The sequence below is a fragment of the Olea europaea genome, unplaced genomic scaffold (assembly GCF_002742605.1).
Source record: "Olea europaea var. sylvestris unplaced genomic scaffold, O_europaea_v1 scaffold231, whole genome shotgun sequence".
Classification (NCBI taxonomy): Eukaryota; Viridiplantae; Streptophyta; class Magnoliopsida; order Lamiales; family Oleaceae; genus Olea; species Olea europaea.
In genome coordinates, this window is record NW_019241194.1 from 280,436 (window position 1) to 352,524 (window position 72,089).

The window sequence follows — 72,089 nt, forward strand, 5'->3', positions numbered from 1 at the left end:
ACATGCATTATTCACACCATATTTCAAGCCAATATAATTGATTTGACCATGTACATAAAGAAAATTGATTTGATCACATGCATTATTTACATCAAGTTTTAAGCTAAATGAATTGATTTGATCGCATGATAAAAGCTATTGATTTTACCATTTTCGTGACAATATCCATTTAAGCATTGACCATGCCTAACATCTAACCATTTCCTTTCATTTTTCTACACATGATCAAGAATTTTCACTATAAATAGGAGACAAACTCAACACTAAACTACCCTTCAGTAACTATTTACACACTCTCCTTCTTTCCATCTATAACTTTGTCTCACCGCTTCCTCTCTTTCTCTTGTAATTTTGATATTAATATAGTTGTATACTTATACAATCACAGGGAAATAATCAAACCCACACACAGCTGAAAGATCTCTTTTCAATAGTAACTCATTTTATCATTTTGAATTGTCCAATAAAAAGGTATGTTGTGCTTTATGTTTATGGTGGCTAATGTTTTGTATGAAATATTTCTATGACTAAGTTATGTTTGGTCCATGTTACGTGTGTTTTATTGAAAATGGACTGGAGTTTAGTAGCGTTACGCACGAGAATTTAGCATTATATAAGTTTTGTCCAATTTTCATGTCTCCCTATGCAAATTATGAAATTTTTCATAAAAATACATATATGAATTCATTATTCACGCACTCTTATTGAGAATTATTCTCACCCATTTTGTCTCTACTTTCAGATAATTGACGATTCGAGGCAGTCGTCAAGAAGATGGCTTATGGTGGTAAAAGTTTCAATAATAAAATTATTACGTTGTCAAACTATTTTAAATGTTTGAAGATATTTCTCGTTTCAAGTTAATTTATTAAATTCATTACATTATTTGAATTTTGGTAAGTGCTAAAATAATAAATATGATTATGTTGAATATTCTTTAAATTAGTTTTAGTTTAGCAATACTTGAATCGTTAATTCGGGTTGTCACATTTACTCTATGGAAGTTTAGTTCCTACAACTTCGAATAGTTTTCTCAACTCAAAATTTCAGACTATATGCAAAAATATCCAAAACTATAATAAATATCATCACCGTGAGTACGAACAGAACTATCACGTATAAGTTCGAGTAAGAGACCACTCTTAGAAGAACAATAACTGAGATCAACTTTAGTGGAGTTTTTGATAATATCTTAATATCAAATAGGAGGTCAATTTCTCCACTTTACAACACTAAGTTATAGTATCAATTATATAAAACCTCTACTCCATTTTCATTATTTACGTATATATATTATGTATCAAGTCAGAGACTCAACAATAGAATAATATACTTCTTGATCTCAAATAAAGTGGGTTCTAACCTTTGAATCCACTATCCACACAAGACAAGATCCAATATGTGTTGTGTTGGCACATAGACAACACTAAAGGGAATTTACTCAAGTGCAATATCCTTTAGTTTAACCACTTTCGAGCTAAGAGATTTAAATCGTATAGTTGAAGCACTTGAATTTTTATAACATTGATCCTCTACCAAAACCATTTTCATTGACTTACTATCTAATATGTTTTTCTTGGTTCCTTTCCAGGCTCCCCATCTATCTTGCATTTGTTCTAGCTCATTTAATACTTAAGATCCAAAATTTTATGCAAGCTATAACATTACTACGCAAGCATGTCTTGAAACTTAGCAACATCAGGTCGGATGTCTTTTAACTCACACAGTGGGTTGTGCCAATTGAGAAGACTTCAATTTGTAAGTCACATTGACCTTCAAATTTTTCATTTATTGTAAAGAGACTAGTTTAAACTTACTACTTGTAAAAAAAAAAAAAGTGACCAACAAAAAATGCTAGCACTATGCTAACCATCTCAACTAAGTCACATTCAAACGAAAAATATTATCTATAACAAAACTTAACAATTCAAATGCTCAAGCACTAAAATCTATCTTTTCTTGTATTTGACAAAGTTCTGATCTTTATTCTCTACTATAGTATGACCCACATAAAGCCTACTATTGCTTGGTTGATGCTTTTCAAATCATCAAGTTCTTATAGTGCACTCAATATCTTATGATGCCAAATGTTATCTTGTTTAGCTTATCACTTTTATTAAGGTTTAACTACTATAGATTTTGATGCCATGATCTATCAGATTTTTTGAGACATTTTATTCTCAATCAATGTCTATTTATGCACATATTTAATTTTGCATTAACGCAAATTATTGCCTACGATGGTTTAACGTTAGGCACAGAGTCGTGCCCAATCATCGTTCACAATCCTATTGTTTCACTATCATAAACTTAATTTCATATTGCAAAATTCCATAGGTTCTAAGTGAGAGTTTCATTAATTCTTCTAACTTGAGAACTCCCACTCGGTGAATCAAATAGTTCTTGGTGAGATTTTCTCTAAATCTTTCAATCACCAAAATATCACTCAACTAACAATCAATAGGTTTATGTAAGAAACTCATTAATTCTACTAACCTTAGCATTATAACAATACACAAATTAATGAATATTATGTAATTCAATAATGTAATTCCATAATGTGCAATAAATGCATAAATATGCATAGTTATCCAATAGTGCAATTCCATAATATGCAATTGTGATATATATCATGATTATCAACCACAATTTAATATCCGTTGCAATACAATCCCAACAAATGGGAAGTGATATCAGAATTCTCATATTCTACTTATCACAAAAAATGTTCCAAAACATTCACCTACTCCAATAGGTTATCTTCTAGATCCATTTATTAATTTTAGCAAGCATGTAACTTCTCAACAAGTTCCATAGCCCTTGTCGCTATAGCCTTCCCTTTAAGGATGCTATAAGTGTGCATAGATCTAATAATATCTGATCAAGCACAAAAATTGAAAACAAGTCACAATGGATCACATAACCTAATTAACACCCACACAACTCAAAAACATATATAAAATGTAGCATTTTAAATACTTTTGGAGTATTGTTCATTTCATAAAAATAAAACACTCCAGAAAATAATTCTCACGAGACAAATACTATTTAATAAATATTCTTGATATTTTTTGTTTTAAAATTATAATTTAATCAAGTTAAAAAAATAATTTTAATACTTTTTACAAATTTATTTTAAGCACCAAATACAAAAACAATTTTTTTAGCCATCAAAAAATTAATTTGTTTATACTGAAAAAGTCAAGAATAATTTAGGGACCAATCTGTCATTTCAGAATTGAAATTGGGTCTCGTATGCATCCTCAAATATGGGACCAATTTGTAAGAATTTTTTTTTAAAGTAATAAAAAATTGGGGCTAGATCAGCACCGCCACATCGTACTCGAAAATTTCTTTCTATTAGTCATCTTAACTAATTCCGACATTCTAAGTTCATTTGTGTGGTCATATTTAAAATAAAAAAAAATTATGATCACATTTGGGATATCAACAGATCTGTCCAAGAATGAAAATGGCAAAAAAAAAAAATCATGCAAAATTTTCAAATTTTTTATCAAACTTCGAGATGCTATAATTTCTTCTTTTCAATGCCAAAATTAACGATCTTTATACCTTAAAAAGGTCTCGAGAAGATCTATCCAACATATTAAATGATAATCATAAAATGCAGTGTAGAAAAAGTTATCATGTGATGAAATTTTTGAATTTACCAATTTTCGTACAAAAATCAGATTCTTATCCAAATTTTGGAGGGCATAAATTATTCATTTCAAGCCCAAAATCAACGATCTTTATACTGTTGAAAAGGTCTCGAGAAGATCTATCCAACTATACCAAATAAATAGCATGAAACTTAAAGTATAAAATGTTATTACGTGATGAATTTTAAGCTTTCATCCAATTGTATGCAAAATTAAAAAAAAAAATCATATTATCATCTTCAAAACCTCCTAACTTCTTCATTTCAAGTCCAAAATTTAAATTCTTTATACACATGAGAAAACCTTTCTAACCATACTCATCTTACTACATGAAGATGAACGAACAAATGGCACTAAATATTTAAATTTTTTGCAATTTTATCTAGGGTTTCATTTTTCTCCAAAATTAAAAAGCCAAAAATTTTGAAGGCATATCATCACCATATCTTTTTGACCTTTTCCCCAAATAATTGATTCAAAAACCTATGAAAATAGAATAATCCACGGCTTTCACTAGCCATTTTGGACTTTAGCCCATTTTGAAATACGTAGTTATTTGATGTTGGGAAAATTATGTATATTACTCTAAAAGATTAAGTATTTGATTAATACCTTAAAAACTAATTAAAACTACTGTTACCTTATTAATTGGGACTTTCATTTAAAAAGTCTAGTCAAACAAAACATTAGTTTAAAAAGATCACAAACTAAGTTTTTTGGGTACAAAGCCTAAAGATATGGAAAATGAAAAATATAATTTTTAAATGACTAAAATGACCTTACATACAAAAAAGACATTGCTGCCCTAATTCCCATTTCAATTCCCATTTGACCCCAATTAAATTCTACCTTCCTTCCATTTGGTCTTCGAAAACCAGCAGTAGAGTTATGTAATTCCTTTCTTTGTCATCATCATTTTTCTATATTTAATGAAACCATAAACTCTACATTCCCTTTTCTTTGAACACTCATTTGGTTGAAGTGAGTAATGAAATCTTGTAATATTATTGTTGGGCATTTGAAGAAGAAGAGGGTGTTGTAATTTTCAATTTTTGGATTAATTTCTTTGTCCATTTTTTTGAATAATTTCTTCATGTTGTTGTATATATGTTTATAGTTTTTATCTGTGAACAATGATTTTGAGTTAATTTTTTCATTAGATTAGAGTTTTGATATGGGTTATTTCCAAACTCTTTTCTCATTACATATCATTTGTATCAGTTAGAGTAAAATGTAAGTTTGCAAAGACATATTTGCCTATTCTTTTTATTGGTCTACTCTAAAACATACATTTAATTTTCGTCTGCGCATAACAACTTACATGTCGTTTTCTGCAATCGGTAATGACTTGCATATCGTTATCAGTACTGTACAATATTTGAAATTTAATAAACTTTTTATCTTGAATTACAGTTATAAAGACCGCAAATATGGTATGGATATCAATTTGTTTTCTAGTTGAATATGAGCAGTCGGTTGAAGGTGTTTAAAAATGGAAATATGCAAGGAATGGCAAAGGAAAAACAAATCCTATTCTTGTTGCGAAAATTATTTCTTATGTGGAATTACATGATGAAGTCAATGAGGTGTTGAACATCAATTCACAACTATTTCGAAATTTAATTGGAAAAATCAAATGATTAAAGAATCTATTCACAACTTCAAATGATTACAAGTACAATCGTAATATATCAGTGGACTGCATGTTTTTATTCCCAAATAAGATGGAACAAACCAATACTTTGGAATAGAAACTAATACCTTGACTTCTGTTGGAGCATACTCTTTTATTATTTCATTTATATGTATAGTGGATAATTGATTTGGAACTATTTCTTACAAATTACATAATCATCGTGTGTGTTGTCTTGCTCATTTATTTACTTTCAATATAAAGATTCAGAAACTTGGATGTTTATTTTATGATTTTGTACTGTAGCTCTCTTGAGGGACATGCTTACTCAACTTTGCTCTAAGAGGAATTGGACATAGCAGGTCAAAGAAAAATGAGGAATTCCCCCTTTTTTTGTCCTTTTTCTTTAGGTGCTACTGGTGGATGGCTTGTTTACATAGAAACAATTGGTCCAGCATCTTAAGCAATTTATTCCTCAGTTTCATCAAGATGTAGGTCGAAAAATGTTTGTATATATGTGTGTACGACAGAAACTATAATGTAATGGCTGGCTTATATACTAGGCGAACTTCCTGGTTTATCATCATAATTTATATTCCAAGTTCCTAAGTTTGTGATAGTACTGAGATTATAAATGAACAAAATTATTCAATGGATCAATAAACACTATATTAATCGATCGTTCATTTCTACTTTTATAAATTCTTCCCCAAAACATTCTTGATTCTTGAAGTTCTCGAGTAATAATCGTCTGAGATTAAGGTTGTAATATTGTCCTGACTTGTAACTTTACAATTTTGTGCTTATTCGAAGCACAAGATGATTTATTAAATTTTGTAGTCATTGTGCTATTGAAATGCTTTTGCACTATTGAAATGCAAATGACATTCATATAGTTACAGTTGATGTAATTGCACTCAATCTAATGATGATATACATTTTCTTCCTTCTGAAACAAAGTGTTTAAGATCATTATAGTACAAAAATGTATTGATTTTAATTACGACATTGAAGTCGTTCTTGAAGCACAAAACGATATAGATGTCGTTTCAATACAAAAAAGTAGAGTAAATAATATAACGATATTAAAACCGTTCCTTTAATAAAAAATGATTTCTATATCGTTTCAATAGGAAATACACATTGTTTAACTTATTTTGATAACGACATAAAAGTAGTTATGACTATACATAAACGATATATAAGTCGTTTTAGTACAAAAATGCGCCCATTCTAAGAATGACATTGAAGTCGTTCCTGAAGCTCAAAGCGATATAGATGTCCTTCCAATAAAAAAAAGTGTATTGAACAACGTAACAATATTGAAGGCATGACGGGTAGTTGTGGACGGTCGAATCGTTATTTTTAGTTAGAACGATATAATTACGTTTTTTATGAAAAGAAACGATATCTATATCGCTATACTTGTTATTTGAATTGAAACGATTTCAAACTGTTCAAATTTGTACTAAAAAGATATGAATGTCATTACTTTATTTGTGATTTTAATAGGCAACGATATCATTATCATTTCAGTACAAGTTTGGTAACATTGATATCGTTTTAACTTAAAGTCTAACTAAAACTACACATATATCGTTTCAGTTAAAATAAAATGACAATTATATCATTTCTACTAAAAATAACGATTCGACCATTCACGACCACTAGACATGCATTTGACATATGTTGGATGATCAAAATAAGCAATCAAGTGCGTTCGATCTCACTCAAAGGAAATTATGAGAACATTTTTGTTCTCATGATTGTATACCATCTTTAAACAGTTCTGACAGAAAGTATCTTTATTCACTCTTTTTAAGTCATTCGAGTTGTATTAACCCATTTGATGACCTCTTTTGATCGTCTTATGTATGTTGAAGGCATGAAGGTGGTTATGGACGGTCGAATAATTATTTTTAGTTAGAACGATATAATTATCGTTTTATATGAAAAGAAATGATATCTACGCCATTATACTTGTGATTTGAATTGGAATGATTTCAAACTCGTCAAATTTGTACTAAAATGATATGAATGTCTTTTACTTTGTTTGTGATTTTGATACATAACGACATTATTATCGTTTCAATACAAGTTTAACGACGTTGATATTGTTTTAATTTAAATCATAACTAAAACTACACACATATCGTTTCAGTTAAAATGAAACGACAATTATATCGTTTCTGCTAAAACGAACGATTCGACCATCCCCGACTACCAGTTATGTATCTAACATATGTAAGATGATCAAAATAGGTAATCAAGGGGGTTTGATCTCACTTAAAAGAAACTATGGAAACAATTTTGTTCCCATATTGTATACCACCTTAACCATTCCAAGAGAAAGTATTTTCATTCGCTCTTTTTAAGTCATTCAATTGGTAACCTACTTGATGACCTCTTTCGATCGTCCTACGTATGTTGAAGGCATGACGGGTGATTGTGGGCGGTCAAATCATTATTTTTAGCTAGAACGATATAATTATCATTTTATATGAAAAGAAACAATATGTACGTCGTTATACTTTTGATTTGAGTTGGAACGATTTCAAACTCGTCAAATTTGTGCTAAAACGATATGAACGTTGTTACTTTATTTGTGATTTTGATACATAACGATATCATTATCGTTTCAATACAAGTTTGACGACGTTGATATCGTTTTATCTTAAATCATAACTAAAACTAAATACATATCGTTTTAGTTAAAATAAAACGATACTTATATCGTTTTTGCTAAAAATAATGATTTGACCGTCCATGACCACCAGACATGCATATGACATATGTAGGATGATCAAAATAGGTAATCAAATGTGTTCGATCTCCCTCAAAAGAAACTATGAGAACATTTTTGTTTTCATGATTGTATACTACCTTTGAACTATTCCAACAGAAAGTATTTTCGTTCGCTCTTTTTAAGTCATTCGATTGGTATCAACCCACTTGATGACCTCTTTCGATCGTCGTATGTATGCTGAAGGCATGACGGGTGGTTGTAGATGGTCGAATCATTATTTTTAGCTAGAACGATATAATTATTATTTTATATGAAAATAAACGATATCTATATCGTTATACTTGTGATTTGAATTGGAACAATTTTAAACTCGACAAATTTGTACTAAAATGATATGAATGTCGTTTGTGATTTTGATAAATAACGATATCATTATCGTTTCAATACAAGTTTGACGACGTAGATATCGTTTTAACTTCAATCATAACTAAAACTACATACATATTGTTTTAGTTAAAATAAAATGACAATTATATCGTTTATGCTAAAAATAACGATTCGACGTTCACGACCACCAGAAATGCATTTGACATATATAGGATGATCAAAATAGATAATCAGTTGGTTCGATCTCCTTCAAAAGAAATTATGAGAACATTTTTTTTTTCATAATTGTATACCACATTCGAACTATTTCGATAAAAAGTATTTTCGTTCGCTCATTTTAAGTCATTCGAGTGATATCAATCCACTTAATGACCTTTTTCGATCGGTCTACGTATGCTAAAAGCATAACAGGTGATTGTGAACGATCTAATTTTTATATTTAGCTAGAACGATATCTATATCGTTATCATTGTGATTTGAATTGGAATGATTTCAAACTCATTAAATTTGTACTATAACGATTTGGATGTCATTGTCTTATTTTGTGGGTTTGATACATAACGATACTATTATCGTTTCAGTATAATTTTGATAACATTGATATCGCTTTAGTTTACATCTTAACTAAAATGATAATAATAAAAATGACAATTCGATTGTCCACGGTCACCTGACATATATTTGTCGTACGTAGGATGATAAAATAAGTCATTAAGTGAGTTTGATCTCATTCAACAGAAAGAAAGATAATATCTCCATTCGCTCTTTCTAAGCTATTTGAGTGCTACCAATCCACTTGATGCCTTCTTTCAATCATCATATGTCGTTCTAATTATTATTTAAACTGTAATGATTTCAAACTAAATATGGCTTATATGAATGGTTGGTTATGCTGTGTGGACTCACAAATGCACCTAGCACTTTTATGCGTTTAATGAATTATGTTTTACGTGCTTTTATAGAAAAATTTGTTGTGGTTTATTTTGACGACATATTAATCTATAGCAAAGACCTAGAAGAGCATTTGGAACATGTAAAGTGTGTGCTAATTGTTTTAAAGAAAGAACAACTCTATGCTAATCTTAAGAAATGCACGTTTTGTATGGATATAGTTATTTTTCTTGGTTTTATGGTTAGTGCTAATGGGGTAGAAGTAGACGATGAAAAGATAAAAGCTATTAGAGATTGGCCGACACCTAAAAGCATAACGGAAGTTAGGAGTTTTTATGGTTTTGCTAGTTTTTATAGGCGATTTGTGAAAGATTTTAGCACTATCACCGCACCACTCACGGAAGTAGTTAAAAAGAGTGTAGGTTTTCATTGGGGTGAAGAACATGAACTTGCATTTAATACTATTAAAGGTAGATTGTGTGAAGCACCTGTATTGGCATTACCTAACTTTGATAAAATATTCGAGATTGAGTGTGATGCATCAGGAATAAGGATTGGAGCAGTTTTAATGCAGGATCAGAGGCCTATTACATACTTTAGAGAGAAATTGAGTGGAGTTGCTTTAAATTATCCTGCATATGACAAAGAACTTTATGCACTTGTTCGAGCTTTGGAGACTTGGCAACATTATCTATGACCGAAGGAGTTCGTAATACACACCGATCATGAGTCACTAAAGCACTTGCGGGGACAAGGTAAATTGAACAAGAGGCATGTTGGGTGGATGAAATTCATTGAGACCTTTCCATACGTCTTACGGTATAAACAAGGTAAGGAAAATGTGGTGGCGGATGCGTTGTCGCGAAGGTACGTATTGCTAACTACTCTTGATTCTAAGCTACTTGGGTTTGAACATATTAAGGAATTGTTTGAAAAAGATGTTGAATTTTCGGATATTTATTTGTCATGCATAAAAGGGGCGGTTGATAGGTTCTTTAGGCATGAGGGGTATTTATTTCGGGAAGATAGGTTATGTGTTCTTAATTGTTCTATTCGGGAGTTGTTAGTAAGGGAGGCACATAGTGGTGGATTGATGGGACACTTTGGGGTTCAAAAGACTTTAGATGTATTGAAGGAGCATTTTTATTGGCCTAAGAAGAAAAGTGACGTTGAGCGAATTTGTAGTCGATGCATAGGTTGTAAAAAAGCTAAATCTAAGGTTTTACCTTAAGGTTTGTATATACCTTTACCTACACCTAGTGAGCCTTGAGTTGATATCTCGATGTACTTTATTTTGGGTTTACCTAGGACTAAGAGAGGTCGGGATTCTATTTTTGTGGTTGTAGAAAGGTTCAGCAAAATGACACATTTTCTACCATATCACAAAACTGATGATGCCATGAATATTGCTGACTTATTCTTTAAAAAGATTATGCATTTACATGGGGTTCCTAGAAGCATAGTGTCGAATCGGGATGTCAAATTTTTGAGTTACTTTTGGAGAGTTTTGTGGGGTAAGTTAGGCACTAAGTTACTATTTTCCACAACTTGTCACCCACAAACGGATGGACAAACCGAGGTAGTGAATAGGACAATGACACAATTGTTACGCACAGTAATCAATAAAAATTTGAAGAGTTGGAAGGAGTGTCTATCATTTGTTGAATTTACATACAATCGAGCTGTTCACTCTACTACGTCATATTCTTCATTTGAAATTGTATATGGTTTTAATCCACTAACTCCTTTGGATTTAATTCCTTTACCTGTGAATGAACGTGGTAGTTTAGATGGCAAAAAGAAGGTGGAATTGATTAAGTCACTCCATGAAAAGGTAAAAGCACAAATTGAAAACAAAAGTAAGTTGGTCGCGTCGTAGGCGAAAAAGGTAGGAAGCGCGTGACATTCGAGCCAGAAGATTGGGTTTGGGTGCACTTTAGGAAGGAGCGGTTTCCGAAGCAAAGGAAGTCGAAGTTGCAACCGAGGGGCGATGGTCCATTTCAAGTTATTGAAAAGATAAACAACCATGCTTACAAGTTGGACCTTCCAGGTGAGTACAATATTTCGGCTACTTTTAATGTATTTGATCTCTCTCTGTTTGATGTAGGTTCAGATTCGAGGACGAATCTTTTTGAAGAGGGAGGGGATGATATGATCCAGGAGTCGAGCCCGACAAAGACGAGTGCGAGACGAGATCTGTTGACAATTGATGGAAGACCAATGATGCGATCAAAGACAAAGCAAGTGAAACAAGCGATATGATTGCTCGTTCAAGAAACCATTGATGAAACCATGTTCGGGACTCAAAATCGAGCAACTTTCATGTTCGGGTCGAAGGCCGAATCAACTTGGATCAATTTGTTATTAAGCGACGAAACCGGAGGCTGAAAACAAGCCTGTGCGGCCGCACAACTAAAACACCATGCGACCTCATGGAGGCATACCGAAACTCAAGATTGATTTTTGGTTGAACTATGCGATCGCATGAAAATACACCATGCGGCCGCATGGTTCAAAAACTTGGCAAATTTTCCAATTTTGGCAATTTTCCATATTTTGTTTTTGATTCTTTTCCATATTTTGGGGATTATGCTCGACTTTTGCACAATTTTTACCTAATTTTTAGGTTTAGTATAAATAGGAGTTTCCATTCAATTGTTAAAAAACTTTTGATATTATTGATATTGAATTAAAGTGAGACGTATTGTCTTCTCTTCATCGTTCTTCATTGAACAACTTCGAACTTATCAATTATTAATTTGTGGCGTTCAAAAAACTGGATTTAATTCTTGGATTGCGTGATCAAGGGGTCTTTTAAGCATCGTTTTTGTTGGGTTTTTTTATTCGACTTTCTTTTGGGTTAATCCTAAACTTTGGATTAATTTGGCTTTCTTGGGTTTGTCAATCTCGTTGTTGGTTTCGTAGTCAACGTTGCTATGGGGTTCGCATCAGGGACCACAATGGTTGACAAAAGTTGGAAAGCATTGGAAAAAAATGGGGGCCAAACACACGCTTAATATAGTAGTTATAACGTTTTAGTGTAACCACTCCTAAAACGATATTTATGACATTATAGTTACGATTAAATAGGAACGATATCATTGTCATCGAAAATTAAATTGAAACGACATAAACGTTGTTTTACTTATTCCATAGCGTGCGCCTAAACCTGTTAAACAGTGAAGCAATGTGTGTTTGATATCGAAACGACATATACGTCGTTTTTTGTATTTCAAGAATGAATTCAATGTCATTTTACAAATCAGTCAAGCAGAGTGTATTCGATGCTGAATGATATCGAAGTCGTTTTATATTTCAGGAACGATTTCAATGTTGTTTATACAAATCAGTGAAACAGTGTCAGCTACTCATTTCCATTTCATATTTTTATTAAGTTGATAAGTTATATTTTACGATTTTTTCAAACCGTAATATCTTGGTGCTGGCTTATCCGAATCGACTTTTTCTCGAGTCGAATAGTTCTTATTAATTACAAGCTTTAAAATGAGTCCAATATCGATATACTACATCGCTTTTTATTAAAATCTAATTATTGGCTTCTAAATAAGATAGAAATTTAAAAAATATTTTTTTATCCAATTTTTTTTTCAAAATATAACGATAAAATTTATTTTAAAAAATTTCGTGTGTTATAATAGGTGTCTAATGAATAAATGACTGAGTAATTATTTTTGACTATATAGTTGCTAAGTTGTGGATAATGTTAAAACTTTGGGTGCACCGGAGATCAATTACGAAGAAGAGATGGCCTTAAATTTAAAAAGATGAGTTCGAATTCTAACGAGAAGATGATTTTGAAGGGAAAGATTTTTTGAATTTAAAGGAAGAGAATGCTGTGTTTGTTAGAACATGAATGCATAGTTATTAGAGCTAACCCAATGATCGACTTGAAAAAAATTACCAAGTCAATGGTTCAATCGATGGGTTATTGTTAAATTTTAATTTTCATTAAATTTTATTTATGGAGTGAAAATAAAACAATTGTTTGAAATGTAATATATATGTTTTGCTCACAAAAAACAAATGACCATCATTTGCCATAATGATTGTAAAGCTAAAATATTTTCTTGTTATCTAAGGTTCAAATCACGGCTCTAGCAAATTTAGAAAAAAATTTCAATCTCTTCTTTAATTTTGTTTTACAAATTAAGAATAAAGAAGTCTTTTGACACTTTTAAATAATTAAAGTTTCTTTTATTTTTATAATTTTGGTCAAAAGCCGTTTAAACAAAATATACATTAAGGTTCCCAACACATTTCCCCTATTAATTACTTTCAAAACCTTAACACCCACAACAAAAATCCAAATCAAAAGGGAAAATCGCTGAATCAGATAACTCTCGAGAAACCCATGATTCGACTCCAGCTTCGACTTCTACTTAAATGTTCTTGTGGAGTGAAAACCTCAAACGTGTTATGAATTTGTTGACATGGTGAATATATTGTAATTTCTTAAAAAGAATTGCATTAAGTTTTGCATTTTATCTTTTTTGATTTGGTTTTCCTTCAGTTGGGTATATGCAAGTAAGTAGAGTACGCTATTTACAAGCTCAAGGAGATGGGTATGGTTTTGAAGAAAAAATCTTACAGATCTATAAACAGTTCGATCGGTTGGATACTGGCAGCTGTAGGAAGATTACCCTCGCCGATCTTATGGAAAGTCGTCACTGATCTTAAATAAGGGTCTTCAAATTTAAGCAAACAATGACATTCATGGTATCTATAAAGTATTTTGTCTCACATTCAACAATGATGACAAGAAGTTAGAAGCTTGCAAAAAAGAAACAACGATTCTTTGACTCAGATCCGTCCAGAAACTGATAAAAAAGCTTGGTAATCTTTGCATCTCAAAAGTTTAATCATTTTTTTTAATGATAAAGTTTATATATAAATGCATTAAAAAATTCTGTCATTAAATTTTAGATTAGCTCCAAAATTAAATGGTACACTCTTTCCCTTTGATTTTCCAAGATACCATCAAGGTGTTTGACAAAATGCCTCAATTGGAATTTACATTTACATTTAACAACATGATGTATTTAAATAAACATTATATAGCTTTTATATAAATTGTGGAAGCATCCTTGTGAAATTTATTAACCAATTTGACAAATTTGAACAACGCCCAATTATGTAAATATGAAAACTCTCTTCATAAGCGTCCATTAATTTTTGCAGTCCATACAACAAAATTGCTAGTGGACGGTAAAGTTTTGAATTACTACTTGTTGATTTTGATGATCTTGGAGAGGCCTGGTTGGATTTACCCACGATCAGATTCGTTATTTGCACAATTTGAAATTTGGAATGAACTCTAGTGCCAACTTTGATAATTTTTCGTTTGGGTTTGTTACTGTCATCTTAGAATTTTTTTCTTGTTAAGACAGGTTGTATATATCAATTGAATGTTATAGAGTTGTTCGTTGATTAAAACCTACATATGAAGTTGAATTGTCTATTGTTCATATATAACTTGGCTATGGTCTTGATTCGTTCGATTTTTTCCCTTTGAAATTGTGATATGTTCGACTTGTTGATTAAAACCATGCTTTCGATTGCCTCGAGTACTACACTGAAAAAAGTGAATATTTTTAAGTGTTTGTTACCTTTTTTTTTGTTATAAATTTATGTCAGTTTTTTGAGTTTATGTCACGTTCAAAACGAACTTATGGTACTTTTTTTTTAGTGTTTGTTACTTTTTTTAATTTCTCAATTTTTGAATTTGTACCACTTTTTTGAGATAGAGACGATGCATTTGAAGATGTAAGGATAGATGAATGTAAAGGATTGACAAGCAAATAACAATGGTGTTTAAATTATGACATTTTGCATTTTTAGTGTCATTTTTTTCAGTGTTTGTCAATTTTTTTTTTTTGTCACTTTTTGAGTGTTTCACTTTCTTTTTTCTTTTATAGGATTAAGATTTAATAATCTCTAGAAAATGTTGATTTAAAAGAAAGTCACGTTATATTCTTCGCTTGAGATATTAATTGACTTAAATGAAAAGTTTAGTCAATTTATTGAACTGATTTCAATGTTTTAATTGGTATTTTGTCACTTTTTTAGTGTTTGTTACTTTTTTGAGTATTTGTCAATTTTTTGGAATTTCTATAATTTTTTTTACTCCTGGTAATTTTTTTAAAAATTTTTTTGGTACTTTCTAGAAATTTCTGTCATTTTTTTTATTGACAAATATCACTTTTTAATAAAATTGTCATGATAAAAAAGTAACACTTAACTTCATATGATTTTTTACTTTCAAAATACATTTTATATGAGTTGCCCTTCAGTGTTGGACTAATAATACATTGCTATCTATCCCTGAGTATTACCTTGCTCGTTTTTGGACTCTATTGATACTAAAATATATTTTCTCCCTCTTACTTTTAATTATATATTCTTTAAAAGAATAATATTATACGTAAAATCTTTATTATTTTTAATCACACATTCTAAAAAAAAAAAAAAAAAAAAATTATTCCAAAACTCATTTGGCATGTGCAGTGATGGTTTACAAGGTTTGTTGGCAATCTTAATTTGGCATTATCACATTCTTCCATTTCAAAAAATTTTAAAAAATACTTTTTAATTAATTGTCCAAATTTTGTCACATCAAATATTACCCACAAACATTGTCAACCATCATTGTGCAAGTGGATTAATTTTTTGCTATAAAATGATAAACAATTGAATGAAAATGCATTTTAGGATTCTGTTTTTGCACATTTCATGGAATCTTCAATACTTATTTACTTCCTTTAAATTAAGGCAATTTTTTTTTTTTTTTTGAGGGTGTACTCTTTAAAAGAGCCAAGTCAATTAACCAATTTTTCTTTAACCCAAAAAATTTTCCATTCACCACAATGGCCTTTTGTTGATTAAAAGACAATAATACCCTTAATTAATTTATACAATTACAAAGATATGAATTTATTTAAAAAGACAAGAATACATATAAGTTATAAAGTAAAAAAAATCAAATACTTCTTGCTTAAAATTTTAAAATCAAGTCACTTTCTTTATCTGTTTACTCCAACACAGATAAAAACTATGTTGTTTTTCATCTACTTCAACTTTGAAATCTCATGAATTTATCAAATGTTCAACAAAAAATATTGTTTCTAACCATCACTTCGAATTGGTAAGTATATTTATGTATTTTTAATTTCGTTTTCAATGAACAAATAAATTGTTTTAATTATTAAATCTTATTTTTATATAAGCAGATAAATTTTTACGATTTTAAACAGATCTATAATTTTTTAAACAAAAATGGAAAAAATTCATTTGCATAAAATAGCTGACTAGGTATAGCCGGTCTGCTTGCCGCCTAGGCCGGCTGAAAAATTAATAGCCCCAGTGGTTGGGCCGTTTGTTTCTAGATGGCTGGATTCAATCAGCTTTTTCCCTTTCTTTAATCTCCTAGTTATATTTCTTTAAACAAATTATATTTCCTAATGTAGATATGGAATCAACAGCAGTTCCGGTTTGTTACTTTAGTGAATTTGAAATAAATGAAAATGATTGATGGGTGTTAAAATGAATGAGTAAAAGACGTGATGCTCCTACAATTGTGATAAGATCGAGTACATCCTATGCAGAAATGTAAAATGATTTACAGAACCAGCTCAACCTCAATTCCTCTCAGTATGACATGGAATTATGATTTTTATTTAGCGAGCATACATCCACTTCAATTCTACCTGTAATGATTACTTCCGAAATTGAGATGAAATTTTTAATTGAATTGAATCAAAAGCACGTTACTCATATTTGCATAACATTAATTAAAAAGAATGTTTGCAAAAGTGAACACGAAGATTTCGATGGAGGGGATAGTAATGTGAATTATTTTTGGGACACGGTGGAGATAGTTCGTGAGAATGATGTGACTATACCCGAAACAATTGTTTCTCACCATGATCTCACTGTTGTGCACAAAATTTTCTCGATAGTTCTAGACAACGAGAATGAAAATGAATTTACAAATGAGGATTTGATTGCTTTATTCCGTCAAAGACATGAGTTGGGTAGGAGCTTACAGGTTAGAACGAATACACGGTCCTCTAATTGTTCGTGTGTAGTTCCTGATGATGCGGAATTGTATGTCGAACAACTGTTTGAAACAAAAAAAGATTTGCAGAAAGCTATGCATCGGATTGCTTTGAAATACAACTTTGAGTTTAAAGTGAATAAACCAAATAAGCTGACATACACAATTATCTGTGTTGACGACAATTGCCGTTGGCGTTTGCGAATAACGAAGATAGATATGAATTAGTTCTTTGTAGTTTGTAAGTATGCATGGAAACATACTTGTGAAGTTGGCATTCGTTAAAATGATCATAGGCAAGCCAGATCATAGTTCATTGTCGACAAATAATGCACAAGTCTCAAGATCCACGAACGATCTATAAACCTTCGGACATCATTAACAACGTCCGTCGAGAGTATTGGGTGGTCATGAGCGATTTGAAGACCTAGAAGGCTGAAGAATGCGCATTAGAGGATTTAATAGATTCGGTCGAAGAGTGTTATACTAAATTGGCTTGATATTGCTATAACATGGAGAAAACTAATCCTGGATCGGCATTTTTTATTAAGACAGAGGGCAAGAATCGCTTCAATTATTTTTTCATGGCCCTTGAATAATGTATTCGAGGATTTCCAAACTCGATGAACCCCTAATTCTAGTCAACGATACAACCCTTAAGACTAGATACAAAGGCAAGTTAATTATTAGACATGTCAAGATTTCAATATCCAAATTTACCCTCTTACATTTGGAATAGTAGACGGAGAAAATGATCAAGCGATGCGTTAGTTCTTTACAAAATTGAGGATGTCAAGAAACTTGTATTCGCAATTGATCGGGGATATTAAATAATAAATGGTATTGCCGAAGTATCGGGGCAGTTTCGTTGTTATATTGTTTGGGAGAGTTGCAGAAGGTTACAGTTTTGAAATGTTTGATAGGTTCATCGTCGAAATAGAAAGTAAATCACATGTTGTATGGGTTTATCTAACAGAGATGGTGATTGAATATTGGACACGATCACATTTTTTAGGACGTTGATACAATATGATGATGTCGATTGATACGGAGTTGCTCAATGTGTTATGTAAGAAGGATCGAGAATTACCAATTTTCGCAATGATTGGGCACATTCGCAACAAGCTATAGTAGTGGTTTCATGATAGACATGAAGAATTGCAGAGTAGTAAAAATGTGCTAACTCCAGTTCACGAAGATAAACTTTTCAAGACTTTAGAGGTGGTAAGAAAGGTATATGTGGAACCACTAGACCAGTTTTGCTTCTCCTTGAGATATGGACATAATATTGGATACATCATGGACCTGAATGATAACACGTTTACATATAAAAAGTTTTAGTTGAAGAGTTTTCATGTACGCATGTAGAGGTAATGGCTATGCATAGAGGATTTTCAACACACACCTTATACAATTATTATTACATGGCTGATTATTGGAGAGCATAATATGTCGAAACGATATTTCTTATACAAAATGAAGCCGAGTGGGAAGTCCCTAACCACATTATCCCACTTAATAATGTGTTGCCACCCGAAATCAGACCACGTACTCCTAGACGTAAACGTAGATGTACGTCTAGAATACCATCTACTGAAGAATTTTTCCAACCTCGTAAATGCGGCAAGTGCGGCACAATAGGGCATAATCATCGATTTTGTACAAGTCAGATTTCTTACATAACAATTTAACGGATATGTAATGTAACACCCCGAATTTGTAGTTACTATTTTCACGTGGGCCTAAATGTAACGTTGGTTATTTAGTGGAATAGCCTAATATTTGATCGTTTTTTGTGTTCCAGCATTGACGTTCCATGTTAAATTTAAATTGATGGTTTGAAATCGTAGTATGTCAAGGTTTTTATTTAATAACACTCAATCTATTGTCATAAAAAAAAAATAATAAGAATAACTTTTAGCCTTCAAATATCTCAAAATTACACATACAATTGTTGTATTGCAACACGAATCACAACTAAATAAGTACACTATATTTACATTTTTTAGTATAATAATATACAATGTGCTATGGATCACAGTTGTATTCATACAAATTGCAAGAAAACTTCAACCTCCACATTTCTATCCAAAATTGGTTTATTGTATCAACATTACGACCAATATTAAAAATTCTATATACTTTATCGTAAATATACCACAATCACCTCTTCAAGTAAATAATAATATATAGTTTGAAACATATAGCTAAAAATAAGTTTTCAAATTAAAAACACGTAAATTCTTACAATTCTCCTTGTCTCGCCATTGTCATGTCCGAGTCAAATCATCGTATGTCTAGCTATCATGAAGATGATCAAAGCCATCAGCTCCGGTATTTGCTCCAATTGAGTTTCAGACAGCTATGATTGGAATCATATGCATAGATAGCGGAATCAGCAAAAACGATCTAAACTTCAAAGCAGTGTGAGTTCACGATCACTCGAATTTATATATGTGTACAATCCGTCCATGGGTTTCCACATGCCAGCTTCATCCTAATGACCTTCTCCAACATGTGAGTTTATGCAACACATATCCATTCTCCTAGAGTAGAAGCATGCCATACTCAATATCAACGGCACGTGCAAACTGGGAGCTCAAGGTGACTTGGCCGAGAACGTCAAAAGATCTCAGGTGTCTCTGAGGCCAATCGCACAACATTTCCATGGCCACGTCGATGCACTGAAGAAAAAACACCAATAAAAAGAGAGAGGGTTGTGTAATTAAATAAAACAAAAAATTACGTGAACATAATAAATAATAATGAAAATACACTTACATTATTGGCGAGCCTAGCTGACTTCGTCAATACATCTGCAAACCAATTTTTTGCGTTTGAAATCATCTTCTTCCCGATCTTGTAGCTATCTCTGAAAAAATGAAAAAAGTGAAATATTACAAAAAGCATAGATGATCTTACATGTACTTTAGCAAAATCATAAAAATACTTGGGTTTAAAGAAGGGAAAATTGCAGCCGAGGTACCAAACCTTTCGTTTATTAGCAGACTTTGCCCAAACCTTTAGTTTGTGCCACTGGAGATACCAAACCTTTAAAAAATGTGTGGGGCCAGTCCAAAATGACGGTTTCCGTCTGTTTGACCGCCAAAACCGTCAGTTGACCCCTTTAATGATAATTTCAAGAATTTTCCACAAATAAGTGAAAGGCAACATGGTCATTACACACATTTCCCTCCTCAACATCAAACACGTCCGTTGCAACTTCCTTCCACTCACCATCCACTATGGAACCTGCAAAAACCCACGAAGAAGACGAAACAGGCTTCGAAGAAGACGAACATCCAGTGGAAATTGCAGCCCACATTCGAGGCTCTCTTCCCCAACCCGTGTATGGTAAGTGTCTTCCCTTGTTTTCGGTTTACGGTGTAAAGTTGTATGATTATGAAGTTTCCCTGTTCGATTGTGTTCACATACTGGGAAATTCAAAAATTTCAAGTGATTTTGTGTATTAGAGCGTAATGCTTGTGTAGTATCTTTTCTGCACTTGATCGTTGCTTGAACTGAAAAGGGCTAGGGCTTAATTTCCTTTTTTTCGGTGTTTTTTCAGGGGAAAATTCAAAGTACTTCAGCATACGGCTTCATCATGGTGGAAATTTATTGCAGAAGATGAGAAATTTTGTGTATGAGCATGGGAAAATAAGTTATATAGACTATATCGACCCTGATTTCTTCAATAGATTTCTTTTGGACAATGCCGTGAAGATGTTAGGATATTCTGATAGAATTAGATATCTGTACAAGACGGAGAAGAAAAGAATGAGTGAAGGTTCATTTTGGTTGGTTAAAGACTCAGATTTCATGAATTTAGTGAAGTGGCTTGGTGATAATAGGACAGCTGAACTGTATTGCTTGCCTGTAGTTGAGGTTTTGGAGTTGCCTTGGTATGAAATAGAACAAAAGGATGTTCGAGTGTTTGATTGTGAGACTGGTGAGGAGTTGGTGAAGGTTCAAAAGTCTGGTGAAGCATTGAATGAGCAGCAACCATGTTATGCAATTGAAATTTTTGATGAATCAGTAGAAGGTGATGATCTGTATGTAGTTGATGAAGTGGATGACATGGAAGCAGATGAAGAGGAAGTTTATACAGTGCATGAAACAGAGCATGAGTATACAGAGGTTGATTTTATAGGGGCTGAAGTAGACTCACATGAATCAGAAGTGTATGCTGCTGAACCAGAGAAACCACATGATGTTGAACCACAGTTGAGGTCTGAACATGAGCTGCATGACGCTGAACCACAGCAGCAGGCTCAGCAGGAGCTGCACGCTGCTGAACAAGAGGTGCAGGCTACTGAACATGATGTCGAAGCAGAGGTGCAGCCTGCTAAAATTGATGTGCATGCTTCTGGACCACAGCAGCAGGCTCAGTAGGAGCTGCATGCTGCTGAACAAGAGGCACAAGCTGCTGAACATGAGTTGCATGATGCCGAACCAGAGGTGCAGGCTGCTGAAACTGATGTGGAGTTTGGTGAAGGTCCTGAGCTGGATGATGAATATGAGGAGGATATTTTGGGAGAGGAATTCACTGACTTGGAGTACGAGCAGGAAGAAAATATTGCTGTGGAGGATAATGATGAAAACACATATTTCAGGTTGAGTGAAGGTTTTGACATTGGTGCAAGTGGTGAGCAGGAAGGTGTAAGGGATGTACAGGAAGGGGAGACAGCTGCTGGGAAAGAATCTGGAACAGAATACGAAGACTCCAGTGAGCTTAGAAGCTTACCCAGTGATACCGAGGCTGAGGGATCATTTGCCAGAAGGAAGAATGTGTGCTGGTTTAACCCTGCAACTGATATGGAAGATCCACAGTTCAAGCTAGGTAATGTCCACTGTTCTGTGTAATTTAGTTCTGGTTTAATTCATTTGGATGATAATGTATTCTGGTTTAATTCATTTCTGCCAGGGATGAAATTCGACAACGTCAAGATTCTAAGGAATGCAGTAGTTCAATACTCAGTCAAAAATTCCAGGCAACTGAGATACGTGAAAAATATGAGGACACAGTTGAGAGTTCGATGTCAAGATAATTGTCCTTGGGTTTTGTATGCGTACCAACAACCCGACAAGAGTCTTAGAATTAACACATTTGTAGATGAGCACACATGTACCATGGTGTGGCAAAATAGAAGGGTTAATTCAGATTTTCTGGCAAAGAAGTACTTGAGAAAATTTAGATCTGATCCAAACATTCCAATGAGTAGTTTTATGGAGACTGTGAAAGAGGACTGCATGTATGAGATTTCAAAGCATCAGTTCTACAGGACAAGATCGAAATGTGCAGAAGTTATTAATGGGATTGTAGCTGAGCAGTACAAAATTTTATGGGATTACGGTGAGGAATTGAAGAGAACAAATCCATGCAGTACAGTCCAAATCGAAGGTTCGAGACATACTTTTAAGAGATTGTACATCTGCATAGGGGCTTGTAAGGAAGGGTTTAAGGCTAGGTGCAGGCCAGTTGTTGGGTTGGATGGATGCTTCCTAAAATCTGCAGAAGGTGGACAGTTGTTGGCAGCTGTTGGCATTGATGGTGAGAATTGTATGTTCTCGTTAGCATGGGCAGTTGTGGATGCAGAGAACAAAACAAACTGGCAATGGTTCATAGAATTGTTGGTTGGTGACATAGGGATGCACAACCCTCGAGCTTGGACATTCATTTCCGACAAACAAAAGGGTTTGGTGGATTCCATAAGTCAATACTGTGAAGGAGCGGAGCATATGTGTTGTGCTAGACATCTTTATAGCAATTTCACCTTGGCACACAAAGGTCTGGCACTTAAGAACCTATTTTGGACTACAGCAAGGGCAACAACAGTGCCGGAGTGGAAGAGTGCAATGAATGAGTTAAAAGACATAAGTGAAGAGGCTTACAACTGGTTCCTTGAAAAACCTCCTTCCCAGTGGACCAGATCCCATTTTGAAGAGCATTCAAGATGTGATATTCTTCTTAATAATTTGTGTGAGGCATTCAACTCTTCCATTGTTGTTGCCAGAGACAGGCCCATCATCTCCATGCTAGAGAAAATTCGGCATCAGCAAATGATAAGGATGAATGCAAAAAGGGAAGCGGCAGAGAGGTGGGATCATGCATTCGGGCCAAGAATTGTGAAAATCATTGAAAAGGCTAAGTCTGAGGCAAGGTACTTGAAGGCAGACTATGCAGGCAACCAAAAATTTGAGATAAGCAGCAGAGACGGTTTGAGGTGGAGCGTTGACTTGACAGAACATGCATGTGCTTGCAGAAAATGGCAGCTCACTGGAATACCATGTCCCCATGCAATATCAGGCATGCTTTCAAGGGATATTGGCATATATGAGTACATCGGCCCATGGTATAGCAAGGAGACATACCTGAAATGTTACTCCCCAGTGATCCACCCGATGTCAGGGCCTGAACTGTGGCCAGAATTGGGAAAGCATACTCTCACTCAACCTCAGAAGAGAAAACAGGCTGGCAAACCCAAAAAATTGAGGAAGAGGTCACAGGCAGAGCCACCTACAGGCGTGAAGATGGGAAGGATTGGCATGAAGATGACGTGTAAACGCTGTAGAGGGTCTGGACATAACAAAAGAAGCTGTAAGGAGGCACTGCCTGGTGAAGATAGTTCACAGCAACAGTCTCAACCAACCACACAAGAAGATACACATACCAGATCAACAAAGGGGAAGAGAAAAGCACATTCAACACAAACCTCCAAGTCACAGACAAAGAAGTCCAAGCATAGAGGATCGCAATCTTGAACATCATGTGGTTTCTCTTGTATAGTTACCATTTTGGGGAAATGTTGTGGTTTTTTGTAAACTGAACTGGAAATATATGCTTCCAATGCTGTTTATTTTGTAGATGTAACTGGAATTTTTGATGAAATTGTTCAATGTGATTATAATGTTGATGTCGAATATCTTGCATTATGTTTCTGCTTTACGCCGTTGGTTTCTGAAATTGTATTCGTAAGATCTAATGTGCAGGCGATTATGAAATATATGAGAATGTTTGATACTTCCTATGAACGTATTATCAAACGTTTGGTACCTTTACTGCAATGTTTTTAAAGATTTGGTACTTTGTCTGAAATCATTAGGAAAGGTTTGGTACTGATTCTGTGAATCGTTATAAGGTTTGGTACCTATGGTGCACCTTCTTCAGATAAGTTTGAAGTGTAATCTGCTATTTTAATTTCACATTTGACATAGAGGCCAGGAAAATATCGTTAAATTTCAAGTCAAAATGTACAACACAAATTTTCCTTTTTTACATATGCATTTTACAACATCTAGCACATGGCTCCATTTTGAAACCCTAAGCTCAAATTTCTGGAACAAAAACTAAAATCCTACAATCTGACCCTACATACCTAGGAACAAACCCATTTTGCAAACACTCCACACACAAAGCCGAAGAGCCAAATCTTCCACACATTTGGTCTTCTTGCTTCAAGGGTGTCAATTTCAGCTTCCATTTCCCTCCTAGATCGTAATAGACCAGGAATCAGTTCCTTCGACCTCTCACACATCGGAGGATCACACCACATAAAGAAGGTGCATCCACCCACATCTTGGCTTCGAGGACAAGTGAGAAATCTTCTTCTCGGGTTCAAGTTTGTCCACGAGGTCTTCATCTGCACTGGGGAACCACATCTGCATACATTTCCCTCCATCTTCTTGCTGACTCTTTTTACTACCTGTGAGAGAGAAGGTAGGTAATAAATAGTGATAAAGAAATGGAGGGAAATAAACAGTGAAGTTTTTAGTTGAGGAGGGAAATGTGTGTAATGAACATGTTGCCCTTCACTTATTTGGGAAAAATTCTTGAAATTATCATTAAAGGGGTCAACTGACGGTTTTGGCGGTCAAACAGACGGAAACCGTCATTTTGGACTGGCCCCACACATTTTTTAAAGGTTTGGTATCTCCGGTGGCACAAACTAAAGGTTTGGACAAAGTCTGCTAATAAACGAAATGTTTGGTACCTCGGCTGCAATTTTCCCTTTAAAGAATTTGATCAAAATGAGGAAAGTATTATTGATGAAGAATCAGCTGGAGAGAGAGAGAGAGAGAGAGAGAGAGAGAGAGAGTTGCAAACTATCGAGGCAACTTCCAAGTAATTTCCCTTTATTCTATCAGTTAATCATTAATAAAGAGAATATTTGCTCTTTTTTTAATGAGAAAAGACGATATATGTTGTTAACCTCTCAATTCATATTTGGGTTTAATTTCTCATGTTGATAGGATAAGACAATAATCTGGTCTCACCAGTCACCACGAGATTTTAAATTAATGTGAAAGACTTACATTAAGTAGCATTTTGATGATATTTCTAACACATTATATATGGAATATAGAAAAACCAGCTTACAGTTAGTGTTGGAGGACAAGCTTCAGGGTTCGATAACCTAAAATGTTATGGGAAATGTAAGTGTGAGAATGCTAGTGTATAAATGAAATACTCAATTTAGGTAAATATATGAAAACACAATCTAAATTGATGAACTATTATTCTAAATGTAAAACACAAATGAAAATTTTATTGAGCTAATATAGCACGAGCAATACCATCCTTAAATAGCTATATAATATTCAAAACATTGGATATGACTCTTGAAAGGCAGTGCCATTCAGGTTTCTTCATATGAAAATAGACAGGACATAATAAAAGTAAAATTATAGCAAGCATTTTCTTTACGCCGAAGGCATTGTTAAAGTTCACAAGTTAATATCCATATGGACAAGTTCAAATTAAACGAAAAGAAATATCGTCTCTTTTAAACAATCACTGTTTAAAAGAGTACAAATGATCTATGATCGTTATTGAACTGATCAACGAGGCTTGATGGTAGGGAAGACGTCTCTATCAAGATTACTTCCAGGGAAATTGTTGGAGACATGAGTGGACTGAAGAAGATGGGGCTGAGGCTGAGGCTGAGGATTCAGAAGTCACTGTATTTGAGTTTAACTCCAATGTAGTGTTGTCACGTTCTGGAAGCTTTGAAGATATGTTTTCGAGCTCTCTCACCACTTCCAACATAGAAGGTCTATCCTTTGTTTTATCTTGAGAACACCTGATGGCCAATTGCATAAATTTCTTTATACACTCTGAAGGATATGGCCCCATACTCTCGTCTATGATGGAAAACATCGTTTCAGATTGACATGACATGTTAACTTGTAAGCACATATTGTGGAAATTAATGAAATGATGTGATAAAAGACAAAACAAGAACTTAAATGCCTATAATGCTTGTTCACACAAGTTAGAAATTCATAAATCTATTGTATGATCCTTCTCATTCATCCCATCAAGCAAGCATATGATCCTAAAAATAAAAAAAAGGCAAAACTTTATATGAAATCCTCAATAGGGTTTAGCATAGTGAAATGCTATGATACCTCTCTAACAAGGTTCCTTCCATGAGATATAGGCTGCATCCCTGTTAAGAGATCTAGAAATACTACACCAAGGCTATAAACATCGTTTTTCTCTGTCAACTTATGGGCCAAAAAGTATTCTGGATCAAGATAACCCTGCATATAAGTAAAAACATTGTTTTAATACCAAAGGGATATGAAAAGAGAACGCGAAAATAATTGTTGTTATCAGGACGATAAGAGAAACTAATCAACCTAAATATGCCAAATGAAAATTTCTAAGATACACTTTCTCAAATATCTAAGCTTGACACCCTCTAGTAAGTTGGTCATCCTAACATCACTTTTTATTCTGTACTAATATTGGTTTTTAAGTTTAATGCTTGAGTAGAATTTTAAAGAGAACGATGTCTTTGAAGAATATTTAAAATGTCTAAACAATGTATCGCTTGAACATCATTCCATCAACCTCGTAGTAATCCTCTTGAGTTGCTCTCTTAAGGGATCTGATTGAGTTAGAAACAAATTATTGTTTTTCAGCCAGTCCGAAACCAGGTAAAGGAGGGTTTTAGTAGTTTACATCTAGAATAAACTTTTTGACAAATTTATGACATAAAACCTAGTACAGTGGCAAAAATAAAATTCCTGTAGACAGCTCAAAATTTATTGGGAACGAGCCTTTCGGTCTGTTCATTTCAATATTTTTTATGAAGTCCCCGAATCCATAGGTAGAGTTCATCTTACTGGTGTTCCTTTCACATTGGTGGAGATATGTGCTTCTGTAACTCCTTTTACATCTGATACTGGTGCAAGCCTTGAGATTCCAAAATTAGATACTTTAGCTGTCCACTTGAAGTCCAATAATATGTTGTTTGCCTTGATATCACGATGAATGAGAGGAGGATCAGCTTCTGTATGGAGGTAAATAATTTTTCTTGCCGAACCTAGTGCAATATGCAATCTGGTCGCGAGACTTAGAGGTGATCTATCTCTAGCTATTAACATGAGTGAAATTTTATATATAACTGAATAAACAAGACTGATTAGAAATACAATCACAGGCAATAAGAAGAATGGATCATTACCAGATAGGAGGTCATGTAATGAGCCGTTTGGTATGAACTCATATACCAACATCTGTATGCACAAACAAGACAAAAGAAAGAATAAACTAATATTAGATGAAGTTCATTCATGAACTGATCAAGGTAAGTTCACTTCAAGTACTGATATACAAAAGATATATTTGAGATTGAATTGTACCTATTCGTCATCCTCATCACAATATCCGACCAATGAAACCAGATTTCTGTGATGTAAAGGAGACAAGATTTCTATCTCGGTGTAGAACTCTTTGTCACCCTGCAGAGAACCTTGTTGTGCATGCTTTATAGCAACAACTGTGCCATCTGCTAAAGTACCTTTAAAGGCCTTTCCGTATCCTCCTTCGCCAACTTGAATAGCAATGCTAAATCTGCTTGTTGCTTCTTGCAACTCTTTAAAGCTGAATGCCTTCACTCCATCCATTATTATTGTAACTTTTTCGACTAATAAACTAATAAGAAGTATGGATAGAAGTCATGTATAATCTAAATAAATAAAAGACTTGTTAATGAGAATAATAAAGTGCGACTCACATGATTTATCTTTCACAGGATTGGGTGGGAGCTGCTGATTCTTCTTTAAGAATAAAAGTACGACACTTAGAAGTACCATGCTGGCATAGAAGATGGACTCCAACACGATTCCAGCCAAGGTGCCTTTGCTCATTCCTTTACCTTTTAAAGATGGGAGTCGTACTTCAGTAATAGAATATTCAATTCAACTCAATCCAATTTTAGAGCAAAGATTGCTTTTACTGAGAAGTACCAGTAAAAATTGGCTCACCATTTAAATAATTAAAATAAGGTCCATTGGTAGTAAAATTAAGTAGTTCATAAGGGCCAAATTTATCATCCCCAGGTAGATCGAAGGTAGCAATTCCTGCAATCCGTTGAATCTCACTTTTGTTAAATTCATGAGAATTATTGGTTAATTGTGGGAAGAACTTCAAGAACATTCTTAACCTTGGACCCTCTTCCCAAGCTAGTGAGTCAATGAAAAGCTGATAAGGATACAACTTAACATTTCCTGTTATGTACTCGTTGAATTGATTTCAGTATGGAGGAAAGTCGGACATGCTAGGACTTCTCAACCGGAGTCCTACCCCAAAAGGCATTGCACAAAAGCAATTAGCTGGATATATTCGTAGCAAGTAGGACAAGAAGATGGACAATTTAACTCTTATTTGTTCACGATGGTGGCTGTATCTTCATCTTCTTAATTAGACCCACAAAGAAGACCGATGTTTCTTTGAATTGCATTTTGACAAACAGGATTTCCACGAAGCCTAAAATTTCAACATTTTGGATTCATCAGAATGTCATAGGATTATGCAACCATTTTTCTTCTGCTACTAACAAATTTAATCATGTTTCCATTTTTAGTTGCTCGAGGAATCAGAGGAACTAATATAGGTAACAAATGATGTTGATAATATACAAATAGAGACTCACATTAGTGTCACATTTGGAGGGACTTCTAGGACACCAGAAATATCTGAAAGCAAATTGTCTTGAAAATTTCTGCAAAGTGATATTCCAGATTAAGTATACTTCGATAATATGTACAAAACAAAGAAAAGTTAAATATTTTCATCCGAAAAGCATAGATTACGGCATTTTTGGACACTGAAAGAATTGCATGCCGTGATGAGATTGATTATTCAAATATGGGTTCCCGAAAGAGAGATATAATGCGCTATTTGAGATAAGTTCTTAAATTACAAAGCATATAAAATTTGACAATTGGGAAGACAAGTTTTGTGCAGACAGAAAAATTGATGTTATTGTTGCGGAAGCTCTCTCAAAAGATCTTCAAACGGTGGTTTTCCAGGCTCAATCCAACGTATCTTTCTCTACCAACAACCAATCCAAACGGCTCTAAACTACAACCAAATTGATTCACCTTGGTTGCTATTCAATCTTACTCACGTAGGACAAGAAAGGATGATGATTTATCGCCACAAAAGCTAAGAGAAGACACCACAAAGGTATACTATGAAAGAACCACCAATTGCACACGTTATACCAGCGTTCTGGACACTTCTGGACACCTTTTTTCTCACACAAAAGGGGATAGCTGGGATTCTCTTGTTTCTTCTCTCAAAATCACACAATCATCATATCAAAGTGGCTAGGGTTATAGCCAAATATATACTCTAGGGTTAGGCTTTAAGTTGGGCCATTAAAGGGGTAAACGGGCCAAGATTCAAGTCATCCATAAGGAATACAATTGGGCCGGGTGTAGCTCATGTACTTGGTTGTTGGACTTATTTCATTCATCGGCTTATGCCTATGAAATAATATTAACCCACGTTAACATCATAGCCCGAAATTTACTGGGTATCAAAAACCCAACAGTTATCAAACCTTACATTTCAAGTTTTGAGTCAGAAGTAAAAGTTTTGTCCTTCCAAATGGTAGACGGAACAGATCCGCTCAGCAAAATATTATTCAACCTCCTATGTGAAAAACCCCATTATTCTCAAGCACAAGATAATGAGAAAAATCTACCATCATGAGAACCCAAAAAAAGTCTAAAAAGCTGCAATTCTTTACAGTTTCTGGAGACGAGGAAGTCCAAAGAAATTGGAGGGAATAGATCCGTTAAGCTGATTCTTCGACAGATTACTGGAAAATTGTCGTACAATGAAGCGATGTATTAGCAAAAAAGTGCTATAATTTCTCATTATGGCAGCATACAGATTGTTACTTACATGGTTGTGATATTGAGAGTCTGTTTACCGGTATGTTTTCCGTAAGTTCATTCTTGCTAAGATCTCTGTAACAGGAAGAGAACAATTATATTCAAGAACAAAGCAGGCTGGTTTTATTTTTTCCCATCAATGCAAGACTTGTACTTGATATCATGTCACTTAGGGACAGATTTTCTAAATGGATCTTATAGACGTACAAGTAAAGAAGGCTTCGTATGCCACTGAGATCAGGTACTTTTCCTCGCAAATTGCAATTCCTTAGACTCCTGCTTGAATAAAAATGATTTACTATTTTATGGATGCAAATATATTGTCTTCTCTTCCTACTATATACAAGTAAAAACGTGGTCATCAAAGTTTAGGGTCTAAAATAGAGTCAAATTTTATGACACGTGCAAGTTGATGAGAAAAAAATAAATGAAGATAAAGGACTTACAACTTTATGAGCTTGGACATGTTTCCATAAGAGTTGGGAATCACACTCCCCTCAAAGTTATTATTGTTAAGCTGACTGCAATACGTAGACGAGGGCAACAAATTAATAAAGACGAAAACGATTTATCTGATAGAGCAACCAGTCCTTGGACTGGAAAAAACTGAAGTCCTAAAATCGGAATATACAGAATTGTCAAGTTCGGCATTTGTGAATACTCTGGTGGGAGATATCCTGCTAACTTCTTGTTATCCAAAAGGCTGTCATAGTTCACGTATTAATGCGTAGAACATAACAACTATGGTGCACTGCACCTATTCAGAGCATTCGTTCTTTACAGCCAAAATTAGTACAACATTACAATTTAAAACATGGAACTTACAAGTGTTTAAGAAGAGGAAGGGCCAAAAGCTCAGGAGGAAGCTGGCCACTAATTGAATGGTTGTTCACGTGGCTGCATTTTCATTGATGTTAAAATATGCTTAAATATTCTGTAACTATAAATACACTTGGGAAACTCACAAATGTTGAACTTTGAGCAAGTTTACAAATGATTTTGGTATTGATCCAGATAACCGGTTCCGGTCCAACTGAAATATATTCAAGTTTGGAAGATAACCAAGTTCATCAGGTAATGGCCCCGATAGTTGATTTCCACTCAAAAGCCTGCAATATAGAACAAAAGTTGTTAGAGATTCTCATAGTGTAAATCACATCTCAGCTGGGAGGACTGGAGTAGTTGGTTGGTTAGACTAAGAATTGCTTCTAAAAGCTGTGACTATCCATTTGAAATGGAAGTTTTCATCTTGAGATTTGTATGATAGCATTTATTATAAAAGACATAGCGACGAATTGAATTAAATGTTGAAAAATGACTCATGATGCCAACCCCTAACTTATTGAACAAAAGGCCTAGTTTATTTTATTTCCATCTAAAAGACTTCTGAGAACACCATGCCATATACCAGTTTCTCTTACCTGTTGATTGAATAAAAAATAACATGATTCATCATTTAAAATTTTGAAAACCATTCAGTAAACAAGAAATTCATTTAGCAGAGTCAAAGGTATATAAAATCTAGACAATCGAAATACAGGAGCTCAAGAGCAGTAATGGTGCCAATCTCCTTCGGAATGCTGCCACTGATATTGTTCCACATAAAGTTCCTGACATCAAAGTGAGGAACTGATATCGAAAATCCCCCAATACATAACACAATATAAGATAAAAAAATCTGTGAAGACTCACAATCTTTTCATATGAACTAGCCGACTCAGGAGCTAATATACCAGAGAGGTTAGTGTGCATCAAACGCCTGCATAACCAGGTGAAGGGAATAAGTTCTTTTTCAAAAGCACCATAAGCTTCCAAGTCCTAGTTGATATTATGCAACTTAAGTGGACGATAAGAAGGTAGCAACCAAATAATCCAAGGAAACTGTTTTCCATCGTATTCAAATGGGTGTAATACTGTCAAAATGTTCTAGGTAAAAGGAAGGTCTAACATTGGAAAGAAGCATTAAATAGTGAAGTACGTACAATTCTTGAATGTGCATATATCCATCACTTGAGTTTGTGTAGCATATCACACCATTCCAATTCAAGGCACACGGGTCTTTTTTCTTATCCCAGTTGCCGAGATTTTTCCAGGGGTCAGTTAGGTGGCTACGAACTGCTAGTAAAGCGGAAACTGGAGTAGTCACAATGATAGATTGAAACACACTTGTTACATAGTTAATACAATATATATGTATGCAGGCAAGATTCTAAAAGCCTACAGAAAAAGTGGATTGATTAGTGAAGACAAGAATAGCAAACAGAAAACCTTCCCGGGGATCTGTGATTTGTTGTCCATAAGCAAGTCGAGCAGAAACACACGATGAAAGAGCAAGAAATATTGCTATGAAATATAATGTTCTCCGAGCCATCTGCAGGTTAAACAACAAGAAGAAGATGCTAAAATGTTTATTCCAACTTCCAACTAAAACATAAATACATAAACTGAGGAAGAATTTGGTCCAAAGCGGTTTACAGGCAAGAAGAAACAACTAAGTGAGGCTAAAGGGATAGGCGAGTAGCTAAAGGGATATTTTATTGTATATGAAAATGAAACTCAAAAAAATTCTGTAAAATTCGAAAAAGTCGAATATCATACTGATTCTGCTGACCTTAGTTTAAATAATATAAAAATAATATCAATTCATGACCGGACTTTTTTTGTCTAATAGCTAAGAGAAAATTATACAACGGTTGAATATTTCGTAACATTTCATCTTTATTTATTTTTTAACAATGTGAAGTCTATTTTCAACGTCTTTAAGTAATTTGGGAGATCTTGCGCTAATTTTTTTTTTTTTTTTTTTTTTTTCCTTTCCATGAGTCGGACATAATGTTGATCTTTCTTTTTATTAAGAAATATAAGATCATTTATTATTTATTAAGGGTAAAATAGTCCTTTTTAGTTTTCTTTATTTAGCCTATATATATTCTCTTTGTATATAGGTTAAACCATCTTTTAGCATTCAATTAAGTACGTATTATCAATGAAACCCTAGCCTCCTCCTTTTTCTTCTTTATTTTCTTTGGATTGTTTAACATGGTATCAGAGCCAGATTCCATGGGACAAAACTTAATCTCAAACACAAAATTATTTCTGGTATTTCTGCAATTTGTTATTTCTGCAATCTGGTATTTTTTTTTCATTATGGCTACTGAAAGAAACGATTCGCTTCAGTCTGTGAGTGTGAGGTTGGATGGAAAGAATTATTCGTATTAGATTTACGTGATGAGAAATTTTCTTAAGGATAAAAAGATGTGGGGATTCATTAGTGGAACTTCTGTGAAACTTGAGAATACCAATAAAGGTTATTTTGCTTTGATAGATGTTTGGGAATCAAACAATTCAAAAATTATTACTTGGATTAACAACTCTGTGGAGCATTCTATAGTTAGAGAGTTGGCGAAGTATAAGACAGCAAAGGAGGTTTGAGATCATCTGCAAAGATTATTCACTCAGTCAAATTTTGCAAAGTAGTATCAATTGGAGAATGATATACGAGTTCTTCATCAGAATAATATGAGTATTCAGGAGTTTTATTCTGCTATGACAAATCTTTGGGATCAATTGGCCCTTACAGAATTGACGAAATTAAAGGCTTGTGCTGCCTATATTACTCGTAGAGAGCAGCAACGGTTGGTACAATTTTTACGGAACTTCAGAGTGATTTTGAAGGACTCAGAGGTTCAATTTTGCATCGTTCTCCACTTCCTTCTATTGACTTAGTTGTCAGCGAGTTATTGGCTGAAGAAATACGTCTTAAGTCTTATACTGAAAATGAAATTCTTTTTGCTTCTAATCCTTCTGTATTAGCAGTGTCTCCTAAGCCATCATCTAATAATCAAAATAAGCCTTACACAAGGGTTGTCTTTGACGAGTGCAGTTTCTGTAAGCATAAAGGTCATTGGAAGGCTCAGTGTTCTAAGTTGAGACAGTCGAATCAATTACAGCAGCAATCTCAAGCTTGGACACCTGGCAACCAATCATGATCTAATGCTCATAGACCACCACAATCTAATACTGCAGCACTAGCTTCATCAGGTCCTTTCACTGATCCTAGTACTTTGGTTGAGCAATTTCAGAAGTTTCTCTCCTTACAGCCTTAAGCTATGTCTGCTTCTTCCATAAGTCAGTTGCCTCATAGTTCTTCAGGTATGTCACATTCTGTATGAGTCTTGGATTCTGGTGCTTCACATCATATGTCTCCAGATTCTTCGTCTTTTGCTTCTGTGTCCCCTTCGTTCTCTATTGTTGTCATGACTGCTGATGGCACTCCTATGCCATTAGCAAGTGTTGGTTCTGTTGTCACACCTCACTTGTCCCTCCCTAATGTTTATCATATTCCGAAACTCACATTAAATCTTGCTTCTGTTGGTCAGTTATGTGATTCTGGTAATTTAGTCACATATTCCTCTTCTTCTTGTTATGTGCAGGATCTGCAGTCTCAGAAGCTGATTGGGACAGGCCGTAGGAAGGGTGGACTATATATTTTGGATGAGCTAAAAGTGCCAGTTGCTGCTGCCGCTACTAGTATTGATTTGTCTTCGTTTCGTTTGAGTCCTTCTTCTAGTTTTTATTTATGGCATTCTCGTCTAGGTCATGTTTCGTCGTCTCGTTTGAGATTTTTAGCTTCTACAGGGGCTTTAGGAAAGTTATACCTTTGTGATATTTCTGATTGTAGTGGATGCAAACTGACAAAATTTTCAACTTTACCTTTTAATCGAAGTATTTCTGTTTCTTCTTCTCCATTTGATTTGATTCATTCTGATATATGGGGGCCTTCTCTTATTGTCACAAAAGGAGGGTCTCGATATTATGTTTCTTTTATTGATGATCGCTCTCGTTATTGTTGGGTTTATTTAATGAAACATCGTTCTGAATTTTTTGAGATATACTTAGTCTTTCCTGCTCTTGTTAAAACTCAACATTCAGCTGTTATCAAATGTTTTAGGTGTGATTTGGGTGGGAAATACACTTCTAATAAATTTTGTGAGCTGCTTGCTTTAGATGGAACTATTCACCAAACTTCGTGTACAGATACTCTTGAGCAAAATGGTATTGCTAACAGAAAATATAGGCACATTGTTGAAACTGCTTGTTCTCTTTTGTTGTCTGCATCTGTCCCTAGTGTGTTTTGGGGTGAAGCTGTTCTTACTACTGTAGGTTTGATTATTACAATTCCATCTTCTCATATTTCAGGGTTTTCTCCTTTCGAAAAGTTGTATGGGTATACCCCTGATTATTCTCTCTTTAGAGTTTTTGGTTGTACTTGTTTCGTTCTTCGTCCTCATGTAGAACGCAGTACGTTGTCATCTCGATCTGCTAATTGTGTCTTTCTTGGTTATGGTGAAGGTAAAAAGGGGTATCATTGTTTTGATCTAATAACTCAGAAACTTTATGTGTCTCGTCATGTTATTTTTCTCGAGCATATACCTTTCTTTTCTATTCCATCCACTACTCATAGTCTGATAGATCTGATCTTATTCGTATAGTCCTTTTTTTAACAATCCTGATAGTTTGTCTTCTCAGGAGCCTGCTACTTCAAATGTTCATTCTCATGTTCCTACCCCATTGTCTTTACAACCAATTCGTACTAATCATTCCGCAGCAACTGACACTTTACTCTTCGACACACATGAAGCGTTCTCTTCTCCTACGGTCCCTCAAGCTCCATCTGAGATTGTGGATCCGCCTCTACGTCAATCCATATGCATTCGTAAGTCTACAAAGTTACCAGATTTTGTTTATTCTTCATCCTTTTCTACCTTTTTAGCTTCTATTCATTGTCTCTCTAAGCTCTCTTCCTATAAAGAGGCAATTCTTGATCCTCTTTGGTAACAAGCTATGGATGAGGATCTTTCTGCTTTGCATAAGACTGGTACTTGGGATTTGGTTACTTTACCTTCTGGTAAGAGTGTTGTTGGTTGTCGTTGGGTGTATAAGATCAAGACTAATTCTGATGGGTCAATTGAGCGATACAAAGTTAGGTTGGTTGCAAAGGGATACTCTCAACAGTATGGTATGGATTATGAGGAGACATTTGCTCCTGTTGCAAAAATGACTACTATTCGTACTCTTATTGTAGTAGCTTCGGTTCGTCAGTGGCGTATCTCTCAACTTGATGTTAAAAATGCCTTCCTGAATGAAGATCTTCAAGAAGAGGTTTATATGGCACCCCCTCCTGGTGTTTCACAAGATTCTGGGTATGTTTGCAAGCTCAAGAAAGCGTTGTATGGTCTCAAACAAGCACCCCGTGCTTGGTTTGAGAAATTTTCTGTTGTGATCTCTTCCATTGGATTTGCTTCTAGTAGTCATGTTTCTGTTCTTTATATGTTGATGACATGATTATTACTGGTGATGATATTGATGGTATTTCAGTTTTGAAGACAGAGTTAGCTAGACAGTTTGAAATGAAAGATTTGGGTTCTCTACGATATTTCTTGGGTATTGAGGTAGCCTTCTCACCGTATTGAGGTAGCCTTCTCACCCAGAGGTTATCTTCTTTCTCAGTCGAAATATGTTGCAGATATTCTTGAGTGGGCAAGACTTACTGATAATAAGATTATTGATACTCCAATTGAGGTTAACGCGAAGTATTCTTCTTCTGACGATTTACCTTTGTCAGATCCTACTTTATACCGTACTATTGTTGGGAGCTTGGTATATCTCACTATTACTCGTCCAGATATTGCATATGCTGTTCATATTGTTAGTCAGTTTGTTTCTTCTCCCACTTCAGTTCATTGGGTAGCTGTTCTTCGCATTTTGCGATATCTTTGGGGTACAGTCTTTCAGAGTCTGTTACTTACATCCACCTCCTCCTTGGAGCTACGTGCATACTCTGATACTGATCATGGCAGTGATCCCACAGATCGCAAGTCTGTTACTGGTTCTGTATCTTTTTGGGTGATTCTCTTATTTCTTGGAAAAGCAAGAAACAATCTATTATTTCTCAATCTTTCACCGAAGCAGAATATCGTGCTATGGCATCTACTACTAAAGAGATTGTTTGGTTACGTTGGTTACTTGCAGATATGAGAGTTTTTCTTTCTCATCCCACTCCTATGTATTGCGATAACCAAAGTTCTATTCAGATTGCTCACAACTCGATTTTTCATGAACGAACTAAGCACATTGAGATCGATTGTCATCTTACTCGTCATCATCTCAAGCATGACACAATTATTTTGCTCTTTGTTTCTTTTTCTTTGCAGTTCGCAGATTTTTTTTACCAAGTTGCATTCTATTTCTCATTTTCGTTTTCTAGTTGGCAAACTCTTGATGCTTGTAGCTGCCGTATCGTGAGTTTGAGGGGAGATGTTAAGAAGTATATGATTATTTATTATTTATTAAGGGTAGAATAGTCCTTTTTAGTTTTCTTTGTTTAGCCTATATATATTCTCTTTGTATTTAGGTTAAACTATCTTTTAGTATTCAATTAATTATGTAGTATCAGTGAAGCCCCAGCCTCCTCCTTTTTCTTCTTTATTTTCTTTGGATTGTTTAACACTTTTAACACTCATATTCATCACAATTTAAATTATAGTGATTACGTTGATATCATATCAGCAGAAATCAGACAAAAAAACGTGCTAGAAATTTCGGACGGGGTATTCTGAAAGTGAGTTCAATTAAAAAATTTGAATGTTGTACATTCATTTATTCCAAATCCTGAGATCTCATGTTATAAAAAACCATAAGGTTAACACCTTTGTAACTGCAGTTGGAGGAGAGAGAGAACGAGTCATCTCGACCTCATCCTAATACAGAAAACTACGCTTATTTATTGCAAATAATTTCGTCAACCACTCACTTCACCAGCTTCTTGCGAATCTTCATGGAGCACGAAGATCTATAAAAACTGCCAAGGATAAAAAAACTATGCTTCAAGTTTCTCTTTCTATTTGTGGGGCATGTTCCTTTTAATGTTTTGTAGTGGCTGGATTAGGGGGATAGGGCAGAATGGAGGGAAGAAGTAAACTCGTCCCAGAGTAAAGAAAGGAAACCGGATAACTAGGCGTCCTAGAGAACATTGAACAAAATTACTCTGTTCTCTGATTTTGATCGTTTAAATACATTGTAGAAGCATAAATTCATACCTCAGGAAGTTTCTGCCGAAATACAACATCAAGTCGAGCATTCATTGTGTCTCACATACAATGTTCCCATCTTGTGAAGCCAAAACCACGCCTCCTATATATTTAAAGCCATAAATGTACAAGTAATAAGGAAGGAAAGAAAAATTAAACGAGCTATAGAAATAAACTATATATTCTACAAATGAAGGTAGAATACTCTCTAGAACACTAGGATTTAGCAATAGCAAACAGATTAAGAAAGAGATAGAAATATTTCTCCCAGAAGGAGCATAAGAGTCGGCACCACTGTGGTGGTGGAAGATAGACATGATTGTCAATGGTAATAGAAGGTGCTTTCACTTCAGCTTTCTCAGCATATTACTTCTTTGCATCTTCCAGGTATGTGCATGAATTTAATCAAAACAGAGCAAGTGAAAGTGAGATGATAATTTAGTTGAATGCTGATACCGTGTCTTTGAAATGAATTTCAGTCTTTGGTTGATTGCTTGACTTTTCAATATATTGTATCTATTTGTATTGTCAAATGCTATTTCTTAATAAAATTCTACACTATTAAACTTGCACCAACAGGTAGAAATAAAGAACTTGAATTCGTTGTCATCAGTGAGTAGGGCTATTGATTTTGAGACATCAAGACTGGTGCTCTTCATAGTCAAGATCAGCCTGATCAAATTGTACAAGAAACCTGTCACTGGGAAGGAGGCGCCCAGGTTATATCATTTTGTTCTCACTGAGCTCGAATCGAGTATTATTGCAAATCACCTCATTGTGCTTTAATAATTTTTCTTCTTTGAGCTCGAATCGAGTACTACTACAAATTGGTGATTGCCAATTCTTTATGAAAAATAGAGAGACAGTGGTTTGGTTGTTTATAATGAGGATTTTTGGCTTCCACTTCAAAATGGTTGTACAAAAGTCACCTATTTGGATTTCGCGAACTGCAAAATAACAGATTTTATTTCAATTTAAGGTTATAATTTATTGTAATTTTTATTTATTATTTATTTTTTTGATTTTTTTTTTTGGGATATTGATTAAGAAACAATATGAAAACTAGTAAAATCTTAAGGTTTCACTATATGAAAAGAAGAATTTCGGTGAGATTGTATGATATGAATGAGTAATTATGAACTTGAATGGAGAGATTATGGAAATGATATAAATTTCAGGATTTGAAAGAGGAAAAGAGATCTGGGGGCGAGACTGTGATTTTATGCACTAGTGTCGTGATTTTATTAATTATATAAGAGGCAGGTGTTGAAGAGAGGTGATAAATGATTTATCATTTATACAATTTTTTCCCCCAGTATTTGTAGAATATAAAAGTTAAAAGGTGAAAATGGTAAACTTTTGATAAAATGTGTGTTGTATAATGCACTATTTGTTCATGCATCCTATACATTCTTTCAAGAAAATAATTTTCCACGAAAATTAAAAATCTTTACTTGTTATAAATGGTAAGTTTATTGGGGTTTATTAGTGAATGACAATTGTACCCCTATAGTCCTAGAAATTATTATCGTTATATCCATGATTCTGCCATATAAATATAGGGATTTTGGTTCTTAATAAAATACATACAATCTATTGACGTCTTCCTATTTTCTTCTCTTTTCATAACACGTTGTAAGTACGATAGCTTAATTTTTTAAAGTTTAATAAATGTAGTAATTTTTTTTATAAGTATAAATATTTATTACATGTACCAAAATTAATTTCGTGGCAAGTGAATTTTTTCGATGTACATATACATCATAATCGAGTTGTTTATTCTCCCCGGCTTTTCATTTGTATGCATATTAATTTTAATTCACGTTTGTATGTATAATTTGCACACATATTATTTCATGTCTTTTGATTCATACACAATCAATTTTGTCACATATTATTCACATATTTATTCTGTCTTTTGAATCTGCCACATATTAGGTCTACCTTTGATTTTTTTAAATGTGGAATTCATGTGAATGTTTAGTATCTTTTGCATATTGGTAAAAGATTTAGCGGATTATGTTAACTTCAACGTATGAAGATTTTTTTCCTAATGCATGTTTGGAAATTAATTTTCTATATAATTTCAAATTGTGTCATAATGTAATTAAATATTTTTAGATATTCTATAAACTTTAAATTAATAATTTATCATGTTGTTGTTTCAAAAGCAGCACAACATTATAATTAATATTTTAAAAGAATATTAATTGTATATTTTTTTGTTATAAATAGCTTGTTGTTGCACCTGACGTAACACAACATTATTAATATTTTAGAAGAATATTACTTAATTATGAAGAGCATCATATTTAAATTTCAGTATTCCAGAATAATAGTGACTTAGTACTCCTAAAGAGATATAATTTAAATTATGTTTATTTTTAAAGAATGTGGTGTTGATGTTCTCAAAGAAACACAACCCACGTTATTTAAATATTCCAGAAGAATATTTCATTGTTACTCATATAGAATACAAATTTTAATATTATATTGTTTAGCTCAAAAAGGTAGAACAAATCATTAATATCAATATTCCAAAAAAATATTTTATTTTTACTCTTGAAAATTATATATCTGTTTGTCCTCTTGAAAACATCACAATTTAATATGAAAAATTGTTAACCTTTCCTGGAGAAACATAACATTATTAGTATTTTAAATCACACACACACACACACACACACACACACACACAGATATATATATATATATATATATATATATATATATATTAATTTCAATATTCTTGAAATATATTGATTAATTCTATGTAAAATCACGAATTAAATTACTCTATTTATTTATATGTCAGTTTTTCTGCCTACATATTTAAATATTGATGTTCTGGTTAAATTATATTGCTCCTGAAGAGTATAATGATATAAAATCTAACACAAAATTAAGTTTTTACTCTTAAAGGTAAATTCTTACATAATTTATCACTGTAAACAATAATAGGTTATTACTCCTAAAGAGCATAACATTAAAATTCTACATATTTTAGAAGAATATTGATTTATTGTTTTTGAAAAAGTAATAGTAAAATATAATGTGATCTCGAAATGGCACATTATAATTTTCATTAATATTGTAGTTAGATTTTATTTTGCCCTTGAAGAGTATAATTACATACAGTCTAAAATAAATTATATTTTTTACTCTTGAAGAGTGAATTCTTGTATAATTTATTATAATAATATTTGATTGTTCTTAAAGAGTTTGAATTATAATTTTCAATATTTCAGAAGAATATTGACATATTAATGTTGAAAAAGCAATAATAAAATATAGATGCTCTCGAAGTAGCATACATCTTGAAGAATTATACTTCATTGTGTTTCTAAAAAATTCAAAATGGAAATTCAATGAAGAGCCAGAAGATTCTTCACTCCAATGAATTCCAATATATTATTTATTCTCTTTTATCGATAATTGATCATTAAACATCGCTAACTAAAATAGGGATTGAATTCCTTATATTTCTGAAAATCAATTATAGTGATATGTGGGGCCCCGTCACCTACCACGTTGACCATCTAAATAATATTTGATAAAAATACTATATGATTGCATGGCATTTGCAACCTGAAATTTGCGAAATTATTGCTCAAATTATGGGCATAATTTTCTTATTATATAATCAAGATCGTGTCCTGTTAATGCTAGCGGGTATAAATCTCAACATTTTAATAAATATTAGTTGAGATGTCGATAAATAATTTAACACTATCATTTGTTAAATATCTCCAATTAATTTAATTAAGAACAAAGTATTTCCCACTTTTGTGTTAGGGAATCATGTTACGCATCATACCAATATCATAGTTTTTTTGTTATAATTGACTTATGGTATTATAACCTATTAAACTCTAACGAGCGATTCGATTCGATTAAAACTCAATAAATGAGCTTTCGAATTTCAAGATTGATCTACTCAAACGAGCCACCATCTTGTAGGTGTATGTTAAGGAATATAATCCCACATCGAATAAAGATAAAAATGCATACCAACTTATAAGGTCTTGAGCTACTCTTCTTAACAAGGTTGACCTTTTAAGATGGAACCACATTGCACCAAAATAAAAAGTAAAGAATATTGGGAATAAATGCAAAGTTTGAATTCTTATCCCAAATGGGTGATATTTTATAACGCTGAAAAAACAATTGTCAATTTGATTAGAAATTTCTCTCAGCATTAAATTGAAGAATTAAGAACTTGAAAATAATGTATAAATGTAGCGTCATCTAAATTCTCGTAAAATATCATTTGAATTAGAAGTTCAAATGATAATTTATTCAAATCAATTTACAGATCAAAGAGATAAACAATATCTCACACACCAATTTTAAATGCTCCAATGCGAATTAATGTCCTGTAAGGATAATTTGTTAGCACTATATTTGATATATCTATGACACGCCTGAAGCGTGATGGTGTTCGGATCTAATACAAAAAATCTTCAAACGAAAATGGAGCAATTAATAAAAATGGTCTCATTAAGGAGACATATATTCTTGATGAATATTTAGATTTAATGAATTATAAAACCCCAGAATAGGTTTAGAAATATGATATGTTGAAAATTGAGATATCTAAATAAGTTATGTCGTTATGGAGTAAGAAATAGAATTGAAAAAAGAAAAAAGTTGTCGACAATAATTTTATAAATGATGTACAATATCATAAGTGAATTGCGAGGAATCGAAATAAATGTGTAGAAACATATCGCTCAAAGTAATGTTTGGCCAAATAAAAGGGACGCAATCTTAAATTAAATTTACTAAAAAACATGAAATTTTTAGACTTGTAGTCCGAAAATCTAAAGGTACATAATTATGAGAAAATGAAATGAGAAAAATGAAGCTGTAATGTGCCATGCACGACTCTCAACATTCTAAATTTTGCAAAGATCGTTATAGATGAAATCACGAACCGATATCATGTTATCTTGGTACATGAAATTTTAAATACGGAATAGTCAACTCATCTGGCTTAACTATTAATGTTATTTTTGAAATGTTTAATATGCCTGAAACATAGCTCAAATGATATAAGCTCGAGAATCATTTCTCAATTAAATTGTAAAGATTATTATATGGATTGAAACAATTCAGATGCATGTTGTATAATCATCTCATGGAATATTTGTTGAATGAGCGTTAAAAAATGACTATGTATGTCAATGTGTTTTCATATAAAAAAAAATATATATATATACATACATATATATATATATATATATATATATATATATATATATATATATATATATATATATATATATATATATATATATATATATATATATATATATATATATATATATATATATATATATATATATATATATATATATATATATATATATATATATGTATGTATATATATATATATATATATGTATGTACATATATATATATATATATATGTATGTATATATATATATTGGATTTACAATTGTAACGGTTTATGTTGATGATTTAAATTTAATTAGAACTCTTGAAGAGCTTAACAAAACTGCAGATTATTTAAAAAAAAATGAATTTGAGATGAAAGATTTGGGAAAAAAATCAAATTTTGTCATTGATTGCAGATTAAACATTTCCCAAAAGGATTATTTATTCATACTTCACATATACAGAAAAATTTTAAAATATTTTTATATGGATAATGCACATCCATTAGCATTACCTACGGTTATTCGATTACTTGATGAAAAAAAAATCCATTTCGTTCACTTGAAAAAAAAAAGAAACCGTTCTTGGTCATGAAGTATTATATTTTAGTGCAATTGGAGCATTAACTTATCTTGCAAACTACACTTAACCCAACAAAGTTTTTTCTGTAAATCTCATTGTAAGATATAGCTCTATACAAACTCAAAGATAATGGAATAGTATTAAACATATTTTTCGTTACGTAAAGAGTACTATTGATTTGAGATTATTTTATTCTCAAAATTCGAGATCCACTTTTGTGGGATATGCAGATGCAAGTTCACTCTGACCCATATAAAGTTAAATAAAAAATAGTATATGTGTTTACAAGTGGAGGAACAGCTATTCATGGAGATTTGTAAAGCAATCCTTGACAGCAACATCGTTAAATCATTTTGAAATTATTGCAATCCATATAGCAGGTTGAGAATATGTATAGTTGAGAAATATGACTCATAACTTAAATAAAAAATAGTCCAACAATTTTGTATAAAGACAATGCAGTTTGTATTGTACAACTCAAAGGAGTTTATATCAAACGTGACACGACGAAATATATTTCTCCAAAATTTTTTCATACACATGAGTTTCAGAAAAATGGCGACATCGATGTCTAACAAATTCTTCTTATGTGACAATATGGCCGATTTATTCATAAAAACACTGTCAATATTTACATTCAAGAAATTAGTTCATGAGATTAGAATGTGTCATCTCAAAGATTTTCAGTGATTAATATCCGGGGAATATCTATATTCTTTTTCCTTCGCTTAGGTTTTATCCCATTGAGTTTTCCTAGCACGGTTTTAATGAATCATGATTTATTTTTAATACTTCAAAATAACTGTACTCTTTTTCCTTCATTTGATTTTTTTGTCCCATTAAATTTTTATCAAACAAGATTTTAATGAGACAAATATTTTGTAATGTGTCATTGAAGGGGGAGTGTTGTAAATGATAAGTTTATTAGGGTTTCTTAGTGAATGACAATTGTATCCCTTCAGCCCTAGAAATTATTATCATTATATCTCTGATTCTTCTCCATAAATATAGGACTTTGGTTTTTAATAAAATACAGACAAGTCTACTGACTTCTTCTATTTTTTATTTTTTTTTCTATTTTCTCTCTATTCATAACGTTACTTAATTTTTAATCACACTTTCTTCAAAAACTAACACAAAATAGAGCTGATTGTTACCTTACTAATGCCAAAATGATTAACGTTTCACGTAAATAGAAACACAATGGGATAGGTAGAACATTTAGACCTCAAAAATGAATGGAATTCTCAAGAAAAAATATGGATTCTTCCATTCATCATTTAATATCCATCCACAATTTTTTTCGCAGTAACCCCGTTTCATTACCCAAACCTATTATATTATAAAATTAATAATGAGTGGATCATACGATTCAGACAAACGTTGAAGCAGGACCTCAACACATTCAACGTCCTCGATTTCAAAAGTTGAAAAAAAAAAGGTATTAAGGGTGGTGATCAGATCCGTCACAAATGCCTTTCTGCCATTCGAAGTGTGTAGTTTCATCTTTAAGAAAATTTTAATGTGAAGTAATTTGACATCATACAATTTTGCCAGAGTATCTCATATCTCCTTTGTCATCTTCTTTTTTGCGACACTACAATTTTGAAAAGAAGAAGTTGGGTGAGATTGTATGATATGGAGGTGTAATTATGAACTTGAATGGAGAGATTATGGAAATGATACATATTACAGGATTTGAAAGAGGAAAAGAGATTTGGGGACAAGATTGTGTGATTTTCTGCATGAGGGTTGCGATTTTATTAATTATATAAGAGGCCGGTGCTGGAGAGGGGGTACTTTTAAAAATAACCTGGTCAAATGATCTAAATTTCACATTGACTTCTCAACAAAGGGATATTATGAAATTGGTCTATCCAATGTTAAGAGACAAAAATAACCTTAAATACATTATACAATTACAAAAGTTGATTTTTTTAAAAGATATGAATACCCTTTCACTTAACAAATAAAAACCAAACATTTCCTACATTTCTTATCTGTATACTCCAACACAGATTAATAGAACACTCTCATCCTTCATCTGCTTTAACTACAGAAACTTAAAAATTTATCGAAATCGGAAGTCAAAAAAATGTGTGGACATCAATCTCGTCGATTCGGTAAGTTTATATACGCAAATTTAATCTTGTTTTCATTAAATTATTGTATGTTTAAATCAATAAATTGTATTTCGACATTTAATGATTAGTAGAAAAAAATGTAATAGATCTGTAATTTTTGAAGTATTTGACCGAAAAAAATTCATCTGCATATTATGCCGGCGCTGGTGAATGGACTGTTTGACCGGGTGTTTAACAACCAGTCAAACAGTCGGCCAAACAGCCAACTGTTTGCCCGCCTGTTAAACAGCCACCCGGCTGTTTGTCAACTGTTTTCTTTTTTCTCTCTTTTTTGGGTTATTTTTATTGCTGTTGATATTTTTCATGTAATTAAAAATTCTGTTTCGACATGCAGATATGGTTGTAGTCCCAGTTTGTTACTCTGGTGATTTCGAATTGGACGAAAAAGATCAATGGGCATGGAAATGGACGAGTGATAAACGTGGTGGTATCGCAATTTTCATATCATCAGGTACATCGTATGCAGAACTCTATAATGATTTACAGAATAAGTTGAATGTTGATCCTTCTTAGTACAACATGAACATGGAATTGAAATTTAAATTCAGCGAGCACGCATTAGTTTCGATTCCACCTATAATGATTTCTTCTATTGATGAAGTGAATTATCTGATTGAACTGAACAATAAGCACACGACTCCTCTTTGCGTGACTTTAGTAAGGAAGGATGTCGTCGAAGATGAACAAGTAGACTCGGGAGGTGGGGATCACGTTGCTAATGATTTTTGGGATACGGTGGAGATAGCTCGTGATGATGCTGTGGTTATTTCAGAGATAGTTGCACACAGAATTCCCTCCGCTGCTGGTGACAACGAGAATGAAAATGCAAACACTTACAAACGAGGACTTGATTGGTTTATCCCGACAGAGACATGAGTGGGGTGGCACCTCGGGGGTTAGATCGAGTGGACCGTCCTCTAACTCCTCACGTGTGATTCCTGATAATGAGGATTTGTATGTCAAGCAACTATTTGAAACGAAGAAAGAGTTACAAGAAGCCGTGCACCTAATTGCACTGAAATACAACTTTGAGTTTAGAGTGAAAAAATCGAATAGGTTGTTGTTGATGCTATCATGTGTAATGATAGTTGCAGTTGGCATTTGTGAGCAATGAAGATGGACACGAATGAGTGCTTCGTAATTCGCAAATATATACGAGAACACACTTGTGAAGTGGGAGTGTGTTGAAATGATCATAGGCAAGCCCGAGCTTGGTTTATTGATCGACAGATAATGCACAAGTATCAGGATCCACGAACAATCTACAGACCATCGGACATCATTAATGATGTTCGTCGAGAGTACGGAGTAGTCATGAGCTACCAGAAGGCCTGGAAGGCCAAAGAATGCGCATTGGAGGATTTAATGGGCTCGACAGAGGAAAGCTATGCTAAATTGGCCAGGTATTGTCATAATATGGAGAAAACTAATCCTGGCTTGACATTTTTTATTGAGACGGAGGCCGATAACTGCTTCAAATTCTTCTTTATGGCTCTTGGACAATGCATTCAGGGATTTCGAAATGCTATGCGACCCCTAATTCTAGTCGATGGTACAACTCTGAAATCCAAATACCAAGGCCAGTTGATTATTGCTACATATCAAGATGCCAATATTCAAATTTACCCTCTTGCATTCGGCATAGTTGATAACGAGAATGATCTGTCGATGCGTTGGTTTTTCACAAAGCTAAGGGAAGTAATCGGAGAAGTCGAGGACCTTACATTTGTCATCGATCGAGGACAATCTATAATAAATGGTATTGCTGAAGTTTTTCCCGATGCACATCATGGGTATTGTATGTACCATATACAGGGCAACTTGAAGACCAGGTATCGGGGCAAAGACATTATTTCATTGTTTTGGAGAGCGGCCGAAGCTTACGGTATTGAAGAGTGTAATAGGTACCTGGTTGAAATAAAAAGCAAATCATTCCCGGCATGGGACTATCTAACGAAAATGGGGATTGAACATTGGGTGTGCTCATATTTTTTAGGACGTCGATACAACATGATGACGTCAAACAACACAGAGTCTCTCAATGCATTATTCAAGAGGGATCGAGAGTTACCCATTCTCGCACTGATTGAGAATATCCGTACGAAGTTGTAGTAGTGGTTTCACGATCGACGTGCAGAATCACATAATTACACAACTGTGCTAGCTCCAGCACAAGAGGTAAAGCTCTTCAAGGCTACAGAGGCTGCGAGAAAGTTAAATGTCGAACCACTAGACGAGTTGCGCTTCTCTGTGGAATGTGCACGTCATACGGCATATATGGTAGATTTAAGTGATGGAACATGCACTTGTAAACAATTTCAGTTAGAGAGTTTTCCATGTGAGCATGCAGTAACGGTACGAAAGATGTAACGCCTATTAATCAGAATATTCTCTTCAACTTGCGAAGCCACTCCTCGACTGCAAGTGGATCAGCTACTCCATTGAAGGTAGGGGGCTTGTGTCTTCTAAATCTCTCGACCACTGAAGCATGGGTTGGAGGAGCATTAGGAGCTAGTGGTAGGGGTTGTGCCTGGTTCGGGTTTTGCCTGCCAAGGTCTTGGACCGCTAGGAAGAGATCTCTTATCAAGTTGGCTTGGTTTGCGCAGGCCATTTTCCTTTAGACAAAATGTATGGTTCTTATTAGTTTCATACTTCGAATTCTAACAAAGAAGATAAAGTTTTATTTCTTGACATAAAGGAAGTTGTTACAAGGATTTAAATCTAATCCCTATAAGTTCTATGGATCTTCTTTGGTGGAGCCTCATCTCCAGAGGAGTCTTCCGCCTCAGGTCCGGATTCTATGTCCATCTCACCCTGTGGCTCAGGCTCAGGATCATTCCCTTCTTCAGGCTCTTCTTCTTCATCAAGTTCAATTACTATCTCCGGTTGAGGTTCTAAGTTTTCCCTCCATAGGTCTAGGAGTGATTGGCAATACACTTCAAACTCAATATATTTGGGTGCTTCTCTAGCATTACATCCCTAACCGTGACCCTCATATCTCCCCATTGAGGTGGAAGGGAGTGCATGAGGTTATTTATAGTCTCAATATGCGTTATCTCCATTCCAGCGTTCACCACTGTTATGCATCTCTCATAGACATCATGTATATGTTCGTCAAGTGGACAGAGCAGATCAGTCACGTAATTCTCATAGGACTGAATGGCGATTCTACGGTTCAATGCTTCTCTATATGCCCTAGCCGTTCTATGAGCCATATCTGTTGCATTTTTACATATCATACACTTTTTTTTCCTTGGAAAAATGGCTACTATTACATAACATTCTACCTATAAATTCTAGCCCAATGCGTATCTTTTGAAAAAAAAAAAAACACATCTTTCAAATCATTTCTAACCGACATAGTATATCTTTGAAAATAAGCGTAAGTTGTACCATAGCATCGGAAAGCATCATAATATAGTCTTTTCATGAAAACATTAACTTTGAACATACCTGGGCCGTAGGATGAGATTGATGGATGGATGCAATATGCCATGGAATATCTTAGACTTTTTCATTTAAAAAAAAAAATATACTTGATCTACAGAACCGGCTAAACCGTTTAAAAAAAAAAACATACTTGATCTACAGAATCGGCTAAACCGTGCTCTGATATCACGCTGTAACGCCCCGACCTCTTGTGGATCGGAACGCTACTTACTTTACTTAACTAATCGGTGGCTTAGTCATAGGAGAATATGTTTTAGCGGAAGCTTAATTTTTACAATGATAATTTTAACAACAACCTTTCGAATACTTTAAATAAAACACTGAATAAAAAAAATAACGGAACGTAATTTATTTGAAGAAAACACAACATGTTCTCGCGTTCAGCGTTATTCAAATACTTTAAAGAAATAATATTGAAAACGTTCACAAAAATAAATCTAAATAACTTGTTCACTGGGTTTTCCATGGGCTCGTTGCACGACTCTCCATCTTTTCCATCATCCAGGCTCAAGGTAGAATCATATCAATCTGTAGAGAAGGGGTTAAACCCGTGAGTTAAAAAACTCAATAGATATCATTGGTGCATTCGTGATCAAGCTATACATTTCAAAGCTGTAACTTTAGAAATATTTTCATAGTAGGATTTTCGGTAGAATCCCAAACACGTAGAGTCATGACTTAACACAACGCCTCGACTGGAAGTACATGCCGTACCCGGAGGTACTCTTAGACATGGAGGTATATGCCGTACCAGAGGTACCATTAGACATACAAACATTAACATAAATCTCCATTTACTAGAAACTTATAACTTAACGCTAATTAACACTTTGCACCTCTACCTGAGAATTGATGTTTGGAAAATACTTCTTGATAGCACCAAAACTTCTAGGAAAAACTAATTTTCCTCCCTCTCCTTTCTCTTTTTTCTAGACTTGAAAACTCTCTCTTTTATGCTTAGAAACTTTTATCTTGGTGTGAAAAATGTGTATGCATTGGGGCCTATTTATAGGTGAAAATCTCACAACTTAAGGGCAAGTGAAGGGCCTAATACTCATTAATACGAGTGCCATTTATGTGGGAGTTATAGGTTTAAGAAGGTGCTAGAAAATCGTGTAGGAATTTGACTTTTCATATTCCGCGTACTTCGGTTGATACTGTACAGCTTTTAGTATTTCTATCATAACTTCTTCTCCCAATATCTGATTGAGGTAATTCAAAGTGAGTTGGAAAGCTAACTCAAAGAGCTACAACTTTTCTTTAGATATCATTTTCCAAATTGATTGTTTTCTATGTCGTAAATGGGTCTCAAATGAGACTAAAAAACTGAAGTATACTTTAGCCATCCAATATTCATGTCTTAGTGCCATTAAGGTATTTAAAATTATTTGTGTAGAACCCAAAAAAATTCTAGACACCTTAGTGGCACTAAGACATGAATATTAGATGACTAAAGTATACTTTAGATTTTTAGTTTCACTTGAGACCCATTTTTGACATAGGAAATATTCGATTTGGAAAATGATATCTAAGTAAAAGTTGTAGCTCTTTGAGTTAAATTTCCAACGCACTTTGAATTACCTCAATCGGATATCAGGAGAAGAAGTTATGATAGAAACACTGAAAGCTGTAGAGTGTCAACCGGACTACAACCGGTCGACCGAAACCGCCTGAAATGAAAATTCTCGTTTTTCTCTAGAATTTAAATATTTATTTTCATCAATTATTTTCTCAAAGGGCCACCCACATTTTTGGCAATAAAAACCCCACTAAATTGAAGCATTTAACCTCAAACTTAAATGGCACCCATGTTTTCTCTCTTAAATGATATTTGACCCTTCATTTGCTTTAAGTTATGGGATATTTACCTATAAATAGAGACCTCATTTCACTCATTTTTTCTCACACCAAAAGCAAGAGTTTTTACATACTAAAGAAAGAGTTTCCAGGAGAGAAAACGAGAGGGAGGAAAACTATTTTTCCTAGAAGTTTAAGAAGTGTTTTTAAGCATTAATTCTCAACGGTTTTCAAACATCCAAGGAGTGCATTTCTTTCAACGTCCAAGTTTCATCGAAGTTTTCAAAATTTCAAAAGCATCAATCAAGGTAGGTAGAGGTGCAATGTGTTTAATCGTGTTAAGTTATAAGTTTCGATTCATGTTAATGTTTGTATGTCAAATGGTACTCCAGTACGGCATATCCCTCTATGTTAATGGTTGTATGTCAAATGGTACTCCGGTACGGCATACCCCTCTATGTTGAAGAAATGTTCGTATGTCAAATGGTGCCCTCGGGTACGACATGCCCCTTCATGTCAAATGGTGCCTTCGGGTACGGCATGTATGAAAAGTTATAAAGTTAATGTTTTGAAATGTATAGCTTGATCACAAATGAACCTATGACACCTATTGAGTTTTTCAACTCACGGGTTTAATCCCATCTCTACAGATTGAAGGAATTTTACCTCGGGCATGGATAGAGGAGAAGATGGAGAGTGATGCAACGAGTCCATGGAAATCCGATAACGTTATTTCTTTGAAGTTTTGAATAACGCAGAATGTGAGAACAAGTTATGTTCTATTCAAATAAATTATATTTTGTTGTTTTGAAAAATGATTCAGTGTTTTTGTTTACAGTATTTGAAGTATTGTTATTTAAATTATTATCCGAAAATGTAAGCTTCCACTAAAACGTATGCACTTGTTACTAAACCACCGGTTAAGCTAAGTAAAGTAAGTAGTGTTCCGGTCCACTATGGGTCGGGGCGTTACAATTTGGGGTTCTACATTCCCCACACCTTAATTAAAATTTCGTCCTCGAAATTACCTTCTGATTGAGCGAATAGTGTTGGATACTTGTTTTTGGCTTCCTCTTCCCCTTCCCAAGTGACCTCTTCTATTTCATGATTATTCCATTGTATTTTGACCAATTGAATTTCTTTATTCCTTAGTTTATGCACCTTTCGATCCAATATCCTAATTGGTACCTCTTCATAAGATAAGTCCTTTTGTACTTCCACAGACTGATAGTTCACTACATGATTAGGATCATGCACGTATTTCTTGATCATTGATACATGGAACACGTTGTGCACTACCGATAACCCAGGTAGGAGAGCTAACCGATAGGCTACATTTTCGACCATGTCAAGTATCTCGAATGGTCCGATATAGCGTGGTTGTAGCTTTTCTTTCTTGCCAAACCTAAGTACACCTTTCATCGGTGCCACTTTCAGAAACACTTTTCTCCAACTTTGAATTCTAAATCCTTCTTCCTTGTATCCGCATAGCTCTTCTGTCGATCCTGTGCTACTTTGTACTTGCACGGATCTTATCAATTGTCTCAACTGTCCTTTCAATTGTTTCTGGTCCCAAAACTCTCTTCTTCCCGACTTCATCCCAATGAACAGGGGACCTACATCTTCTACCATAGAGAGCTTCATACGGTGCCATCCAGATAGTTGCTTGGAAGCTATTATTATATGCGAATTCTATTAGGGGTATGTATGACTCCCAACTACCCCCTAGATCCAAAACACATGCTCTCAGCATGTCTTCCAAAGTCTGGATGGTCCTTTCAGATTGACCATGGAATGAGGGTGATATGCTGTACTAAAGTTCAGCTTCGTTCCCATAGCTCCTTGTAGACTTTTTTCCAAAATTTGGACGTGAACCTTGGGTCTCTGTGAGACACAATGGACACAGGTACGTCGTGTAATCTCACAACCTCCTTAATGTATAACTGTGCCAATTGGTCTAAACTGAATGTCATTTTCACTGGAAGAAAATGAGCAAACTTTGTTAATCGATCCACTATTACCCATACAGCGTTGTTTCCTCTTGCTGACTTCGGGAATCCAACCACAAAGTCCATTGTGATATTTTCCCATTTCCATTCGGGTATGTCCAGTGGATTTAACAATCCAGCTGGTATTTGGTGTTCTGCCTTAACCTGTTGACATACCATGCACTTTTCCACGTACAACCCTATACTTCTTTTCATATTTCTCCACCAAAATGTATCGCGGAGGTTTTGATACATTTTCGTACCATCGGGATGTGCGGTGTACGGGATGGAATGGGACTCTTTCAATATCTCGTTTCTCCAGGCTTCATCTTTAGGCATACAAATTCTCCCCTTAAACATCAGTATCTAATCCGAAGCTATTCCAAAATCATTTCTCTTATCAGTACCATTTTCATTCTTGATCTTCAACAAGAATGGGTCATTACCTTGTGTCTCTATAATTCGATCTCTAAGAGTAGGTCGAATTATCAAACCTGCTAGACGAGTAGTGACTTGTCCTGGTATGGTAACCACTTCGATCTGTAACTTTTCCAAGTCGTTAACTAACTCTTTTTGAAAAGTGGGTAGTGACGCCAACTGTCCCATTGATTTTCTACTTAAGGTATTGGCCACAACATTAGTCTTACCTAGATGGTAATGGATAGTGCAATCGTAATCATTCACCAATTTCAATCATCGTCTTTGTCGCATATTCAATTCCTTCTATGTGAATATATATTTGAGACTCTTGTGATCTGTGTAGATATCGCACTTCCCTCCATACAAGTAGTGTCGCCATATCTTCCAGGCGTGTACTACCGCCGCAAGTTCTAAATCATACGTCGGGTAGTTTTGCTCATGTTTCTTCAATTGTCTTGATGTATAGGATATCACTTTTCCATTTTGCATCAGCACACATCCCAATCCTTGCTCGGATGCATCACTGTATATAACAAACCATTCCATACCCTCAAGTATTGTTAACACGGGTGCTGATATCAACCTCTATTCAAGTTCTTGGAAACTTTGTTCACATTTATCTGTCCATTAAAATTTTACTCCCTTCCTTGTAAGCTGCGTCATTGGTCCAGTTATTTTGGAGAGTCCTTCTATGAATCTTCGATAATATTTTGCTAATCCTAGAAAGCTCTGTACTTCACCAGCATTAGTTGGTGCTTTCCAGTTGGTTACTGCTTCCACTTTCTGTAATACTCCGAAATTATATGCTCGTTTAATTTGCTCATTTAATTTTTAGGATAGCAATTTAATGGTTGCCAAATTTTGCATTGGTTGATTTATTAAAAGTTTTCCAAATAATTTTTTAATTAGGGGTTTGGGATAAATGTCCAATTTTGCACCCAATTACCAAGGTTAAGTATTTTTTTTTCCTTCCACTTGGCCGTGTATTGCATGTATCAAGCAGGCATGAGGTGTTTAATCAATGCATGAATTGTTTTAAATTAAGCACGAGGTGGTTAATGAATTCATAGGTGTTTAATTGAAGTAAGAAATGCATCCATGCAGCCCACGTAGAGAAAATGGTTGAAGAGTCACCTTTAATTAATCATTTTCTTACCTTTAAATAGAAATGTTGCTGCCATTATTTTCCCTTGCAAGAAAAAATAGATTTTCACTTGTATGAAAGGGCATTCAACGTGAGAAAAAAATGAGACAAGCCTAGCACTGTCAATTCATCTTTCAACCGAATTTTCTTCAAGTTTTACAGTAAGATACTTTCTATGCTTAAGTGGTAGGATTTCATGGTAATATTTATGCTTAAGCTATGCATGAAAAACCATAATATGAATGTGGTGGACAAGTCCACAAAGTTAGATATCTACTTATGCCTTAGGAAAAGTCCAAAGGGCACCGGCAAGCCGGAATGTGCAAGTATGTGTTCGATTGCATTCTTTTGTGTAGTATTAACATGTTAAAATCCAAGCATGGCATCTTACTGAGTATTTCTTATACTCATAGTATTCTATACTAAATTTTCAGATCCATAATTGTGAAGTTGGTGGAAGTCAGTTGGCATAATCGATGATGGGTTAGGGACAATGTTGTTTTGCACCGAAGTTTTGTTTTTGCATGTTTTGTTCGACTGCTTTCCATATGTTTTCTTATGGTATTGTATAAAAAAACATGTATAAGACATGAGGTAATATGGTACCTGAAGTAAATTATTCAATTATATCTTCTATGTTGTGTTAAGAGACATTTTTTTTAAAAACTTCTCCTTGCAAGTGACAAAAGGCAGAAACGGAATAGTTTTTGGGTCAACTTCAAAACATTATTTCTGACTCCATAAACGTCTATTTAAGACTCTGAAAATATTGCTGCATTCCTCATTGAGTTGTCTTAATATGGGCACAATAATCACTCAATTTGGATATCTGTAGCCTGAGATATGAATTTTTAAATGTTGAAGGGTCAATCTGAAATTTCTGTGCAATACCTCACTGTTTTCAGTAAAACGCCCATATCATATGATTTTGAAAATTTTTCATATTTTAACCTAGAAAACTACTTGAAAATATCTTTCTAATGTCATAAATTTTATAGAAAATGGAGTTGGGATGAATTTTATAAAAATAGTTGAACTTGCTTCCCCAACTAATCATGGCAGAGCAGAGTCCGTAAATGTAAAGTATAATATTGTCGTCATGCGCTTCTGCTGGCCATTAAAACTTTATGAGATATATTTTACCAAGTTTAAAATAAGTTTCTAACATGTAATACTTTCATTTAAGAGTATTTACATATAGCGAAGGTAGCAGTTTTTATATTTAGTACGTGACACTCGAAGTTTAAGTTCGGGGTGTCACAGCGTGGTATCAGAGCGGTTATGCTTTTCTGTAGATTTTTAAAAAAAAAAAAAAAAGAAAAGTTATTGTCCTTAATCATCGAGCAAGCTAGCAACTGACTTTCAACCAACGATCAAGGTAAATTGTTTTTTTAAAGTTTATGAGTTTTCTTTTGCAATGAACTGCTATATCTATGGCTGGATATAGGAATATTTTGAATCAAGTCATGGTTGAGATTATGAAGTCATTAACACTTATATCTAAATATTTATTAGAGCCTTGTAGATAACATAATCAATTTTTGTCCTAGTTATGGCACGAATGGTAAGAACCCCCACAAGGACAGAAGTTTGTGGTTTTGCGAAGAAACGGGACATATTATTGGTATTTTACCATAATTATTGTATGCATCCACTCCATAGCCTCGAACAATAACTTGATCTCCTAGACTGCATTATTGAGATGTTATGAGAGATACACCATAGCTTAAGGGATAAGGTAAAGATACAGAGGGTATACGAAACTGTTCCAGAATCCCGGGCTTCAATCATAAATGAGATTGTACTATGGTCTAATGATGACCTTTCTTATGAGGACCTTACATATTTACTTCGAGAAAGTTATGAAACTAGCCGCGATTTACAGCGAAACTTTAAGAAGACTATAACCTTATCCATGAATGCTAGCTTACGAGCTACCAATTCTAGGCTAGACAAGGGACCGTTGACTAACTGCTTTTCGAGAGTTCTAGAAGAAAGTTTTCCCGTACCATTACCAGATAGTTCGGAGCAAAGCATGCTAGAGGAAGAACTAGAGGAAGACCCAGATGAAGACCCCGAGGAGGATCCAGAAGAAATAGAAGATTAGACACCATCTTATCTAGCTATCTTTGTTTTTGGAATAGAATAGGATGTAATACGTACATCTACTTTTGAATGTGTGTACCGTACCTTAATATGACTTTTGTTTGTGGAAAATAGTAATGTATATATATGAAGGAAAGTTGTCTTAGCCTTTGGATTTTTCTAAAGTTAGTATTACGTTTTGAAATACTTCTAACTGGAGAAATATCTTTCATTCAAAGGAAATGCCTCCAAAGCGCAACCATGGCAGTGCATTGAATTCCAATATGAACTCAGGCGGTGGCAATACTAATGCTAGTTCTAGTGGTGGCGAAATTAATGTAGCAGACTTTGCACGAGAACTGTTTGCCGTAATGCGGGAGTTGGGACAACAACAACAGGCACAACCTGTGACTGGGCAACGAACACTAAATCAACAAGTACCAATTGATCATCAAGAGCCCAACCAACCAGCTATTCAACCTCAAATAGTACCTAACCCGAGGGATCGAACTGCAATGATAGAGCAGTTTCATAAAATGAACCCTCCATCATTCGAGGGAAGTATGGATCCCTTGGCAGTTGAAGACTGGCTACGAGAACTAGAACGTATCTTTAAATTTATAAGATGCGAAGATGCTAAAAAGGTAACATTTTCAGTGTTTATGTTAAAGAAGGGGGCTAGCCATTGGTGGGACTTGACTACCAGGTCATTAACACCTGCTGAAGAACAGGCTATAACTTGGAAGAGGTTTAAGGAACTTGTAGAAGAAAAATTTTTCCCGGCAGCTATAAAAGATCAAAAGGAGATGGAGGTCCTCAGACTCCAATAGTGAACCATGACCCTCGTGGAATATGAACGCAAATTTGAGGAATTATCAAGGTTTGCTCCACATCTAGTGGATACGGAGGAAAAGCGGGCTAGAAAGTTCGAGCGTGGGCTTCAACCTTATATTCGTGATATAGTGTCAGTTCTCGAGCTAAATACTTATCGAGAAGTCTTGAAGTGAGCACAAACTATTTCTTATCAAAGAACTCAAAACGTTGGAAATTCTTACCAAGTTCAAAATTTCTCCGGTAAGAGGAAGTGGAACTTTGATAGACAAAATAACAGTAAAGGAAAAGGGAATAATGCACCAAAGAAAGGAAAGACAGAGATAGTAGGAGTTGGTGGTGATAAGCATTGTCATAAGTGCGATAGACCTCACAAAGGAGAATGCTTATTGGGAAAAAATGTTTGTTTCAAGTGTGGGAAATCAGGACATTTTGCTAAAGAATGCCCCCAAAATCAGACACAGAAGGCTGGAGATGACAAGAAAGGAAAAGCAAGAGTTTTCTCTTTATCCAGGCAACAAGCAGAGCGAGACCCTAATGTCCTTGCAGGTATCGTCTCTGTTTCCAATATGCCTGCATTTGTACTTATAAATTCTGGAGCTACACGTTCGTTCATTTCTTCTTCGTTTGTTGTAAAGTCTAAAGTAAAATGTGAATTCCTTCCGTATGCCTTAGAAATCTCTCTTCCATCTGGAAAGATACTTGTGGCTGACCAAATAGCTAGAAATCTTAAGATGAGAATTGATGGTAGAGGTATAGCGGTAGATCTAATTCAGTTAATGATGAAAGACTTTGATGTTATCCTTGGTATGGACTGGTTGTCTAAAAACTATGCAACTATTCATTGTACTGAGAGAATGGTGATTTTTCGAAGACCGGGCGAGGAAGAGTTTTGCTTTGTGGGAACTGAGGCAAATACCTTGTCTCCTATAGTGTTAACAACTCAGGTTGAAAGGACGCCAAAAAAAGGAATTAGGTCAAAGATTTCTAGTATCGATGACCAACATTAAACAAGATAAGTTGTTAGTTGAGGATGTTCGAATAGTTCGACACTATAAAGATGTTTTTCTGGAAGACCTTCTAGGTGTACCACCAGACAAGCAAGTAGAGTTTACCATCGACTTGGTACCAGGAGCAACACCTATTTCAAAGGCCCCATATCGTATGGCACCGTTGGAACTGTAAGAGTTGAAAGTACAGTTGAAGGAGCTTTTTGATAAGGGTTTCATTAGACCAAGTGTATCACCTTGGGGTGCACCTGTGCTATTTGTGAAAAGAAGGATGGAACAATGAGGCTATGCATTGACTATCGAGAATTGAATCGCCTCACTATCAAAAACAAATATCCACTTCCAAGAATAGAAGATTTGTTTGACCAGCTTAAGGGGGCTACAGTATTTTCAAAGATCGATTTAAGATCAGGTATCATCAATTGAAAATTAAGTCAGATGATATCCCTAAGACGACTTTTAGGACGCGTTATGGGCATTATGAATTTTTGGTGATGCCTTTTTGGATTAACTAATGCCCCGGCAGTATTTATGGATCTAATGAACAGAGTATTCCATGAATACTTAGACCAATTTGCCATAGTTTTTATTGATGACATCTTAATCTATTCGAAGAGTAATGAGGAACACGAGAAACATCTCACGATTGTCTTGGAAACTCTAAGAAAAGAGAAGCTTCATGCCAAATTCAAGAAATGTGAATTCTGGTTGGATAAAATAGGTTTTCTGGGGCACGTAAGCACAGCACAAGGAATTGAAGTAGACCCAACCAAAGTGGAAGTAGTAAATAATTGGGTAAGACCAACAAATGTTAAAGAGATACGCAGCTTCTTGGGATTGGCTGGTTACTATAGAAGATTTATCGAGGGGTTTTCTAAAATAGCAGGACCATTGACCCAGTTAACTCGAAAATGGATAAAATTTCAATGGACAGAGAAATGTGAACAGAGCTTCCAAGAGTTGAAACGAAGATTAGTCACAGCTCCAGTGTTAGCAATACCTGACGGATCAGAAGGATTCGTTGTATACAGTGATGCTTCGAAACAGGGCATAGGGTGTGTTATGATGCAGAAAGGAAAAGTGATAGCCTACGCTTCTAGACAATTGAAACAATATGAAAAAAACTACCCAACCCACGATCTAGAATTGGCTGCGGTAGTTCATGCCCTTAAGATATGGCGTCATTACTTATATGGAAGTAAGTGTGACATTTATACGGATCATAAGAGTTTGAAGTACTTTTTCACCCAAAAGGAATTAAATATGAGGCAGAGGAGATGGCTAGAGCTAGTGAAGGATTACGATTGCACTATCCTTTACCATCATGGTAAAACTAATGTAGTAGCGGATGCTCTTAGCAGAAAGGTGGTTGGACAATTAGCAGTATTAATTACTATGCAGGACCAGTTGTTAAAGGATTTTGAAAACTTACATCTAGAAGTGATTGCTCTACCAACCCAAACTATCACCAGGATGACGGCTCTGATGATTCGACCAACACTTAGAGATCGAATAAGAGTAGCACAGGATGATGATTCTTTCTTGCAAAAGATTAAATCCGAAGTTGGTACTAGCAAGCGAAAGGATTTTGAATTAGGCAGTGATAAAGCCTTACTTTTTAAGGGAAGGTTGTGTGTGCCGAAAAATGAGGGATTGAGGAAAGAAATTCTTGAAGAAGCACACTTAACTCCATATACTGCTCATCTAGGAGGAACAAAAATGTATCATGATTTAAGGAGTATGTTTCAGTGGAGAAATATGAAACGGTGCATAGGTCTTTTTGTTAGGAAGTGTATGACTTGTCAACAAGTGAAAGCTGAACATCAAAGGCCATCTAGATTGTTGGAACCATTAACAATTCCACAATGGAAATGGGAGCATATAACTATGGATTTTGTTATGGGTTTTCCAAAATCAGCCAGGGGAAATGATGCTTTATGGGTTATAGTGGATCGGTTAACAAAGTCAGCTCATTTCCTACCGCTAAGAATGAATTTTAGTATGGATCAATATGCGCGATTGTACATCAAAAAGGTCATCCGTTTGCATGGAATCCCAGCCTCAATTGTAGCGGATAGAGATCCAAGATTTACCTCAAAATTTTGGAAAAGTTTGCAAGGAGCCATGGGAACCAAGTTAAACTTCAGCACAACTTTTCATCCTCAAACCGATGGACAATCGGAGAGGACTATACAGACTCCGGAGGATATGCTGCGTGCCTGCGTCCTTGATTTAGGAGGCAGTTGGGAAAGTTATGTACCACTGGTAGAGTTTGCCTATAATAATAGCTATCAGGCTACGATAAAGATGGCACCTTACGAAGCTCTCTATGGCAGAAGATGTAGAGCTCCTCTTTATTAGGATGAAGTAGGTGAACGAAGAGTTTTAGGACCCGAAATAATTGAGGAAACTAGTTGAGCGATTGATAAAATAAGAGCTAGAATCAAGGCAGCCCAGGACCGACAGAAAAGTTATGCTGATAAAAGGAGAAAAGATTTGGCATTTGATGTGGGTGATAAGGTTTTCTTAAAAGTGGCACTGATGAAGGGAGTTCTTCGCTTTGGAAAGAAGGGAAAACTTCGACCAAGATTCGTAGGTCCTTTTAAAATTTTGCAGAAAGTTGGAAATGCAGCCTATCGAATTGCTCTACCACCAGATTTGTCAGCAATTCATGATATGTTCCACGTGTCAATGCTTCGACAATATGTGCCAGATGAAAGTCATGTAGTTAGTTATCAACCATTGGATATCAAACAAAACATAAATTATGAGGAAAAACCAGTAGCAATATTGGATTGCAGAATCCAACAATTGAGAACAAAAGAAATTCCTTTAGTGAGAGTTCAATGGAGAAACCATAATGTCGAAGAATCAACTTGGGAAAGAGAAGAGGAAATCAAGACCAAGTATCCAGAACTTTTCAACTAAGTTCAAGGTAATTTCGAGGACGAAATTTTTTTAAGGGAGGAGGGATGTAATACTCTGAAATTCTATGCTCGTTTAATTTGCTCATTTAATTTTTAGGGTAGCAATTTAACTTTTCAAAATTTAGTATGGCCAAAATTATTAATGGTTGCCAAATTTTGCATTGGTTGATTTATTAAAAGTTTTCCAAATAATTTGTTAATTAGGGGTTTGGGATAAATGTCCAATTTTGCACCTAATTACCAAGGTTAAGTATTTTTTTTTCCTTCCACTTGGCCGTGTATTGCATGTATCAAGCAGGCATGAGGTGTTTAATCAATGCATGAATTGATTTAAATTAAGCACGAGGTGGTTAATAAATTCATAGGTGTTTGATTGAAATAAGAAATGCATCCATGCAGCCCACGTAGAGAAAATGGTTGAAGAGTCACCTTTAATTAATCATTTTCTTACCTTTAAATAGAAATGTTGCTGCCATTATTTTCCCTTGCAAGAAAAAACAGATTTTCACTTGTATGAAAGGGCATTCAACGTGAGAAAAAAAAAGGAGACAAGCCTAGCACTGTCAATTCATCTTTCAACCGAATTTTCTTCAAGTTTTATAGTAAGATACTTTCTATGCTTAAGTGGTAGGATTTCATGGTAATATTTATGCTTAAGCTATGCATGAAAAACCATAATATGAATGTGGTGGACAAGTCCACAAAGTTAGATATCTACTTATGCCTAAGGACAAGTCCAAAGGGCACGGCAAGTCGGAATGTGCAAGTATGTGTTTGATTGCATTCTTTTGTGTAGTATTAACATGTTAAAATCCAAGCATGGTATCTTAATGAGTATTCCTTATACTCATAGTATTCTATACTAAATTTTCAGATCCATAATTGCGAAGTTGGTTGAAGTCAGTTGGCATAATCGATGATGGGTTAGGGACAAGGTTGTTTTGCATCGAAGTTTTATTTTTACATGTTTTGTTCGACTGCTTTCCATATGTTTTCTTATGGTATTGTATAAAAAACATGTATAAGACATGAGGTAATATGGTACCGGAAGTAAATTATTCAATTATATCTTCTATGTTGTGTTAAGAGACATTTTTTTTTAAAAACTTTTCCTTGCAAGTGACAAAAGGTAGAAACGGAATAGTTTTTGGGTCAAATTCAAAACATTATTTCTGACTCCATAAACGTCTATTTGGGACTCTGAAAAAATTTCTGTTTTCCTCATTGAGTTTTCTTAATATGGGCACAAGAATCACTCAATTTGGATAACTGTAGCCTGAGATATGAATTTTTAAATGTTGAAGGGTCAATCTGAAATTTCTGTGCAATACCTCACTGTTTTCAGTAAAACGCCCATATCATATGATTTTGGAAATTTTTCATATTTTAACCTAGAAAACTACTTGAAAATATCTTTCTAATATCATAAATTTTATAGAAAATGGAGTTGGGATGAATTTTATAAAAATAGTTGAACTTTCTGCCCCAACTAATCGTGGCAGAGCAGAGTCCGTAAATGTAAAGTATAATTTTGTCGTCATGTGCTTCTGCTGGCCATTAAAACTTTATGAGAGATATTTTACCAAATTGAAAATAAGTTTCTAACATGTAATACTTTCATTTTAGAGTATTTACATATAGCGAAGGTAGCAGTTTTTATATTTATTACGCGACACTCGAAGCTTCAGTTCGGGGTGTCACACTTTCGCTGGATCTACCTCAATCCTTTGGGCAATGACTATATGTCTAAGAAATCCAACTCGTTCAAGCCAGAACTCACACTTCTTGAATTTGGCATACAGCTTCTCCTTGCGTAATACTTCTAATGCTATTCTTAGGTGCTCTTCATGTTGCTCCTTACTCTTGGAATATATCAGAATATCATCAATGAAGACTATGACAAATTTATCCAAGTACTGATGAAATACACGATTCATCAAGTCCATGAACACTGCAGGTGCATTGGTTAGCCCAAATGGCATCACTGTAAACTCGTAGTGTCCATAACGAGTTTTGAAAGCTGTCTTGGGTATATCCTTTGACTTTACTTTCAATTGATGGTATCTCGATCGTAAGTCGATCTTGGAAAATACCTTAGCTCCTTTCAGTTGATCTAACAGATCCTCGATTCTCGGGAGTGGGTACTTATTCTTGATAGTTAATCGATTTAACTTCCTATAATCGATGCACATCCTCATGCTTCCATCCTTTTTCTTCATGAACAACACCGGCTCACCCCATGGAGATACACTTAGCCGTATAAAGCCCATATCTAGGAGTTCTTGCAACGGCTTCTTTAACTCTTGTAGTTCCTTCGGGGCCATTTGGTATGGGGCTTTTGACACTGGTGCCACTCCGAGAATTAAGTCTATGGTGAATTCCACTTGCCTATCTGGTGGAATACCAGATAGATCTTCTGGAAACACATCTACGAATTCCCATACTATTGGTACGTCTTCAACCTTTATCGTCTCCTGTTTCCCTCCTGAGATGTTTATTAAATATCCTTGACATGTTTCTTTTCTCAACATCTTCTCAGCTTGTAAAGCCAATACTAGTCGAATAAGGGGTTTCGTCTTCATTCCAAGGAACGAAAAATGGTTCTTCTCCTGGTTTCTGAAATGATATCTCCCTTTCCTTACATCGGATGGTGGCGTAATTACAACCCAACAAATCCATGCCTAGTATTACATCAAAATCATTCATTTCTATCATGTATAGGTTCGCTTCCATTGGGTTTTCCTCAACTTCAATATTTACTGATTTGGCTATTTATCAAAAACTAATAATAAAAATAAAAATAAATATTAAATTTTAAATTAAATTTCCAACAATTATTTCAAATTTCAATTAAAAATTTCCCAACAATTATTTCAAATTATTATTTACCAAAAATGAAAAAATAAAAATAAATATTATAACAAAAATTAAATGTAAAAATTTTATTTAAATTTAGTCGTAACAATTTTATATAAATTCGACAAACTAAATAATTTATTATTTATTAAAATCAAATAATTCAAAATTTTTAAAATTAAATTATTAAATTATTTGTGAAAAAAATTAGGCAGAAAAATATATAAAAAAAGTAATATTATTTATCAAAAACTAATAATAAAAATAAAAATAAATATTAAATTTTAAATTAAATTTCCAACAATTATTTCAAATTACAATTACAAATTTCCCAACAATTATTTCAAATTATTATTTACCAAAAATGAAAAAATAAAAATAAAAATTTCCCAACAATTATCTCAAATTATTATTTACCAAAAATGAAAAAATAAAAATTTCCCAGCAGTCGGCCTACTACTTTGGCCGACTCAAACCGACTCAAACCAACTAAAAACAGTCGGTGGGTCGACTGTAAAACTGTATTTGGTATTGGTCCGACTGTTAAGCCGACCCAAGACAACGCTGCCCGACTGTTAACAGTCGTGTCCCGGTCTGAAATCATCGTTTTCGGCCTTCTTCACGCTTTCTCGCTGGAAAATCACCATTTCCGAAAAGGAAAGCTTCCAAATTCCACCAACCAATAATTTCTTAGACTACATAAACCCTATTTTACTAATATAAACAAATAAATATTGAAAAAATCTCCAAAATCTAAATATTAAATCAACCAACCGAATCTTACCTTCACAAGACGTCGCCGGCGATAGATCAACCTGCTCCGACCGGTTTTGTGATTTTCAGTTTTGTGTGAGAGTCGGTTTTGTGAGGGTCGGTTTTGTGAGGGGTATTTTGGGATTTTAAGCTTTAAGTTCGATTTTTTTTTTAATTACAAAAAGTGGTCAAAGGTCACTTTGGAAATAGCATCGGTTTATCCAGTCATTTCCTATAATTTCCAGCTGGAGGGAGATGATAAATAATTTATCATTTATAATTTTTTTTTCAGTATTTGTAGAATATGAAAGTTAAAAGGTAAAAATGGTAGACTTTTGATAAAAAGTGTCTTGCATAATTTCCACATGAACTCCTAGTTCGTGTATTCCACAAATTATTTTAATAAAATAATTTTACACGTAAACTAAATATTTTTACTTCATTTTTAATCACACAATTTTCAAAACTATTTTATACGCAAAATTAAGCTAATTGTTACCTTAATAATGCCAAAATGATTAACGTTTCACGTAAATAGAAACGCAACGGGACAGGTAGAACATTAACTCATTAAGACCTTAAAAATGAATGGAATTCTTGAGAAAAAATATGGATTCTTCCATTCATCATATAATATCTATCCACAATTTTTTTCGCAGTAACCCCATTTCATTACCCAAGCCTCATTTTTTAAACCTGTAGTCTCTTCTTTCACTTCTTTGGACAAACCTCATTTTTTTAAACCTTATATTTCTTTTATATCTTGGCATTATAACTAATTTTGCTTAGGAATGTCGCTTGTTCACCTAATCCACTAGAACACTTTTTAACGGTACATTTCTTAATAGGCCAATAAAAAAAAAAGGCTAAATTCTGGAGCCATGACATAATGGAGAAATTCTTGAATACGTAAGACTAATTTTACCTAGGGTGGTAAACGAGTCGGACCGAGCCGACTTTTCGATCCGAAGCTCACAGTTCATCAGTGGCTAGGTCAAAGCCCGACCAAAATTTTGAAGCTTGAGTTGAGCTAATTTTGGCTCACAAATTTTTTAATTAATTTTTTTTTTAAAATTCAGGAACCATTCATATAAAGAAATCAAACAAGTTCTTCTCTACTAAAATACAATTAAAAAAAAAATTTCATATAGACACGAGAATATATGATGTAGAGTACAATTTGCAGAAGTATAGATATATTTATATTCACTTGTAGAATTCAAAATATTGGAATAGAAAATGTCTTTTTAAGCTTCAACACCACAAGATAACAAATAACATTATATTAACTCCTGTATAATAAAATTTATGTCAATAAAACATAATGAGAATGTTAATTAATACGACAATAAATTTAAATAGATAGTTATAGCATAATTATGAATATTAATTATGTAAGCATATTTATATATAAACTAGTTTTTCACCCATGCAATGCACGGGCTATGTTATTTTTTAGGTAATATTAAGTTATTAACTTGTCAAAATATCTATTCAGTTCTCTCAATAAATCTACAATTTTGATTAATTGTTTAAAATGATAAATAGAAATGTAATCTTCATATATGATACACTTTTGACATTAAAAAAAAAGTTTATTAGGAAATTTTCTAAATGACATCAAAAATTTTATTAGATTATTTAAAAAATTAATTGATTGAGAGGAAAAAGTAACAATAAGAATTTTTTTTATAAAAACGATCGAATTTCTTTTATATATAAAAAATTTCAGATGTTAAAATATCAAGATGAAAAATTAGTTGGCCTCAATTTTGTGTTGCTATAATTGAAATGTATTTTTTGGGGATAGGATAAATGTTCCCTTGATGCATGGATTAAAAACTCAAATTATTGGAGCTCATAATTTATATATCAAACATTATTTTAGTCTGAGTGGTTATTTTACATATAAAGGACTTATTTGATGATAACTATATTCAGTATAATTAAATTGTGTAATTGATCGAATCTTTTTTTTTTTTATTATTGTTCAATATCCAATTGATTTAATGAATTTTTTTATTTATGTATAATATTATTTTATGAAAGATTTTGTGATAGAAAATAAAAGAGAGAAAAAAGAGAAAAAAAATTTAATGGAGCCAAATACAAGTTGAGTCACAGTATAATATTTTGTCACTTAAATGGGGTTGAGATTTTTATTTAATCACCCAATTTTGATATATTTAAATTTAATCCTCTAAAATTTATAAACATCTAAAATATTCAATATCGTCAAATAAATTAATCGACATTTTTTTCACTGAGTATTAAATTTTTTCAACATTGTTTTAAGTTTTACTTTGATTTATCACAACTACTTTTAGGAAATAAACAATATAGATGATTTAATATATTCCGTGTCACGTTATATAAGGGTAAAATAGATTTGTATAAAAAATATATCAATCACCAAGAAAAAAAGGAAATTATATTGAGAAAATTATCGCGAAAAAATAATAAACATCAAAAAAATAATTGATTTTTTTAAAGAAAAGGGACGAGTTATACGTATTTTTTAATATACACGTTTGATGTACGTTTAACTATTTTCGATATTCATTTAGATCATTCGATGTATCCATTATATAATTCTCGAAATGAATTTTGAGAGAATATAGAAGATTTATAAATATTTATGACAAATTTTTATATAAAAAAAATAAAAATAAATCGCCTAGTGAAAAAAAGGAAAAAAAATTGACACAAAAAAATATGAATCACCCAACGAAAAAAAAAAATTGACACCGAGCATCATCTCAAAAAAATAAAAAATAAATGCTTGACGGTTCAAATTTTATTTTTACTAGGTGATTTATTATTATTATTATTATTATTATTATTATTATTATTATTATAAAAATCTACCATAAATCTTCTATATTCTCTCGAAACTCATTTCGAGAACTATAACATAAACACATCGAAATTATTATTATTATTATTATTATTATTATAAAAATCTACCATAAATCTTCTATATTCTCTCGAAACTCATTTCGAGAACTATAACATAAACACATCGAATTATCTAAATGAATATTGAAAATAGTTAAGCGTATATTAAACATATGTGTTAAAAAATACGTATAACTCGTCTTTTTCCTTAAAAAAATCAATTATTTTATTAATATTATTATTTTTTCGCGACAATAAATTTTGATGCCATTTATAATATTTCCTAATTTTTTTAATGTCAAAAGAGACATCATTTAAAAAATTAAAAATTTCGATAAAAAGCTAACTTTATAAATTCATCGACAATTATACAGTAGTCGAATGCATAAATATTCTATATTTTCTCGAGACTCATTTCGAGAACTATGTCATAAACATATTGAATGATCTAAATGAATATAAAAAATAGTTAAACGTACATCAAATGTGTGTGTTAAACAATGCTTATAACTTGTCTTTCTTCTTTAAAAAAATCAATTATTTATTAATGCTTATTAATTTTTTGCGACAATTTTTATAAAAAAATATTATGTAGTATGACGTCAACTATTTTTTTTTTTGGACGTAAAAATTCAAATCGGGCAAAATAGCAGCACCACACACGCGTAGGAAAATCATTAGTAGTGATTTTAGGCGTGAAATGGAATATTCAAGGGTAAACTAGGGAAACACAAGTAGTAGGGAGTAGTGATAGATATATATAGTAGTGAAGAGTCAACAATTATGGGTAGGGAAAAATCCATATTATCATTTTTGTTGTAAAGCTTCATAAATGAATAGTAAATGGGGAATTGTTTCTTTTAATATAGTAGGGAGATAGTAGGAATTTGTTGTTTGGAAATGAGCAGTCAAATTAAGGGTAAGATGGGAAAAGAAAATGCTTCCTGAATGAATAGTACAAGCATGATTCCCTATTTTAAGAGAGTAGAGATTATACTTTGTTTATTTTAAATCTTAAATTAAATATTAATAAAACAAAAAAAAAATTGAAAGTTGGCAACGAGTTTGGCCGAGCCTGTGACATGAGATATTTTCACTAGCTGGCCCACGTGGCTCTTCAGCCCAAGCTCAAGCCTTGTCTCAATTCTATCGAGCCTCGAAACAAGCCAACTCAAGCTTTTTTGGGATCCAGACGCAGACCCTCTGAGTTGACGGGCTCATTTTCCAATCCTTAATTTTACCCCTCAACATCAATAACTAAATTATCCACAACATTATACAACTATAATGAAGAGTTCGTGCAAACCATACACAGTTACGCACACGCGAAAAAAAATATTTATATATATAAGAATGTGAATTCGGAGTTCATAAAAAGTCTACTAACTGGAAACCAATGTGATCATTTTACTTTAAGAAGCCCTAAAATATATTTTCCTGCTTCAGCACAAGAAAAAGGAGATTATAAGAGAAATTTTACCAAAAATGGTAAAAACGGAGACTCGAGTATAAAATCATGAAATAAATGATAGGCATATTTAGAGAGAAATTTATGCGAGAAATGAAAATGGGAAAATGAAAAGATAGGAGGGTGATATAGAGCATCTTCTCAAACATTTGATATTGAGGAAATATTTGATTTTTTGGGAATGTACACAAAAAACTAATGAAGTTTGAAAATAAATAAGAAAACAAAAAATAAGGATGCATTTTGTTTGCTATTTTTAGTTTTGCAAAATATCTTAAACTGGTTTGATCTTAGATTTCTAAAAATGAATTTTTGAAAATAAGGTAACCTTATAACATAAAACTCAAAAAGTATTTTTGAAGTTTTGAGTTGTTTCAGTGAAAATTCTAAAAATGTTCAAAACACGAAAAACAAGCCTTTAAACAAAATTTTATTTTAATAAAATTCTAAAAAAAAAAAATATCAAAAAAATTCAAAAAATAAAAAATGATAAATTCTAAAAAAATAATAATAAAAAACTAATTTTTTTGAAAAAAAAAAATAGAATCTAAAATTCTAAAAAAATAAAACTCTAAAAACTAAACAACAAAAAATTTTGAAAAAATAAATTATAGAAAAACAAAAATAATTAAAATTCTCAATGATTATTTATATAAAATTCTAAAAAAGATATTTAAGAGAACATATATAAAAATGATCTCAGTCCACATCACTGAGTTTTATCTTTATTTCATATAATTTGCTACCTCAATTTATTATTTGTTTTTATTTTACTATTATAAGATTCACTAATTTCAAATGTATATATCACTTAATAGTATATTAATATAAAATTCTTCAATTTTATTGAATAATCAAATTTCATGAAATAAAATGTCATATAACAATTTTTCAAAATCTCAAATTAAACATGTTTTCCAGTTTCCTGTTTTGGGAACCAATTTTCAAAATTACAAACCAAAAACTCTTTTAACAATCTTAAAACAAATCCTCAAATCGAAAAACTAAAAATAAACTCAAAATTCAAAACTAAACAGGCGGCTTATGTTTTCCAATGCAACATACTAGTCGACATCCTTTTAACCCAGAACCAATCAACTGCGAAGCCCATTGAATTTTTATTTAAGGACAACTTCACAATTTGACATAAATGTAAACCGGTATTACAAGGATCACAATGTTGACCAAATAAAAGAAAATTTTATGAAAGTCTACTAACTATTGCCATTCATTATGTTTCAATTCATAGGTGAAATGAATGTATGACCATTATTTTTATTTTATTTTTTACCTTTTCCATTTCTGAAACCACAAAGAGGACTAATTAAACGCACATGGTTGCAAGAAAGTCCAAACTTTTGAAGTGTTTTAAAGATTGATCCGAACTATGTTTAAAGCAAAATTATATTATTAGAGGTCATTTTGAACATTCGCCGCCCTTACGTCCATATGATCGAAAGCAGATGGAAATAGATAACTTGGAGAAATCTAATTTCTTTTCGGTCTATCACCTCTATAGTTGTCAACAAAATAGATTATTTTTCAGACTGTCTTCTGCTTTAACTATAGAAGTATATTTTATTTTGAGCAAATTTCAAAAACTCTCTTGAGGTTATGAGACAATTCCCTCTTAAACTTCAAAAATCTCCCTTCACGGCATAAGCTTCTAATTGCGTCCTCCCCTCTTATGTTACACTTATATACATATGATTATATTTGCTTTCTTATTTTAAAAAAAAAATTAATTTAGACAAAAAATTGTTTTAATTTTAAAATATCAATTTTATCTTTTGTATCGAGTTTAAATCTTAATCATATTTTTGTGAATATAAATTAATAATATTTTTGTGAATGTTGATTTCTCATTTGATGGAAAAT

General features: G+C 33.5%; 1 protein-coding gene and 1 pseudogene across 1 annotated transcript; one reads left to right on the forward strand and one right to left on the reverse strand.

Moving 5' to 3' along the window:
* Positions 1-20,180: 20,180 nt before the first annotated feature.
* Positions 20,181-32,298, reverse strand: LOC111381470 (annotated as a pseudogene).
* Positions 32,299-36,928: 4,630 nt separating this feature from the next.
* LOC111381471 (uncharacterized mitochondrial protein AtMg00810-like) lies at positions 36,929-38,604 on the forward strand. The gene is made up of 4 exons (XM_023005259.1): positions 36,929-37,039; positions 37,098-37,481; positions 37,523-37,888; positions 38,536-38,604. The coding sequence occupies exons 1-4, from the start codon at positions 36,929-36,931 to the stop codon at positions 38,602-38,604; spliced, it is 930 nt and encodes a 309-aa protein (XP_022861027.1).
* Positions 38,605-72,089: the final 33,485 nt, after the last annotated feature.

What these genes read in the sequence shown, in the direction of transcription:
- LOC111381471 (XM_023005259.1), top strand. Translation starts at nt 36,929, where the DNA reads ATGATTATTACTGGTGATGATATTGATGGTATTTCAGTTTTGAAGACA. An exon ending in GATATTTCTTGGGTATTGAG is followed by an intron (nt 37,040 to 37,097) that starts GTAGCCTTCTCA and finishes CTTCTTTCTCAG; the next exon opens with TCGAAATATGTTGCAGATAT. An exon ending in GCAAGTCTGTTACTGGTTCT is followed by an intron (nt 37,482 to 37,522) that starts GTATCTTTTTGG and finishes TGGAAAAGCAAG; the next exon opens with AAACAATCTATTATTTCTCA.